The sequence below is a fragment of the Girardinichthys multiradiatus genome, chromosome 19, assembly GCF_021462225.1.
Source record: "Girardinichthys multiradiatus isolate DD_20200921_A chromosome 19, DD_fGirMul_XY1, whole genome shotgun sequence".
Lineage (NCBI taxonomy): Eukaryota > Metazoa > Chordata > Actinopteri > Cyprinodontiformes > Goodeidae > Girardinichthys > Girardinichthys multiradiatus.
This window is the reverse complement of record NC_061811.1, coordinates 174,534-246,622: the sequence shown is the minus strand read 5'-3', so window position 1 is coordinate 246,622 and position 72,089 is coordinate 174,534. Positions and strand designations below refer to the sequence as shown.

Genomic DNA, 72,089 nt, shown 5'->3' with positions numbered 1-72,089 from the left:
ATTAACAAGTCTCTCCAAAACCTTAGAAGCACAAGATAATATGGAAATCGGTCTGAGGTTGTTGATGTCAGAGCGATCACCACCTTTAAAAACGGGGTGCACCAATGCAGATTTCAAGTCAGTTAGACTGGAAATAATAAATAGAACAAAACAACTAAATATTGTAAAAGGAATCAATGAGTTATTATACTTAATTAGTAATTAATGCCATTCTACTGTCTAATGATTAACTTAGAGCAATAAAATAAACAAAAATTGGAATTATAACGATTAACAATGTTGATAAATCTACAAACACCTACTGAGGAAGTTTTAATGAACAAGAGGTTAGACTGAAAATATGATCTAAACTTCAAACAAAAACATATAACTGTAGCATACAGTAGTGTACAATGCAGAAAAAAATACCAACGCTTAACTCATAGAGATTCTTTCTGACCTGGTACTTCTTGATGGACCAATAATGTTTTGTCTGAGTCAGCAACTCATTTTGGCAGAAACAACCAGGGGAGGAGTTGTTACGACTGACTAATTAACCAATCAGAAGTGGACCTGGGATCATGAAAAACCTGTGCAGCATTATTTAGTGAACAATATCAGAACTCTGGTATTTTCCAAAACTTCTTTTATCTTGTAATTATAAACGTGTATTTCTGAGACCTCCACCCCTTCAATAAAATTGGTTCTATTCTTCTCTTCTCCCCTCTGGTGGAGGGTCTGAGTACTACCGAAGGTAAGTTTTCATGAAACAACCTGTTTATGAAGTTACAGGGAGTAAAATGTACAAAAATATTATTATAAATGTGTTTTTAATAGTCAAAAAGTAAATAACTTAATATATTAATACATGTTTTATAAAAGAAACTGATACGTTACTTTTTGGTTGATTTCTTAAATAATTTTTTTAAGTTAATTTAGACTTGAATATTCTGAAAAAAGATTTTAATTCAATTTCACATTTATGTCTCAATAAATAATTCATCAGTGTAATTATGTAACTATATACATAATTATAGATATTTAGACATTTGTCTCCTGATTTTTAAATGTCAAAATAAATTTTTTGGTCAATATTTCTTGCATCAGCATCTAAAAAGCTACATTTAATATAATATTTATATTATATTGTAGATATGTTGGTACTGTTTAATTTGTATTGTATTGCACCGACTACGCCAAAACAAATTCCTTGTATGTCCAAAAACGTACTTGGCAATAAAGCTTTTCTGATTCTGATTTAAATTAAATTTAAAATTATTTAAACTGTGAACAACTGATCGAATCTGATGTAAAATAATAAAAATCTAAGGACTGAGGCTGTTTCCTCATCCATTCAATGATGAACCATAATAATAAAACACAGTTTTACATTCAGAGAAACATTGTTCAATTTACAGCTAATGATGGATTTTATGGATTTCTAAATGTATAAAACTGAATAATCAGCACTTTAATCCCATCAATGAAGAACATGAACAGCTTCTGTCTGGCTGTCATAGCCCCAAGTCGGGGCTCCACGAAGGGCTTAACCTGAGAAACGTGGAACGTGGGGTGAATCCTGATGGAGTTGGGTAATCTCAGTCATACAGTGACAGGGTTGATGATCTTGGAGATTGGGAAAGGTCCAACAAATTGGGGTGCCAATTTCCAGGATTCTACCCTTAATGGGAGGTCCTTGGCAGAGAGCCAAACGTTCTGCCCCACCTGGTACTTAGGGGCAGGGATCCATCTCCGTCCAGTTGGCCGTTCTCGACTGAACCAGTGACATTCTGATCATCGACCTCCTGACCTTTCTCCATATTCTTTGGCACCTTAGGGCAGCCGCTTGGGCGGACGGAACATTAGCTTCTCTCTCCTGAACTGACAACATGGGTGGCTGGAAACCAAACACAACATGAAAAGGAGACAAACCAGTGGCACTTGATTGCATAGAGTTCATGGCGTATTCAACCCAGGGCAAATTTTGTGACCACTTGGTCGGGTCAGACACACATAATATATGAAGTTTGGTTTCAGCTTCTTGGTTGGCTCTCTCGGTTTGGCCATTAGACTGAGGAGGAAACCCTGAGGAAAGACTAACAGAAATTCCCAACAACGAACAAAACTCCTTCCAGAAATATGATACAAACTGGGGTCCTCTATCGGAAACAATGTCATTTGGAATTCCATGGAGCCTGAAAACTTCTCGGGTCAATATCTCACCCATCTCCTTAACAGATGGAAGCTTCTCCAACGGCACCAGATGAACCATCTTTGAAAATCTGTCCATTATGGTTAGTAGTACAGAGTGACTATTAGAAACCGGTAGACCTGTCACAAAATCCATCACAATATGTGACCATGGGCGAGGGGGAATTGGCAAAGGGTGCAACAACCCTGCAGGGGGGCAATGAGAAGGCTTAGCTCGACAACATTGAGTGCATTCAGCAACAAAGTCTTTGACATCCTTGACCAGTGATGGCCGCCAAAACTGAGTTCAAACTGTCTGAATGGTTCTGCTGATTCCTGGATGACAAACTAAACGAGAGCAATGACAAGACTCCAGTACCTTAGGCACAAGGCGTTCAGGGACAAAACAGCGGTCAGGTGGACATGATGGTGGGATAGGCAGATCCCTAATGGCTTCCTGGACCTCCCTTTCCACCTCCACTCGGGACACAGACAACCTGACGGTTTCAGGAAGGATAAACTCCTCTTCACCCGCAGACTGAGATTCTTCAGGCTCTTGAATTCGGGATAGGGCGTCAGGTTTGCCATTTTTACTCCCTGGCCTGTAAGACAGGGAGAAATTAAAACGACCAAAAAACAAAGCCCACCTAGCCTGTCTGGGGTTTAGCTGTTTTGCTGATTTCAGGTACTCCAAGTTCTTATGGTCAGTCCACACCACAAACGGCTCCTTAGTCCCCTCCAGCCAATGTCTCCACTCTGTCAACGCCAACTTGACGGCCAATAACTCTCTGTCTCCCACGTCGTAATTCCGCTCAGCTTGTGACAGAGTCCTTAAAAAGAAGGCACATGGGTGAACACGATCATCCTCACCTCTTTGGCTTAATACAGCTCCGACCCCAGTGCTTGAGGCATCCACCTCCACAATAAACTGTCTCTCTGAGTCAGGAGACCGTAACACTGGAGCTGACGTGAAGAGTTCCTTTTACCTATTGAAGGCCTTCTCTGCATCTTTATTCCACACAAATTTCACCTTGGAAGAGGTAAGAGCGTTTAGGGGAGTAGCAACCAGGCTGTAATTTCTAATAAACCTCCAATAGAAGTTTGCGAAGCCTAGAAATCTTTGAAGCTGCTTGCGATCAGTTGGAACAGGCCATTCCAATACAGCCTTAACCTTGGAGGGATCGACAAGCACTTGATCTGGGGAAATGATGAAGCCCAAAAAGGAAGTGGTAGTTATGTAGAACTCACATTTCTCTGCCTTGACGAACAACTGGTTTTGGAGAAGACGCAGGAGAACAGCTCTGACATGTTTTCTGTGGGTTTCCAGATCTTGAGAATAAATCAGTATGTCATCAAGATAAACAAATACAAATTGACCCACCATGTCTCTTAGAACGTCATTAACCAATGACTGAAAAACTGCAGGAGCATTAGTAAGTCCAAATGGCATGACCTTGTATTCATAATGGCCCGTAGGTGTGTTGAAAGCCGTTTTCCACTCATCTCCTTCTCTGATTCGGACCAGATGATATGCATTCCTTAGAAAATATCTATCCAGGGATTTGATCAGATATCTATTTTTAACTGTTATCTCATTAAGGCCTCTATAATCAATGCATGGTCTCAGTGAACCATCCTTCTTCCCAACAAAAAAGAAACCAGCACCTGCAGGAGAGGAAGAGGGTCGAATGTGCCCTGCCTTTAATGCCTCATCAACATAACTCTTCATGGCCCTGTGCTCTGGACCAGACAAATAATAGATTCTGCCTTTAGGGGGTGATGTGCCAGGAAGCAAATCAATAGCACAATCATTCATAAATCCGGATATGTCTTCTCAACCTCATTCTCCACACTGACCTCCGTAGCAGCAGACAAAAGACAGTCAGCGGAACATGGCTCAGACCAACCCAAAACTTCTTTTTTCTTCCAGTTGATGTGAGGGTTGTGTTTCTGCAACCAGGAGGCCCCTAGGACTACAGGAAGTTCAGGTGAATTAATGATCATGAAAGTTACTTTTTCTTGATGATTACCTCCAACTGTTAAGGTAATCTCCTCCATCCTGAGATGTGAATTGTTCATGCTGTGACCATCCAAAGCTAGCACGTTTCTTGTGTCAGCTGACGGAATAAGTTTTATGCCGTTCTTATTTGCAAATGTTTCGTCCATGAATTCAGTATCTGCTCCTGAATCAATAAACACGGCCCCCTGGAGAGACAAAGAAGAGGTTTGAAAATGGGCAGGAAACAAGAAGGAGGAGGCAGATAGTTGACTTCGACTCAGTAGAGACCTCCTTCCTCTGCTGAGCCTGTCCTTTTAGTGGACACCTGAGTGCTAAATGTCCCTTCTCTCCAGAATAAAAACAGAGCTTGAATCTTCTCTGACGATCTTTCTCCTCAGGGGTAATCTTGGTTCTGCCCAATTGCATGGGCTCACAATTATCATTTTCCTCAGTGAGAGGTGACCGACTCCTTCTCTCATACCGGTGTGCAGAAACCTGAGTTAATGATGAGCGACTCTTCTCATGGTGCTTATCCTTCCTTCTCTCTGCCAGCTGAACATCAATGCGAGCAGCCAAATCCTCGAGTTGTTTCAGGGAAGAAGGATAGTCACGGGTCGCTAGCTCATCCTTGATGTCTTCGTTTAATCCTTTCATGAATGCATCCATTTGTGCTGCCTCATTCCAACGGCTCTCTGCAGCCAACAAATGAAAGTCAATTATATAGGACGAGACAGGCTGATCACCCTGTTTGAGGGACAATAATTCTCTTGCGGCCTCACGACTTGGAATGACCAGGTCAAAAACTCGAATGAGTTCCTTGGAAAAGATTAGAAGATGCAGACCTGTTATGCCATCCACTGTTTTGCCTTTCCTGCCAGCAGAGATATAACAAACGCCACCTTGGAACGTTCAGTGGGAAAGGATGACGGCTGAAGCTCAAAATGAATTTCACACTGAGTAAGAAAAGCTCGACATTGGTCTGAATCTCCCCTGAACATCTCAGGCGGAGAGAGGCGTTGCTCCCTTGCCTCTGCTGTTGTCCGTGTTACTTGGACGTGGTTTCTTTGTGACGTGGCGGCTCAGCGACAACATTGCCAGAACGTAATGTGGAAATTAGCTCCTCCATGCCGGAACCCAACCAGGAAAGGGTCTCATCAACGTGGGTACGCCACTGTTGTGCTGGCGATGGGTCCATTTTTGGCCAGATTTTTCTGCTATGAATCAGAAAAAGGCAGACCCAAGATTCAGCCAGACACAGTACTGAAAGTTTAAAAGGTTTATTTAGCCACATGAAAACGTCACACAGGTAACACTCCTCACAGCTTCCAGGAATCACTGAGGCAGAAAGAGGGATTAGTGACTTGTAGTCTCTCCAGATTTTGGGTAGAGCAGACGTGCCAGAATCATAACACAGATATATGAAAGATGAAGTGTAATATACAAGTCATGAAATGTACAACTGAAAATATACTATATAAAATGTTGTAAAACAGTGAAAGTACTGCCAAGAGGTATATGTATATACTTTTACCTCCTTGGGGGGGCAGAGTGTATGGCCCAAGGGAAGAAGCTGTCTGTCAGTCTGCTGGCGCCTCCCAGAGGGTAACAAGTCCAACACGGGGTGTGAGGGGGTCTTGGCGTGTGTACACCCAGACGGTACATCACTACGCTCTCCACTGAGGAGTGATAGAAGGCCAGCAGCAGCTTTGTGTCCAGGTTGTTCTTCCAGAAGACACGCAGGAAGTGAAGCCGCTGCCAAGCCTTCTTGACCAGGGCCCTAAAGTTGTTGGTCCAGGAGTTGTCCATGGAAAAATTTAAAATCAAGCAATCACATCTTGCTGTGGGACAGCTGCTTTATGTTTAGTTCTGCACAGAAGAACTGGGATGAACTTTTTGATTATGTTGATTGTTTCCCATTGCCTGTGGTCTTCTAGCTTTCTTTACTTCAACAAAGGAACATCTTAGGGGGGTTCTGTCATGTTCTTTTGAGCAGCTCTGCGTAGCAACCAGGAGTTAGGAGGAATCTGTTGCTGACAGCTGATGGTCTGTCTAATTTAAGTCTAAGACGACAGAATGAAGGAGTAAGGTGTGGGCAGGACTGTCATGTTATGTGCTCTGCTGCGTTGGTGGGGGTGTCTCTGAGATCTTTTACCGTCCAACGTTCAGAGTCTTACAAAAGTAATCACACCCCTGGACCTTTCCACTTTAAATCCCATTCCTTCCATAAACATAAACGTCAGTCTTTATTGGGTTTTCTGAGACAGAACCCCAACGTCCCACTGTGAGGTGGAAGGAAAATTGTTTACAGCATTTTTTACAAATCTGAAAAGTGTAGTATTGTCATGATCCTATGGACTTCTGTCTGAAACTTTTATTGTTTCTAACCAAGTTCTCACTGCATATGACAATTGAATGAACACGAAAAAAGAAAATCTGTTAAAGGTATTTCTCAAAATTATGTTTTAGCATTAACAGGTTTAAACTTTGGTTTGAAACTTTTAGAATTTGGTAAAAATTTATATAACTGAGTACATTCAAATCAATTCAGATGTAACAAAACTGCTTAGAAAATTTCGCTTTGTTTGTTCATTTTGTTTGGTTTTATTAAGGTAATTGTTTTTACAGTGGCTGTTTAGAGTTGTTGTCTTGCTTGAAGGACAAGTCTTCTGCAGCCTCTGACATGTTTTCTCTGACCTGTGCCTCCTTTCAGCATGATGCTGCCACCACCATGCGTCACTATGGGGACGGTCGTCCTGGTAACTGGATGTTGTCTTCAGAAACCAGCCCTGTTTCATTGTACAGAAAGCACTCTGCCTTGCTCACATCAGCCATATATGGAGACTTATTGGTGCTGTGAATATCACTCACCACTGTGCTCTGGATGCATGAGTTCGAAACCCATCCTTGTCGAACCATTAACGTTTTGTTTGCGTGCATCACTGTCGTATGTCTTCATTGGAAAAAGATCCTCCATTTTTTCTTTGTGTTAGTTCTGCCGCCTTTCTTCTAGCTTTTGATTTGATGGTGGATGAAATGCCCCGCCCACTAAAAGCCGATTCAGGTCTCTGATTGGTCAACACCAACTTTACTCATTATTTCCTTTTCTCACTTCCTTCACAACAGCCTGAAGGTAACTGTTACCCACGCAGTGCTAATATTTTGGATAGCCGTGAAATTTGAAAAGGAATGCACTCAGAGTAGGTGTGGCGATGAAGTAGAAGAAGAAGAACTTGGAGGTGGTAAGGAGGTGATGAGGACATGGCTGACAACAGAAAGAGTGAGACGCTTCAAGGTAAGCAACTTTTTGATCTTTGAAGGTGGTTTTGGCAAAATCTGGAATATCAATGGATGAGAATGGATAGTATTAGTGGTGGGCTTTCATAGGATGGAGATAAGGATGTGGTGTGTGTCACGGGGTTTAGTGTTTAGTTGTACGCTTTTAGTTTAAAAGGTTATAACCCCAGAAGTAGGAGCTTGTGTTTGGACTGAATACAGCTGCAAATGTATACCGCATAATGTGTTTTTTTGTATTTATTGAACTGGAACAAGGTGTCAGACGTTGGAGACTTTACGCTCTTATTTGTGACGAGGCTTTGTTGCAGTGGGGACTATGTCACTTGATAGTGGAGACGTGCCCAGCAGTGCAAACACACAGGCTGCTTCACGGTGGGAGCTAGAAGCAGGAGCTAACATGGCTGCTAATGTGCTGCCACCATCTCCGATGAGCCTTGCCGGCAACTGGAGTGTGAACTGGGATGTTATCAAGGCTGAGTTTGAAAATTACTCATTGGTCACGGGTCTTGCGGACAAGCTGTGTTGTGTACAAGCTGGAATACTGCGAACTGTGATAGGAAGTGAGTGCCAACATGTATACCGTCATAATTTGAATCTGACAGCAGCACAGGAGAATGACCCAGTAGCGAAAGTGGATGCACTGGGGCATTATTTCAAGGCGGCAAGAAATGTGATCTACGAGAGATATGTGTTCAGACGCTGTAGACAGGAAGATGGTGAATCATTTGATAATTTTGTCACTAGGCTAAGAGAAAAAGCAGCTACATGTGATTAGGACGATTGATGATTGATGATGATAAGATTGTGCTGGGGATCACTGCTGAAAACACAAGGCACAGACTATGAAGAGAAAAAACATTGACACTTGGTGCAATCGATGTGTCGTGCAACAGAACGGACCGATATGGGACTGAAGACGAAGGAATGTGCTCCACAGGCCGAGGCTGTTCACGTGGTTGCTCGGCAAAGATTCATGCAGAGCATATTGAAACAGAGCATGCCACCCCAGATGACTGAGACCAGCATTGCATGTAAATACTGTGGCAGCATGCACTCCAGGGGTAAGAAATTTTGCCCTGCATTTGGGAAATCCTGCAAATTATGTGGAACATTGAATCACTTTGCAAGGGTGTGCTTGAAAAGTGAAGAGGCTCCACTGTGTTGAGGGCCGGAGGAGTCAAAAATGGATAAGAGAGATATATACACACAAGACTATAGGAGCAGTGCAAACAAAGGGAAAGAAATGGTTCATAACTTTAAAGATTAACAAGAGGTCACAATAATGCCAGCTTGATTCAGGTACTCCAAAAATGACAAAATGAAACTTGCACTGAATACACCACTGCAGTCCAGCAATACTAGGTTTAAGCTGTACTGTACTGATTTGTTGCCCTTCATAGGGACTTTTAAAACAATGTGTGTGGTCATTTTGAGTGGTAAAAACAACCCAAAACTTGCTGCTGTTGGGCTCCACTTGTAAATGCCTGGGGCTTATTAAGTCCATGATCCCTGCTGATGTCAACACAGTAGAGCACCGTGGTTTCAGAGGACTGGCCAGAGAGCAGCTGATCAACAAATTCGGAGATGTTTTCAGCTTACACGTGGAGTCAGTACCAGGTGAAGTCCATTTTGAGTTGGACTCATTTGTTCCACCTGTGCAATGTACCCCTCGCAATGTTCCTATTGCTATAAAACTGGATGTTAAGAGGCTATTGGATGAATACCAGGCTGACAGGCATATCACAGACCCAACTGAGTGGATCAGCAACATGGTCATAGTAAAAAGGCCTGACAAACTGAGAATTTGTTTGGATCCAAAGTTTTTGATTAAAACCCTGAAATGTTCTCATTATATTACGCCACACTTGAAGATGTTTTATACAAACTGCCGAAAGGTAAAGTTTTCACACTGGTCAATGGCAAGCCAGCCTTACTGCAGTGTCGGTTGGATAATGAGAGCAGTCTTCTATTCAATTCAATTCAGTTTTATTTATATAGCGCCAATTCACAACACATGTCGTCTCAAGGCACTTCACAACAGTCAGGTTCATACATTCCAAATAATCCTAACAATTGAACCGTGCAGTCAGATTCAATTATTTATTCAAATTGGATAAAACGTTTTTCTGTCTAAGGAAACCCAGCAGATTGCATCCAGTCAGTGACTTGCAGCATTCACTCCTCCTGGATGAGCATGTAGAGACAGTAGACAGTCACTGGCGTTGACTTTGAAGCAATCACTCATACTGAGCATGCATGTAGCGACAGTGGAGAGGAAAAACTCCCTTTTAACAGGAAGAAACCTCCAGCAGAACCAGAACCAGGCTCAGTGTGAGCGGCCATCTGCCACGACCCACTGGGGGTTTGAGAGAACAGAGCAGAGACACAAAGAGAACAAAGAAGCACTAATCCAGGAGTACTTTCTATGGGAAGGAAAAGTAAATGTTAATGGATGTAGCCCCTTTAGTCGTTTCATTTAGAAAGAAAGAACAGATAAACTCTGATCCAGTTTTCAAGGTTAGAGTCTGAAAGAGAGAACATAGAGTTAGTTACAGTAGAAGCTCAGTCAGTAGCCATGTCTAGGAGAGAGAAAGGGTTAAACACTAAAAGACAGGGCCATGTGGATCATCTGTAGAAGGTGAGCATTAAGTTGTTGGCAGCAGAAGCTCAGCCAATGTCTCCTCTCCAGAAAGGTGTCACAGGTAGACACAGAGTCAGGCCAGGTGTAGCTTCTAGGAAGAGAAAAGAGAGAACAAAGTTAAAAGCTGAAATAACAGCAAATAATGCAAAATTGGAGAGTAGATGTGCTGCCTTTTGGGGTTTCTGTGTCCCCAGAGGTTTACCAGCGCAAACAACATGAAAGTTCATGCCACACTTTTCATCCATCTGTGAGTCGCCGCAACGTCTGCAAAACAAACACACGCCCTGGCACTGGCTTCCCAAGCACGAGGTAGCAGTCTCAGAACTGAAGTCACTGGCCACATCTATGCAGGTGCTGCGTTACTACGACATGCCCCGACCTGTCACAGTTCAAAGCGATGCCTGTCAGAGTGCCCTTGGGTGCTGTCTCATGCAGGAAGGTCAGCCTGTCGCCTTTGCACCCAGGGCCTTACTCCTACTGAAAAAAAAACTATGCACAATTTGAGAAGGAGTGCCTTAGTATTGTTATCGCCTGCCAGAGGGTCCAGTTGAGACTGTTCACAAGCCCCTTGTTTTAATATTCGGCAAGGCACTTCTCAGTTCACCCAAGAGGCTTCAGTGCATACTATTGACATTGCAAAACTACAACTTGGCAGTGGTGTACAAGCCAGGCTCAGAGATGTTCATAAGTGACACTTTGAGCAAAGCCAGTGCAAATTGTTCGGGCCGTGAGTCCGTCTACAAGCGTCAGGCCAGGAATGTTGGCCTTTCTTTAAAATCAGTGTGCAGAATTGCGTCTTATTTAGTAGTTTAGTATGGGTGACATACCAGACTTCAAAAGAGGACAAATTGTTGGTGCACGTCTTGCTGGCGCATCTGTGACCAAGACAGCAAGTCTTTGTGATGTATCAAGAGCCACGGTATCCAGGGTAATGTCAGCATACCACCAAGAAGGATGAACCACATCCAACAGGATTAACTGTGGACGCAAGAGGAAGCTGTCTGAAAGGGATGTTCGGGTGCTAACCCGGATTGTATCCAAAAAACATAAAACCACAGCTGCCCAAATCACGGCAGAATTAAATGAGCACCTCAACTCTCCTGTTTCCACCAGAACTGTCCGTCGGGAGCTCCACAGGGTCAATATACGCGGCCGGGCTGCTATAGCCAAACCTTTGGTCACTCATGCCAATGCCAAACGTTGGTTTCAATGGTGCAAGGAGCGCAAATCTTGGGCTGTGGACAATGTGAAACATGTATTGTTCTCTTATGAGTCCACCTTTACTGTTTTCCCCACATCCAGGAGAGTTACGGTGTTGAGAAGCCCCAAAGAAGCGTACCACCCAGACTGTTGCATGCCCAGAGTGAAGCATGGGAGAGAATTTAAGTACACCCTTTCGTCAAACTTTTTGACAGGTGGGCGGGACTTCCGGTGAGGGTGGGACTTCCGGTTGGCGCCATGTGGGCGCCATGTGGGTGCCATGTGGGCAGGAGGTCACGTGGTCAAGCAGGTGGTGTGTCCAAGGGGGCGTGACCGTGGATGCTGATTGGTTGTCGTCATTAGGGGCGATACCTTAAATGAGTCAATTAAGGGTGTTATTAATAATCTGTATGTTTTTTCAGGTGTTAATACATCTAAAAACAAAAAAAAGACATGCATCCTTTTATATTTTAAAGGTATAATCAACTTAATGTTGACCTATCACATGAAATCCTAATAAATGAACTGTGTAACCTAACAGAATTGTAAGTTCATTTTGCTTTACAGCAGGACCTATTTGTTGAATATATGAGCCAGTCTAAATCAGTTCAAAATAGAAAAGACCTAAAAAGTAAATTAAAAGATTGTGCTTCACTACATCGATGGAATGAGAAAAACCTTCAGCTTCTGCGTCAACATACTGGAAAAGCAGCTGAAAGAGGTAAGACGAATATGAGATTAACAGAAAAAAAAAAAGAACTTCAGTATACTGTTTCCAAGTTACAAATTGACTAGCAATGATGTGTTTGTTTTTGAATCATGAGTGACTCCATTTTAGGAAAAAAGGAATGATAATTTTAGTTACCTGTAGCTTTTCTAAAACATTTACTTTTTCATCTTAGAGTAAAAGGTTATTCAGGGAGTTACAGTTATACTATATCCAACTGTTAGGGGCGAAGTCAGGAAGGGCAATTAGGTCTGTTTCTTGGATAACATATCACCTTTGAACTCAAGAAGGGTTTTGGTCTTAAAAACATAGTCTTTGCAGTTGAGATAACACTGTCATGTTCTGGTATAAATACTGTGAGTAAATGTTGTCCGGGGGCTCTGTTTCATTGGCTAACCTCAGTGTCAGGGTCTTCAAATGCTGAATGTCTTTGAACCATAACACTTGTTACATGGAAAATACCAGTACTGACAAGAAAAAATGTCGGTAAATATTTCAGGAAACCCGGAAATTGTGGAATCTACTTCTGATAATTCACAAAATCACAATGACATCTTTAAACGTAAGTAAGTAAGTAAGTAAGTAAGTATTCATTTTTAAGAAATCATTAAATGCATGTGAATGTTCTCTAATTTTGTTTATATATATTGTTTATATATATATATATATATATATATTTGTTTCTTTGTCATAGAACCCACCGCTGATGACCTTGATGATTTCATCTTGACACAATCAGATTATGGTAAGTAAATGTTAAATGCAATAAAATATATATATACATATATATATTATAGTTAACCCTTGACAATGTTTCAATTTATAGATTTGATGAGAGAGGTAAACCCGAATGATCAAGTTGGAGGGTTCAGCGGCTGGAATCCACAGTCCAAATTGAGAAGGCGAATTATCTCCAAACAAGAAAAAAACCCCAACAACATCTGAACTTTCTTCTAACACAGAAATTAAAACTGATTCTTTGAATACTCCTCCGTCAATTATCATCATTTCCCCTGAAGACACACCGGATAAGTTACCGGCACCACCAGAAAGTAAGTCCTAAGAACTAACTGTTTTTCTTTGAGAGTGAATGTATTTTAAACCTCAGATAAAACTGTTTACAGATTCGACTGAGAGCTCTGTGGAAGACACAGCTGTCGAGCAGAAGCAGCAGCAGCAGGGTAGAAAAAAAATAAAAATTAAATAAAAACAATATATATATATATATATGTATTTTAAGCATAGTTCAATAAAATGTCATATAAACCTGTTTACAGATACATCCAAAGATGCCACATTGAATCCGCCCACCAGAAGGTCGCTTTTCAAAGATCAAGACAGCTTTCAGCAGAGAGGCACAGTTTCAGTCCAACAAGAAGTGAAATCTGGAGGTTTTACCGCAAAGAATCGGAGTAAGATAAAAAAAAAAAAACTTGTGTATTTTAAAAACTATTTTTCGTTTTATTTATGAACGCTGTGCTGCGCAGCGTAAGATAACTTTTATTGTCTTCTGTTTTTACAGAATATTTAACCCCGGCCAAAAGACAGCGACTCTCTGCGCTACAAAGCAGAGCAACGCTAGTGAGTGGATTAATGAACGGTACGTTTTAATTCATACATACATACTGAATTAATTTGAATTCCTTTATTTTTTTTCAGCTTTAATGTGATTATTTCAATATATATATATATATTTATTATCTATTTATTTATTTTTTGTTCATTCTCCTTACAGAGGTTACGTTGATGGTAGGACAGATTGGTCACAGAAACGGACAGCGCAGGAAGACAGTCTCTACAGCCTCACGGGATCTTCGTAATAAGACCTCATCGTTAACGCTTCTGGCAGCATGTCAGATTCTGTTAAAGAAGCATTTTGGTGACATCAAGGTGATTTTAAACTGAACTGATCACTGTGTTTTTTTTGTTTTTTTTTTCTGTAGGTTAGTTTTTTTTTTTTTTTTTTCTTATGTTCATAGAAATGGATAACCGAATCAGACTTGCCCTGGATGAAATAAGAAATTTAGTTAATGAACTTAACGAAATTCCCGTTAATGCAGAAGTAGCAGATAACATCGTTTTAAATGCATCTCCTGCTAACAGTGAAAATGTAATAAATGAACATCAGCACGGTGACGTTTTAAACGTAATCAATCAGGCTCTTGAAGATTTAAATAGAGCATTTTGTCCACTCAGTATTGAGCAAAATGATCCACCTGACAGTCATCAGAATCCTTCTACATCACACGCCGCAGATCAGCACGGGGGTCATTTCAATACGGACGTAGCAGTTAGTTCTGATCAAATAGGACGAAACCCTCCAGCCGTGGTTGAACGTGAACATTTTAATAACCATGAAATAAGGAGGCCTTTTACCATACCGCCGCCCTGTCCAAGTAACGTTCCAGATTTAGCAGCATTCTATACAGACATCATGCGTATTATCATTGAATTAGCCGACGCTGCGAGATCGTTAACCAGACGTAACGACGTTGTGCAGCTGGAATTAGTGGGTGAAAATCTCAATCGTCACATCACATTTACTGTTACAGAAGATGGAAATATGATCCTGCCTGCTTTCGAAAACTTCCTTCCGTTCGTTATTGTAAAAATGACGTTGAAATTCTTTCTCAAGGATGCTTAAAATTCAGAGACGAGTTCTTTAAGGAGACAAGTGTGGATCCGTTTAAAAGTATCACAATAGCATCAGCCTGCATGAAGGTTTTTGTAACCAATTTCCTTCCTCCTCAAACCTTAGCCATTCCATCACCTCTGGACTACAGACGTAGCAGTAAAACGTTCTCCAGCGCGTCCATTCAATGGCTCAGCTGGATTGCAGACAGCAGAGCCATATTTATCGAGCATGCATTAAATAGGGGTGAAAAGAAAATTGGTCCATATTCTGTGGATGGGTATGCAGAGATTAACGGTGTCAAAGTTGCGTTTGAATTTTACGGCTGTTTTTTCCACGGCTGTAAAAAGTGTTACATGCCTCATGACAAGTGTCCGTTGAGAGGGGTCGCATTTGAACAGTTTTACGCAGCCACTGTTGAGAGAAGCAAGGTGTTACAAACTGTGTACGGCCTTCGTCTCGAGGTCATATGGGAGCATGAGTGGATTGAAATGAAAAAATCAGACCCAGGGGTGATCAGCTTTCTTGAGAAAGTTAATGCACTCGAACCGCTATCCCCCCGGGATGCGCTGTATGGTGGACGCACCTGTCCTATGAAGTTGAGGTACACAGCGGAACCGGATGAAACTGTACACTATGTGGATTACACATCTCTGTACCCTTATGTAAACGCCAACTGCGATTTTCCCCTCGGACACCCCACCATCATTTACAAAGATTTTGATGACCCCAGCAGCTACTTCGGTATAATCAAAGCTGTGGTCTACCCACCACGTAACCTGTTGTTCCCTGTTTTACCTTACAGAACATCCCAAGGTAAACTTGTGTTCACTCTCTGCCGCACATGCGCTGAAATAAATAACCAGTCAGGTCCCTGCATGCATAATGATGAGGACAGAGCTCTGACGGGTGTTTGGGTGAGTGTAGAGCTCTGTAAAGCGTTACAATGTGGGTATCGTCTTGCTAAAATCACAGAGGTGTGGCATTTTGAAAAGAGAAGTGATACAATCTTTAAAGGTTACATTCATTGCTTTTTAAAGGGTAAGCAGGAGGCTTCAGGCTATCCGTCTGAAGCAGTGGATCAGGAGAGTAAGTCAAAGTATATAAGCAACTACAAACTGCATCAGGGCATCCAATTAGACCCTGAAAAAATCGGGATGAATCTTGCCAAAAGGCAGGTTGCAAAATTGTGTTTAAACAGTTTTTGGGGGAAATTTGCGCAAAGAAGTGATCTGTCTCAGACCACAGTCATCACTAACCCTGAAGACTTTTTCAGCTTCATGTTCTCGAGTAAATACAGGGTTAACTATTTTCATTTTTTCAACCCTGAAATGTGTGTAGTGCAGTGGAACTACAGCAAACGTGTCATATATCCACCAAGTAAGACAAATAATGTGTTTATAGCAGCATTCACCACCGCTTATGCACGTTTAAAACTTCTCAGCAGCATGGAGAAGTTACAGGACAGATTGATTTATATTGACACGGACAGTTTGATTTATGTGACAAAAAGTGGTGAAACTCCTCTGGAATTGGGGAATTATCTGGGTGATCTTACTGACGAGTTAGATGGTGACAGCATTTCGGAGTTTGCATCGACAGGACCCAAGAGTTATGCATACCAGACCAAAAACCGTAAAAAAGTAGTGATACGTGCTAAAGGCATCATTCAGACGCATGAATGCAGCGAGAGGGTCAATTTTGACAGCATCAAAGGGCTGGTCGAGGGCTACTTACAGGGGTCAAGTGAGGGTGTCATTGAAATCCCTCAGCACACGATCAGGAGGGATAAAAAGAGATTCCGTTTGACAAACGCGACATTTCTTAAAAAGTTTCGACTGGTGTATGATAAGAGACGTCTTTTTTCTGACGGGACAACTCTGCCTTTCGGTTATTAGAGTTGAAGAAGAAATAAAATAAAAAGTCACATGGATTTACAGGAGATTGATTTTGATCCTAGATTTAGAGCACCTTTCTCATGTATGATAGTTGGACCCAGCGGCTGCGGGAAAACTTTCTTTGTAAAAAGTATTTTACAAAACTGTAATCATGTCATGGATGTTGTTCCAGAAAATATTGTATGGATTTACACATCTTTTCAACCCATGTATGCTGAATTGCAGAAGATGAATAAAAATATTACCTTTGTGGAAGGATTGCCTCATTCTTTTGAAGATGAAAACCTGTTTCCTCCTGATCAGAATCATCTGATTATTCTAGACGATGTTATCGCTCAAGCCTCAGATGATGAAAACGTGATGAAGGTCTTTACCCAGTTTCGTCACCATCGTAATATGAGTGTTATGATGTTGACTCAGGATGTTTTTCATCAGGGAAAGTTAAGTCGCACTATTAGTTTGAACTGTAATTATATGGTGTTGTTTAAGAACCCGAGAGATAAACTCCAGCTGAATATACTGGCCCGTCAAATGTTTCCATCTCAAAAGGGTCTCTTCTTGGAGAGTTTTGAAGACGCAACGAGAGAAGCTCATGGATATTTAATCATCGATTTTACGCCTACCTGCCCAGAACATTTCAGACTGAGAACAGGCATACTTCCTCAGCAGTGGCCTGCTGTGTACGTACCCAGAACAAAGTAAGTCATCATGTCAGCGCGTATAAAAAGGAATTTACCATTATTCAGAGCTTTGTACCAGGCCTGTCCACAGAAACGTAAAGATATTCTCGCACACTGCTCTCCCGACTTTATTCAGGCTCTGTGCGAGATTGCTCTGAATATTTTAAAAGGTAACATTAAACTATCACCCTCTCAACACCGACAATTGAAGAAACAAAGAAATATCATCAGATTGTTGGGTGATAAAAGAACCGGGATAAAAACTAAACAGTTGGCTCTCAAAAAGCAACGAGGTGGTTTTATTCTGCCCATCTTAACGGCTCTTGCACCCTTGATCGGTGATCTAGTGGGTGGAATCATCAGGAGATAATGTCTCTCAGAACATCGCAGAAGATGTTTCTCATTTCCCCTCATCAATTCAAGCGTCTGACCCAGTCAGACACGTCCATCAGACAGACGGCGGAGGAGAATTTGGATGCTGAAATGAGAGCGATATTAAACGAGCCGGGTTTGACTTCTTATGAAAAAATCAAGAGATACGATGCTCTTCTCCAGAGGTATCTGACTTTACTTAAGCAAGGTGTCAAAGAAGAAAAACAGCGGGTCAGTTTAACGCTGCAGCGTGACACAGAGGTTCCTGAACATGAGCGGTCCCAAGAAAAACAAGGCCCAGGGCAGGACGAGGCCCCTAAGGATCAGGTTCTTACGGAAGTACTGAAAAGCCTTCCTAAACACAATCGTAAAAATGCCGAGTACATTTTGAAGAAATTTTCCGAAAGAAGTGAGAGTTGGACTTTGCGAGGTGAATTTGTATTTAAAGGAAATGTTATAAAAGGGTCCCACATGATTGATTTGTTGAAAAATCTCTTGCTTCCGTTTAAAAAATCTGGAGCATCACAAACCCGAGGATGGTCTGATTTTCTACACTCCATGTCAGAAGTAAACATACCTATATCTTCAGTCATTAACCCTTATGCTCGTGAAGAATATAGACGTTTCAAAACAGAGGGTACATCGATTGAAAATGGGGGTACACCCCCCAGAGTTAAGCAGAGAAGAAAAAGAAGAAGAAGGCAGATAACTCATTCTCCCTACTGGTCGAGATCTGAGCTGGAAGATCCAAAAAATGCTGATGGGAGATCAAAAAGGTCTCTTCGTAAGACGACACTACCACCCCAATGGATTACATTTTCACCATAAACCGTTATAAGAAAATGAAACATGTAGTCTATTTCTTTTATTCAATAAAATATTTATTGATTATATTTTTCAAGTCTAACTTCGTTCTCTACTTCACACACTAACATATGATATCATTACACAAATATTAAATCATAAGAAGAAAAAAACAAAACAAACAATGAAAAAAAAAAAAAAAAGACATTTTAAATTCCATAACAATCCAGAAACATCTCCAAAGAGCATGTTCCGTGAGTATAAAATGTACAACTTTGATTAATGACACATTTCTGATATTTGTTCACAAAGTTAGATACCATTAAATCATTCTTAATCACATCTCCGGTGTATTTTGACAACACTTGCTGCATTGATAATCCGCACGCTCTATGACAGAGGTAATAAATACAATGGTGACCGCACACAGTGGACAGAGTGTTTTGAAGTTGGTTATTATGATACAATATTTTTGATGATCTGTCTTTTAAAAATGTTACGATGCTTGACGGGTAGAAATCGAAATTCGGAGGAACCCATAAGAGTCAAAAAAGCTGGATTGACCATTCTCATCCAATGTCAGAGCTAGCCAGTGTTCCCCCGGCATGTGTGAAGGATGTGTATTCACGATAAAGTAGGCCGGCCCTGGGAATTTGTCAGCTAGCAGCGGCAGCTGGTCGCACGGCCACACACCACAAAACAAATCTCCCAGCAGATGATGCATCAGGCTCTCAATTTCATGATTATTCATGCCTGATTAGATTAATAATAATCCACCAGCACACGCCTCTTTGAATCAATCTCTAAAATAGAGTCATAACAAGCGTAGATGATCAGCGTGGTGGTATGAGGCAACGGGTTTCTGAAGCGCATTTCCAATCTTAAATTCCCACTGGAAACTGGAGATAGAGCATCTGTGTCCTCGCCCGGGTTAAGATTAAATGTGAATAGAGAGTATCCTTGATTAAATTCCTGACGTGTTATACTCAGTGGAAGATCTTTTAGATATCGTCCTGTAGCCGTAAACAAGTTGTAATACTCTCTCACTGAATGACCTTGGTTAAAATTGGGCTGGAAGGCCTTAGCTGGAATTTGTCTGCCATCCTTACACAAAGCTAAATATTCCATATCAAAATGATTAAAGTCAAACGGATTGAGATTGCGTGTTCCTGTAAAAGCGTCATGATCCAGTAACGCAATCACCACATACTTGGGAAAGATACCTAAGAAAAGATTCTCTTGGTTGCATACCCTTGAATTTTCAGGGATGGAATATGTTTTTACATTCACACGTGAAAGTGGATACAGAGCATTTGCTTTCATTAAAGCTGAAGCGTGCCCCAGTCGTACAGCTGGAGAGACAGTAACTTTTTTGATAAAAAGAGATGCTCCTAATATCCTGTGTTTGTAAGTGGAGTCTCTTGCTGCCATGAGACAAAAGGCATCGTTGGCTCTTGTAAGTTTAATTTTAAGGTCAACAGAGTTTAAAAGAAGTCTCTCGCAGAAAAATATGTCTGCATGCAGGGGGCCTAGGAGATGTACCTCCCTGGAATTTGCCGTAAAGCCTGCTCTGCTGTTAAGACCTTGGTTAGGGCCGTTAGTTGTAACAATAGAGTTCAGAGCACCTGCAGTGTCTTTATAAAAAAGACCAGAGCTAAACTGGGTTTTTAAAGAATCCTCAGAAAAGTTTAACAATGTCTCAATCATGGCTCTATATGGATGTGTAGCGCTGGATTGTGAAATCATTCGATCTCCGAGAGTGACGTCACACTGACTGAAGATGGTGTTTAACGGGTAGTTGATGAGCCCTACAGGTGCATCATCCGGCAGGTTTGTTCCATCCTTGTTAGTAATTTTACTCTGAGATGCAACAGCGTATCGTTGAGATCCAGATACTTTTCTCCGTCTCCCGGAATGAAAAACTCGATCGGGCCTCCATCAGTGATTGCTGATAAAGGCTGGATCTCGGTGTAAATTTTATCTTCGATCGATAGCTGCGTCATCGGGGCAGAAAATAAGTCCAGCTCTGCCAGCGTGCACTCTGATGATTTGTTATGTAAAAGAGCCATTATTTAAATATATCAAAACTTGCGGATGACTTCCTTACTCTTCGTTTGTCAGCTCCAACTGATCTCCTTTTTCGTGTTTGTCGTTGTTTTTTAACCGTCCTTAAACGATCACCAGGGGGTCTTGTTCTGGGTCTTTTGGATAAAACCATAATTCCTGAACCTTCTTGACCGTTGGTGTGTGTAGAACCACTCATTTTACTCACGGCTCTACCGATGACATCCGAAGCGATATTTGATGCAGCCGTTTTAAGATGGGGTTTTGCAATTGCAAATCCTTTTTTAACCAGAGGGGATACGAAGCGGAATAATTTTGAAAATAATGATCCAATTCCGCGTCCGTACATGACCGGGGCCCCATAAAACCCTGGCAGATTACCGCCTGATTGACTTACATAGTAATTTACAAAGCGATTTGGATCACGTCTCAGACTTAGCTGTGCCATGTTCTCTCTTGCCTGCTTGATGCAGTGTTGAATGACCAGCGTAATATGAATGATAACCAATCAATCTTAGAGGTTATATACATATCTCTGGAATAGTTTATACAAATAAAATTTATCTCAGGCTACGTTGTGATATCACCGGTCTGAAGTGTAGTCTTATGACGGTCTTTCCATAGACGAAATTTACAGGAACGTTTTGGTCCGATTTAATTTCTATATTGATATTTTCAATATGTCTTCTGGAGACTGGAAGGTAGTGGGCGGGGTTAAACGTCTGAGTAATCCTATCACTGAATGTGCCTTGTACTTTGACGGTCCGCAGTAAAGGTGCAAAAGTGTCGCCTACTATTTGAGGGCTGACCACGTCGCTGTAACAGTATAGGTGATAGAAACCAGCCTTTATATCTGCCGGAAAAGGAGCCAGTTTTGGTTCAGAAACATGAATCCATTCCCCTGGTTTCACGCCCATCATATAAGCTAGAGTGCTGAAGAAGCGTATTTCATACGGACTGTTTGCTTGAAATGCAAATCTCTTTTGAACTTTGCTGAATTTAATGCGTAAACCCGATTTAAATTTTTTGAAAAACATTTCCATCTCTGTCTCGAGTTGAATAACGCTGTTATAGTAGCCACTTCTGATCCTTTGCGTATTGATCTCCACATCACCAACCTTCCTCCATTCAAAGTAGGCATCATAATCCGGTAAATTATGCCATGTATGAGGATATGAAATCTCGGCTAATGCAACCATCCATTGGCCTTCTAAATCAATATGTTGAGCTAAATTTACATGGAAACTTGAACTGGTATTATTTTTAAACACTTCCATGCTAGCATTAGATGGAAGAGTAACGTAAAAGCCATCATCCTCTACCTGACGGTTCATGATGCTGTGTCAACTGTGAGGTTTAGTGCAAACCTTTTTTATACGTTTTGAAGTTCATCAAACTTGATCCAACTGTTGAATTTCTCAGGCCAGTTTTTCCAACTTACAAAAACCTGTTTGACTCCCTTGACCGTACGTCGTTTTAATATTTTTTCCACTTGATACATCTTGTCGTTAAATATTTTTACTTTTTGAAGTTCCTCAGCGTAAAAGGAACCCTCGATAGGTTCTCCATCCAAATCTTTGAGTTTGTATACAGGAGGAGAATGGGGTATCCGGTCATACACTGTAAACACTTCATCTGTAAAACTCTGTTCGTATTTTTTGTCAAACACTCCACGGACCTTGGATATTCTGACAAGATCCCCTTGTTTAAACGTTGTCACTGAGTCCTTGCAATATCTGTTGGACTTGACATCATACAGATTCTGAAACACTTGAAAGGCATTTTCTGGGGTCACTTCCATAGGGCTCATTTTAATGCTGGAGTGGTAGGAATGGTTGTAGCTTCTAGCTAGGTTTTGCAGTACATCGACGTACCGCCGGGTATTGTTAGCTGTAAAATATCTCCACATCCTTGTTTTTAATGTGCGGTTAAATCTCTCGACCACTGAAGCTTTTGCTTCACTCGCTGTGGCAAAATGTTCAATACCGTGTTTCTCCATTAAAACCTTAAATTTCTTGTTAAAAAATTCTTTACCGGCATCAGTCTGAAGTTTTTTGGGGATCTGACTTTCTGTAAAAACTGATTCAAATGCCTTTACCACCTCAGCGGCTGTTTTCCTCTTCAAAACTCGTACATACGCCCTTTTTGAAAAGATGTCAATGACTGTTAATAAATAATTATAACCATAATTTTCCATGGCCAGAGCTTGCATGTCACAGAGATCAGCCTGGAACTGCCTCAATGGTCTGGTGACAAAAACTCTGTTTCTCTGGAACTTTATTCTTGCAGGTTTATGTAGAGTATAGGTATCTTCTCCTGAAAGAAAATCTTTAACTTTTTCAACCGCAACCTTCTTTCCCGTTTCATCTTGCATAACCCTCCTCAGTCTATCTACACCCCCAAAACTTCCCGGATTTGAAGGGCTATAATATACTTTCTTCATCAGCCGTCTTCCTGCCATCTCTGCCTTATGCTCACTCTGCCGATTACTTGTTAAATAATGAGAAAAAACACACAGGAGGGTAGATTTATCCTTTATAATATAAAAAAAAAAAACAACCAAAAAACAAAATCAGATAAAATGCAGATGAATTCAAACACTACTAGCTTTTTAAAACAACACTTTTGGGAAAGGTTAATATGTTCCTACTTTAATTGTATTTAATAGTAAAAAGAAAAAAGAAGAAAAATCATATAATGCAGATTAATTAAAGTACTGGAATACTAAAAAAAAAAATGATACAACAAGTCATCAAACATGTGAGATCAGTTTGTCAGTCCATAGCTCTCTGAAACAGAGTTAAGTTGTTTGAGATGTTTCTCATCGACCATGCGATCATAAACGTGCGCTATTGCACTGTGGATGCCTTGTACCGATTTCAGTTCATATAAAACCGTCTTGGCAATCGTCTTCACTCTGAAGTCATCCGCTTGTATGCTTCGAAGTACCAGAAGATTCTGAATAGCAGGAACGAGTTTGGGGGTTATGAGTCGTCGTACGATGCGTTGAAAGTTGACTTGGTAATAATCCTCCCCCAGTACCTCCAGGCAATGGTGTTGACGCTGGCTCGGGTGGTTCGTTATACATCCATAGCAGGTTTCTCTGAGATAGTTCAAAGAGGTTATGTTGAATAAATGAAGTATCGCTGTTTTCACCGTATTGATGAGGGTGGTTGAGAACCAACCGTCAATTTCATCCTCCTGGTTACTCTCATCCTCTGCTGAAGGCTGAGGGTCCTCCATCGGTTCCAGGGTTTGTGTAGGGGCTTCGGTAGAGGGTGAGTAGCCGGTGGCTACCTCCTCTTCCACGACCACCTTCATGTCTTCAGGCAGGACATTCGCGTCTACAGACTCAGCCATGAATAGCGGTGATGGTGAGCAGAGGTCTGGAGAAAGCTGTAGATATTTCATGTTGTATCCTGTAGGTGATGCAGGACTGAAGTGGTTCTCTGAGAATGAGGATGTTGAGGTGGATGGTGAGAAGAGGTCAGGGGAAGGCGGATGATATGGTCCAATGTTGAAGCTTTCATCGTGCTCAGGAGAGAAGTGGATCTCTGCTCGGTGGTTGTAGAGATCCCTGTATGGTGTCGGTCCACTCATTCTCATGAGACGATTCTCAGTGTCTGTGAGCTTGCAGTTATCCCCCCGTATATATATCATAGGAAGGGGCGTGTCCTCAGAAGAGGGTTCGTTCTAAACGTAAAACAGGAAACGTCAGCGTTTTTTTCACTGACATGACATCGATCCAACTTCGTGACTTGTGGAAAAGGTCGGAAAGACGATGTCCAATTTCACTCATCTTCTCTGCCCAAGCTTCAAACGGCAGAGCCAGCATTATCTTGAATACGCCGCAGTCCTAATTGAAAGCCTCCAACACAAACAGATCTGAGGGACTCGTCCGGTTGTTCCTGCGTCTGCTTGCCCGAAAAGACCAGCGGCCATTCGTTGTGGTTTTTGACCCCCACACTGCGCTAAAGAGAGGTTCTCTCTCAGCTATTTCAACATCGGATGGTATATGAAACATTCTCGCCCGTTTTACAGGTCGAGGAGACAGTTCATTTTCTTCTTCTTCTTCTTCCTCCCTCTCCTGCCTTGAGACTGTTTCAGGGCTATCATTAAGGTGCGGGATTGCAAGCTTTAACACAGCCCAGTTGCTGTGGGTGAGTGTACACAGAGCCAGTGATCCATTAAATACCTCATCTTGATCCAATTGATACAGGCAAAGCTCTCCTATTTCATACATGAAAATATAACCCCAGCTGCCAACCAGGCCATATGGCTCCAAAGACCATTCTTCCTGCAGAGTGTCGAACGGGGGTCTTTGTACCCTGCAGATGCAGTATGTTGATTTCTTAGGAGCATTCAATTCACGGGATGAATACTGGTAGACGGTCACTGGGGTTTCGCACAGAACTGACATATCTCTTGGCCGAACCGAGGTCTGATTTTCAACCATGGTTGTTGAAGTTGATGTTGGATCCTCATCATCGGTAGAGTATGTCACGACGGGAATTCCGATAGGTATCTCAGATGAGGAAGTAGATGATATAGATGATGCAGTTGCTTGTTCATCATCATCATCTTGGCACGCGTTGCGTTTCTCCTCCGCTTGACGATAAACTCTCTTAACTCTAGCCATTGTTGAACGGGTGTTCTTTTTTCCAACGAATGCTGCATGTAAAGTGCAGAGTTTTATCTCTGTATTTAAAGTAAACACTAAAGCACGCCCTATTGTTTTCATTGGGTTATTCAAGGTTTAACAATGCTTACAAACACACCCCCTCTATTTTTAATTGGTGCTGATGCCAAACAGTTTCCAATAATACCATATTTGTCTTGTTCTATTTATAACAAACACACCCCTGTGTTTTAATTGACTCACTTAAGGTATCGCCCCTAATGACGACAACCAATCAGTATCCACGGTTACGCCCCCTTGGACACACCACCTGCTTGACCACGTGACCTCCTGCCCACATGGCGCCGACCAGAAGTCCCGCCCTCACCGGACGTCCCGCCCACCTGTCAAAAAGTTTGACGAAAGGGTGTACTTAAATTCTCTCATGGGGGTGGATCAGTGATGGTTTGGGCTGATTGGTTTGATGAACATGAAAGTGAAGTTGAACATCTCCCATGGCCTGCACAGTCACCAGATCTAAATATTATTGAGCCACTTTGGGGTGTTTTGGAGGAGCGAGTCAGGAAACGTTTTCCTCCACCAGTATCACGTAGTGACCTGGCCACTATCCTGCAAGAAGAATGGCTTAAAATCCCTCTGACCACTGTGCAGGACTTGTATATGTCATTCCCAAGATGAATTGACGCTGTATTGGCTGCAAAAGGAGGCCCTACACCATACTAATAAATTATTGTGGTCTAAAACCAGGTGTTTCGGTTTCATTGTTCAACCTCTGTATATGGTTCAGCAGCAAAGACACAACTGGAAAAATTAGATATTATACAACATCAAGCATTTGGATGGATCATTAAAAAAATAACAGAAGAGTTTCATTAAAAAATACAGTAATGAGTCCGATAATGCCACTAGCTGTTGTACCAGCCTGGTCTTACCAAAAGCACAGGTAGATATGTCTTTAATGGAAAAAAAGAAAAGAACATGTATATTAGAGTTAAATATGATACAGGAATATGTTAATAATTATTAATACCTTCAGATTTATACAGATGCATCAAAAACAAATGATAAAATAGGAATAGCATTCATAGCACCGGAATTTCAAATAAAAATAGCAAAACGAATCACAAATGGTTTATCGGTATACACAGGAGAAATATTAGCAATACTTTTAGCAGTACAGTGGGTGGAAGACATATAGCCTTTAAAAACAATAATTTGTTCAGATTCAAGCTCATTATTATTGAGTTTAAAAAACATAACCATTCAGACAACAGGCCAGACATTTTACTAAAAATACAACATACTTTATTCAGAATACAAATGATGGGTTTATCAATAGTATTTTTATGGGTTCCAGCACATATTGGGGTTAAAGGAAATGAGATGGCTAAGAGGGCAACACAAAATCATATAAATGTTACAGTACATTTAAGTAAATCAGAAGCAAAGGGCATCATCAAACAAAAATTGAAGGAAGAATGGCAGAAAAGGTGGGATGGAGAAAGAAAAGGAAGATGGTTTTATAGGATCAAAAAGGCAGTTGGTGAAAAAAGAACTGGAAGAAGGAATAGAAAGGAGGAAAGGGTAATAACAAGACTAAGATTAGGACATACAGGACTTAATTATACACTGTTTAAAATACATAAACATAATACAGGACAATGTGACTACTGTGGGATGGATGAAACAATTGAACATATTTTTATAGTGTCAGAAATATGAGCTGGAAAGAAGAAGCATGAAGAGAGAATTTGAAAGGATTAAAGAAAAGTTTAGCATAATAGATTCATTACAAAAGACAATAGGGAACAAACATATACAAATTATTTTAAGATTCCTAAAAAGAACAAAATTATTTATAAAATATGAATCCATGATGAACCACACTCCATACCAGTGGTGACGGTAATGCACACCTACAGATTATTGTCAACCGCCATTAAACACCAGAAGAAGAAGAAGAAGAAGAAGGTTTCATGTCTGTCGGTCGGTGATCCGGTGTTTGTGTTCGGAGGCTGAAATGCAGCGCAGTAAAGCTGGGACTGTGGAAGTGAAACGGGTGATCGAAGCTCTCTGCAGGCTGTTAGCGACCCTTGGTCTGGACCCTGTCCCCGCGCCGGAGGTTTTCAGACGGGCCAAGTTTGGAGGACGATCCCAGGTGGGCTTAACACTGACCCTGTTCTGTTTGTAATCCAGTTCAATTCAGCTGGCACACATCTCTACTACAAATAAATGTTTGGTCCAATATGTTGAAAGGCAGTTAAAAACGAATATTACAAATTCCCTGAAGCCAAAAAAAGAAAGTTATCATGGAATGTATGGAAGCCCAAAAGTGCCAAAATTTACAGAACGCTTTGTATGTAAGCCACACGATTAATGCAACACAATAAACTTTTAAAACAAATTATAAAAAATAAAAAAATACCAAGGTCATTATTGTAAGTTGATAGTTTTTTCATTTGAAAACCAAAATTTTGGTCCCATTTGTGTTCCTCAGTTGTGTCTCAAAACAAAATATTTATCCTAAAGATTTGCATAACTTCTACATAATCTGTTAGATTAGACTAGTTTTAGGCTTGGCAACGGACTCCTGAGCAAAGATCTGAATACAGTGATTTACCCCAGCGCGGTTTAAATTTACCAGAGTTGTCACAAATTAAAAAACTTCATGGCAAGTGTATTTGTTTATGTGCATGTCAGTAACAAGACAACACAAAGTGCTTCACATGATGACAAAAAACATAAAGTACATAGCAGTGGCACAATAAACAAAAGAAAAGTAAATTAAGTTAATGACCTCAACTTTTTAGTTAAATCGGTATACTAAACAAACCCTCCGCAGGATATTTTCACAATGGTCACACAGATTCATTGATTTTTACGTTTGACATCAGGGCCCTGTCCCAATACCCACACTACACCCTACGCCCCTCTATGAAGTGTGTACTTTGTACAAGTGCACGTAGGGGTTGATGTGCGCAGTGCAAAATGGGAGAATTGGGGTTACATCATTGACTTGCACCTCTGGAACCTGTGCTGTTTTCACAGTCTTGCTGCTAAAAAAATATTTTAAAACTGCAACAAGCAATTGTTTTGAGAAGAAAGTGCAGGAAGCAATGGAGGCTTTTACACCAGAATCGTTGCGGCGGCAGTGTTTGCCTGTATGGTAACTTCAGTGTTATGGCCTACTGACTGTCCAGACTCACTCTGAACCCAGTGGTTTCTTACAATGTTGTGTCTGGAAAACCAGTAAAAAAAAAGATTTGTCAGCTTGCTGTCTAAAGTTTATGCAGCTCTTATTTTGATTTGATGGTTGATTACATTGATGGTTGTGATTGGTTTTTGCTCAGAACGTCATCGGCAGCAGTGAATTGTGGGTAATATACTTCGGCGAAGTCCGCTTCGATGCGGGCTTCGCCGAAGGGCGGATTGAGGGCACAAAGGGAGCGGCTCTAAGGACCACTCTGGAGAATTGGGACATACTACGCACTCGAACCCATCAACGGGAACACGCAATTCAGGGACACAAGGGTGGAAGTGGAAGTATTGGGACAGGGCCCTGGTTAAATGTCCTTTACGGCATGTTGAGCTGCAGCAGTGCAGCATACATGAGCTTGGCGGATGTCAATCACCAAGTCAAATGAGCATTTATAAGAAGCGCCATGTTTAGCTAATAGCTACCTGTAGCTATTAGCTAAACATGACAGATTAGCATAGCATGCTGCCGGTGTTATGTCGGTCTGCGATTCCCGCCCTTACCTCAGCGTAACTTCTGTTGCCTAGCAACCATGTTAGCGTGAAGCGCAGAGCTGTGATGCCGAACAAATGGAGGCTGAAGGTTAATAATGCTGTCTCTACTGTAAATAACTACATGGTTTTTATTTACCCTTTTACATATTGCTGATGGCTTATAATCCTATTTTGTTTAAAACGTTATTGTTTTATGATCTTGTTCATTATTCATCCATTTAAAATGTTCAAAATCATTTTTGTGCTTTGGACAAACGAAAGTAATTTGCGTGCTTTGCAAAGGTGAATTTAATTACCACCGAAGCAGCTCATCACTTTCATATCACCTGAAGGCGAAGCACCCTGGTGTGACCGCAACATTGGAGGGAGGAGGTTTGAGATGTTGGGGTCATCCATATTGGTCGCACATTTTGACACACGCAGCTCAACAGACGTTGCAGCTCTGACGTCACTGGGAGCATAACCCGGCTGAGATGCAGAGTTTCGTTGCCATTTCCCGCCTGTCTCACAGGACAGCGCATCGGAGGCGCATATCTGGAGAGACAAAAGCTCGCAGGCGAACCTTTGCTCCACAAGGCCATTCCTGGAAGAGCTTGAAAGCTGGAAATCTGTCTGATACGAGAAGATCAGGATTTATTTACCGATCGAAGACCACGCCGACACCCGGTTCTTCATCTTTTCCCCTCCTGGATGGATGAGAAATTACCGTTTTGTTTTCATAATTTGATCACGGACGCGTCATCCCCCCCTCCCCTCCTTTTCATCAGACCTGATCCATCCTCAACCGGTGGAGAGACGAAATCAAGCTCCAAGTAATTTGGTTCTTTTCATATTAAACCGGATAGGTGCATTTAGAGGTCTGGTCAGGATGAGGCAGTTAAGGTGATGTAGGATCACCTGTAGTTCATCTCAGGTATTAACTTGTTGCAATACTGATGGATGCTTTCCTCTACATAGAGGACTTAATGATATAATTACCTCTTTAGAAAGATTGGTTTAGAACCAGCTCTTACCAGTAAAACCCAGAGGATTATTAATGTTATCTGTATCATTGTAATACTGACCAGAGATTTTTAGATTTCTCAGGATTCATAGATTTCTTAGCATTTGATTTGTTTTTCTGTGTTCTTTTTGATTGTATTGTAATTGTATGTAGAGCGCTTTGAGTGTCTCGTTACTGAAAAGCGATATATAAATAAACTTACCTTACCTTACCTTACCTTCTGTCAGCATGATATGTGCCACGTTCTGTTATGTTGTTCTTAATAAAGTTTGAAAAGAAAAAAAAGATACGGCTTCTCTGTGGAGCATAGCTTGTTTTGCCTTTGGTTTCTATTTACTGCCACCCGCTGGACTGGAGGTGTAGTGCAGCTTTCTTCCCCAGAGGTCATGGGTCTGATTTATGTAAATGTCCCGTAGTCGTTCTAAGCAACGGAAACAGAAAGCAACCTAATCCCTAGGATTCCTTTTACCCAGATAAAACAAATCCCAGGACTTTCAGAGGAGAAGGGGCTGTTGTCTTCAACAACAACATGTCATCTAAGTCATCTGAAATGTCCTGAATGTGTCCATCTGAAAGAAAACATGTTGAAAACAATATGAGTTTCTACAGAGTAAATGAATACATTTCAGTTGTGTTAATAATTTATCACATCATTGATTATTGGTATTACTGATAAAAATAACAAAATACACCAATCAGTGTTTACTTTCCCTGATTCATGCCAGGGATGAATTTGACTGTTGCATTATAATAACACTTGGAATGTATATACTTGGATCTGAATCTGTGATTACATTGCATTGGTATGAACTGGTTTGATTTGACTGGATTTGAATTAGACCTGTTTGTTGTATAATAATCTGAACTGAAATTTTTTAAAGTGTGCTGACAGAATCTGGATCTGCTGCTTGTTTAAATCCAGGAGGATCCGTTATGGCAGCTTCTCTCCAACATCCTTCAGACGTCAGGGATCATTTCCTCTGAGACCTGCTCTCAGCTGAGTGGAGGTCAGTCTGATCTTCATCCTGTAACTTGAAGCAATGAAAAAGGACTCACCTGTTTGAACCCGCCTCTGGCGCCTGATGACCCCACGAACGCATGAACAAGTAGTGCAAAGTGCACTTCCTGTGTGCTGGTACTAGGACCCCTTCAGACTCAGAGGAAGACAGTTTTTTTTTTTTCCTAAAGATCTAAAATGTTTGGAATGCACCAATGGAGTCCAGCAATCTTCCCTCTGTTCAGCTTTGTTCATGATCCGCAGGTCAAATACAGAAAAATCAGATTGTTACGTTAAAACTAGGAGCTCCCATTGTTCGGTCTGTAACAACAGCTACTGAAGCTGTACAGTTGAATAAAAGCAGATCAAGTTTCAGGATAAACTTTTACGCATCAGTAAGCAGCATGTTGTAATTCCCTGCTATTCTGCTACGTTTTTAAATAACCCGCAGAACATTTTCTCTTGTGTGGTATATTCCTCAGAATAGAGTAATCCAAACAGGTCAGACTTTAAAGGTAACAGAAAGTCTGTTTGGAGCCAGGTTTTGTTTGTATTCCCCTTAGAGCGCAGGAAGCTGGTGGCTGTAGGCCTGTGGCAGAGCGGATACTACGGTGACTGGATGTACGGCACCGATGGAGGCAGCTTCACGAGCAGAGACCTCCTCCTGGCGTTAGGCTGGCTGCTGGCTAAAGGAGCCCTGGAGAAGATGCTGACAGGGCGAGTAGAGCAGCTGGACCGAACGCTGCTGCCTTCTGCTCCTGTAAGGATGGAAACAAGAGCATTTTCCCTCTCCTGATGCATTCCGATAACTAACTAAATGTTCATGTTCAGGAGAAATGGGAGTTTTCAGGGGAGCTGGAACTGGACGCTGCCTCACTAAGGAGACTGCAGTGGCTGATGGGTCACCTGAGACATCAGAGACGGACTCTGCTGTCCACAATAGGAGTGCGAACACGAGTGTTGCATGATGTAAGGAGATCTTTTATCCAGCCTCTGCAGGAATCAGCCAAACATCCCTCCCTGTGGCCTCTAGGGGGCAGCAAAATGTGTCATGCAACAAAGAACCAGGGCTCCTATTCACAAAGAATCCTAGGACTAAAAGTAGCTCCTAGAGTCGAATTTTCTCTCAGTAAGGGAAGTTATTCACAAAGCACCTTAGGCCTTAGAGCTCCTAACAAGAGGAGATGTTAAAAGTAGTGAGGAGTAGAGGTTGACCGATACATCGGCCAGCCGATATCGTAGGCTGATATTTGCGTTTTTTTATTGTAATCGGCATTGGCCGATACGCGCATGCGTTTGACGATCCATTAGCTGCATTCAGCAGCCATGCCTTGATGTCACACATGCATTGTCACCCCCTCCCTGGCAGAGAGGAGCAGCAACAAGAGTAAGTTTTCCACTTTTAATGTGTTTTTAGCTGTCTAGGTTAGCTGTATCTGTCCATGAAAGTAAGTCTGTGTCACTGTGAGCGGGAGGGAACCGCGGTGTCTTTTTCACTCTGAGAATGGGCCGAGAAGTTATCAGAGCGGTGTTTTTTACTTTCTCTTTCGCTCTGCCACTAAAATTAGCGCCTCAACGTTGATTATTTTTTTTAATGATCCTATGATTCCACTTACAGTCGGCATCTACGTGTTGTCATGGAGAATCATGTATGCACATGAAAACAATTACCAATCACTACGCGTACAGCATTCAACTTTACATAAAATAAGTCGTATACTGCAGCGGTGTATCAAGTGCGAGCAAAGCACTTAATAAACGTGTGTTTTGTTTTGTTTATAAATGTTTCTATTTGTTCAAATTGAGATTTATGTAACTTTTGTTATCATTGTGTCATTTCTATCTTGTAAATGGAGGTAGAAAAAGGAATATCGGCTTCAAGAATCGCACATATCGGGTGTCGGCTAGACCGAACTCAAAATAGCCTTAAAAAACCTGTATCGGTCGATCTCTAGTGAGGAGGACCTTTAGTGAACCTAAGAGTGTCTGAAGCAGAGAAGATGGAGGAAAGACAGAGAGAAAGGAGAGATCTTCTCCTCCAATGAACAACAGTGAATGAATAAAACGCTACCAGCTCCATGGTGCAGAGATCCACCTCCTAAACAGTCGAGTCAATGAGAACAGAAACTTCTAGAACAATCATACAATTATTAATATAGAGACAAGATTAACTTTATCATCCCTCTAGGAGAAAATTAAATAGTTTCAGCAGCAGGACAGGTTAAAGGTCAACCTCTAGTAAGATGATATTAGGAAGGATAAATAAATAATAAATAACCATGAATAAAAAGTGAACAAAATTAAAAACAAAATAGTACAGAATAATAAAAATATTTATAAACTGTTAAATGCTTTCATAAATAAATTTGGAAAAACTCGAACAAATATATCAATATTTATACATAAATAGAAAGTGTCTCCAACAGTCCAATAATCTGAGCTCTATATCCAGAGCAGGAAGAAGTAAATGAGGTGAATCAGTATCTGCTGTATTGTTCATGATGATGACAGCAGCCTAAATGATCATCTCCAACATCTGTGGAGAAGTTCTCTGGTGCTGCTATCTCCTCTCTAGCTTCTGAATGCAGCAGGAACCAGAGCTGCTCACATTCCAGGCTGGTGCTGAAAGCAGAGGGAACGACGCATTGATCTACTGGGAATGTCTGTTGGTTCCCACCGTGATCCCAGAACCAAATCTACCTTTAACACTCCTCTCTTCTCCTCCACCAGCAGGCTCTGCTCCTCAGTTTGGGTTTCTCCACCTTTTTTCCTTTTTGTTTTGGTCATTTTACCAAACTAAACCTAATTAAACAAGGAGGAGATCACAGTAAAATGCTGTCAGTGAGTGTCCGCATTAATATCAAATAGATGCAGTAGAAAAATGACCACCATGCTGAGTAAACATCATAATAAGCAAATCAGAATAATGATGAGCATGTAAATAAGCTACGTTCAAACATGTTGATGCTATGTGAGAATTAATTTAATCTTGCTAAGTTTTATCATCAAGATTTAAACCTTTCTGAATCCAGTCTAAATTCTATGATAATTAATTAATGTTAATTTGTCTCCCCGGATTACTAGGAGTGCGTTTGTTTTTTGTTCTTTTTTCATTTAACAACCAGTCACAACTCTTAGAAGACAGCGTCAAACCTAGCCACAGGGCCAACCACACCTCACTAAGATAGGAATTTCTGTCTCCTTGCTCAGAGTCGCTGTCAGCAAAGAGCTCAGTCACTCAGAAGCTTGGAGTCCCTGGCAGGAATGTTTAGTCTTTGGGAATACGGGCCATGGTCTTTAGAAGTAATTTATGGCCCATACCAAGAGGAAAAGCTTTTAGATGACAATCAGAACGAATCAGATTACATGAAGTAAGAACGCTGTTCCACATACAGAGGTTACACCTGGAGAACTTTGATCGCAGTAATACATTTAGTAAAGTCCTCACAAAACAGTTACAATACAGTAAGGAAAAGATAACATCGTATAGTTCACCCAATGCTAGTGTGAAAACAACTAGTAATGGTGTTAAACCACTCCTGAACCAGAGATGTCAGAAAGTGCTGTAATGCAATAAGTGGTGGCCTAGTGGTTAGAACAGGAGGTTTGTGTTCCAGAGGGGACTCAAGGGGCCGGATTCATATCCCACAGATTACCACTCTGGCTCCCTGAGCAAGACCCTTAGCCCCAGAATGCTCCCCGGGCACCGCACAATGGCAGCCCACTGCTCCCTGTAAGGGATGGTTTAAATGCAGAGGACACATTTCGTTGTAATGTACATGTGCAATGACCAATAAAGATGATTATTATTACTATTAATAAACCAAGGTCTGAGAGCACATACTGTTCAGAACTTGGACATGGTGTCTAGCAGGTCCACATTTCTGGATGAAACTCTTTTTTGTATTGAATTAGTAAAATGATGATAATGATGTATTTAAATTATGAAGATGCAGATGCTGAGTATCAAAGAGAAAACCAAGCAAATGTAACATAAAATATGTCTTGAAAAATGGACGATGTTTAACTAATTATTTTATCCTCAGGTCCTTTTTACCAACCAAATTTGCACTGCAGCCCCCTCTAGTGGCCAAAGCTCTGCAGCGCTGACAGAGGTATGTATGCTGGCAGGATCACTGGGATTATTTCAACCTGTTGTTAAAATAAAACAAGCATTTCCAAGGATATACTTTTTTAATGAAAACCAATGTTTGACACTGAAAAGCTGTGTGGTTGGAGCTGGATCTGTTGAAAAACTGTTGCTCATATGCAGTTTTGCTGATGATCCATTCAGTACTGGTTCAGAATCCAGAGGGACCTGCATAAAACTCAGTGGGGTGTTCATTCATCTGATTCAGCTGCTTTACTTGAGACTTATCTGTTTTACAAAAATATAAAAGATGTTTCCTAGATGATTATCGACACCGCTGTGGTGAACTAAAACAGGTTTTAAGATCATCTTATGAATATAGGAAAGTTCCAATATGTAGTCAGCAAAGGAAAAGAGTAGGGATGGGTACCAAATTCTGTATTTGTGAATTCCGTCGGTACTACCGAGTACTGATTCACGTAAAATCAAACGGTAGCATGTTTCCTTACCTAAACGCATCACTGTGACACTGAGTGACTGGAAGAGTGGGCGATTTTCCATGCCGGACATGAGCACAGCATTGCACACACGAGCGTAATGACATCAGTAGCAGCTGGTACCATCAACAAAGCATGGCTGATAGAAAGGGCTCGAAAGTATGGCTCCACCTCTCAAACTGTGATGTAGATTATACTCGCTGCAGTATTTGTGACATGAAGTGCAAGGCCAGCGGTGGAATACTTCTAATCTGAGGAAGCTCCTGGTGAAGCACCAAATTTTTATCGTCAGCCTCAGATCTACGTCTACAACTCCTGCATTTGGCACCGTTAGCACGCCTGTTTCTGTTAGCGACTCCTTGTCTGCCGTCAGCAACATGGCTGGGTTTTATTTGTGGATTACTAAGAAAAACACTGCATAGCTAGTTAAGGGTTTTCATGTTGAAGAAATGTTTTAAATCTGCTAGGCATTAGTTGTGACCACGGGAGACTGGCATCTGCGCTAGAGGGTGACACGGGAGTGTATTTTCTCTCCTGTCCCATCCCGCTCCCACAGAAAAATGTCTTGTCCCATCCCAATCCAAGGCCAGCATAACGAAAAAAATCCTGTCCCGTCCCACTCCTGGTAAATTGACTCCCACTCCCATCCCGCTCCCATTCAGAACAACTCCCACTCCTGTGCCACTCCCATTTTTGTTTTCTTCATTTAGTCTTTTGGTAATTTCTTTCTTTGAAGGACCAGTTAGGTCCCTGTTTTTAGTTGTAGTAAAGGCCAGTTAAAGTAAAAAGAATAATAATGAAGAAATAATAAAATATTAAACAAGGAAACAGACCATGCTTATCTTAGTTGTATTTTACTCATTTATTAAGTGTTTGTTTCCTTTGAATAATGACATCACTTTTATGTTTCAAGTTGCTGAAATGAAAGAAAAATCCACCTAGTTAGAGAACTGTACTTGTTGAACAAAAGGACAAAAAGGCAAAACCTTCATAATTTAGAAACTGTACCTCAATGGTTCACAGCCCTGGTCCTCAGGGACCCCTTCCCTGCAGGTTTTAGATGTTTGTCTGCTCCAGAACACCTGATTCAAATTCTGACATGACCTCTTATACAGGCATCAAGAATGGAGGGTCAAACTGGACAAAATTAATACAATAAAATCATCATTAAATAAATAAATGTTGTGAATGTTCCATAAGTGAAGTAAATGCAACATGAAAGAAATGTAACATTAAATGTACCATTAAATTAAAGGTACCATTTATTTATTTAATACATCATTAGAAACAATAAATGTACCATTATATCATGAAATGGACTATAATGCAATTAAATGTGCCACTGAATAATTAAGTATAATTTTAAAGATGACATGACATAATTAGTGGTACACTTAATATTTAATGATGTATTAAATAAATTGTACATTTAATGGTACATTCAATTTTTTTCTATTTCACAACATATTTATTTAATATCTTCCCTTGATGAAGCTTTTCTACGGAGTCCTCGAGGGGACATGGGGGGATTTTTTCTTTTTTGTGTCCCCACGCAATAGTCTTTGCGTTATCTCGCGATACTTTGCGGGATAGTTTCCAAACCAGATAACTGCAAAAATGAAACAAACACTACACCCGTTTTGAGATTTATTGAGTTTTATTTTGAAATCAGCCTTAAATAAAATGATCTTCAAATCAGACTAAAAGACAGTTTTTATCCACAAGCTGTCAAACAAACTACTGAACAATAAAACTGCACGAAACCACATCTGTGACACTTTATTTCCTTATTGCTGCTGCATGATGTGTACTTTTTTTTGTACGCCATCAGTGTTATTGTTTTTATCGTGATTTGAACGGTTCTTCTTATCCTATGCATTTCATCACATTGTTGACTGCGTGTTAACCTGCATATGACAAATAAACCATATCAATGACATATCAGTGTTTGTTTTATGAGCAGTTTATCATCTGTGCTGTTGCTCCAAAATGCCGAACACAAAAGTATTGCGTGGAGACGCAAAATAAATAAATTTCCCCATGTCCCCTCACGGGCTTCCGTACCTTACCTCTTAAATCTTTAATGCAGCAGTTTTGTTGGTCAGATGAGACTTGACACATGATGGTACTTTTGGTTTGATGAATGAAGAGATGCAGGACTGATTTAATCCAGAATCTGTCTTACAAGTGTCCGTTAATCACTGGTGAACTTGATTACAACTAAACACGTTTTATAAGCAGCAGACTGCGTGTTAAAACCGCTACATTCAACTCTCCTGAAGTTCAGTAATATTTGTGACTTTCCTGTCAGCTCTATAAGTTTAATAGATAAGTCTTTACTTCTGACTTTACGTTACAAATCCAATTTTACCACGTCCAGTTCTCCACCTGCGTTTGCTCCCTCCATCCTGAACCCAGGATCGAAAACATCGATCAGAAGCACTGTTGGCTTGTGGGTCGTGTAGTTCGTTTGACTCACATTATAGTTTAGGCTTCTTGGAAAAAAACTACACAATGGCGGCGTCGATCCAAGTTTTTTTTTCTTAAAGTTTATAACAAAGTCTCAGTTTTACATTTTCAAGGACAATTGATCCTAGTTTATTTCCCTCCTATTGATTAGCTCCCGCTCCCGTCTGCTCCAGTTCATTTTTTATCCTGTACCGTCCCAATCACGTGCTCTTTACTGATGCTGTCTCCCGTCCCACGGGATTCCCTTGGGAATCCCGAAGAAATGTTAGCCTCTAATCTGCGCCTCCTTGACACCGCCAAGTCTGCCGCTACATTCTGCACGTTGCCACCAGGCGGTACCGTGAAGAAGCTTTCTTACAATCTTTGGTCATGCTGAGTTTAAGAAAATTAACGAAAAGGATTAACAAAACTTCCTGTTGTGCTTTGAGAATGTCACCTAAAATTATTATTTCTTATAGGAGAAAGTTTGAAACTTCTGAATACATTCAAGGAAGGTCAATCAGCTAAGAAACCTGTCATTTTGTTGTCAGTGGGCAGGGCTAAAATGATGTCATCAATTGACTATGCCAAGGTGATCAGCATTAATTCATGATGATGTACACAAAATTTGCTGTGGATCCAATTGTGTGAGGAAGATAAAGCATTTGAAATTTCCTAGAGGGTGCTGTTGATCCAAATTCCAATGTAATCCAATAGAGCTGTTTGGGGGTTGACAAAGCTCAATCACATTGAAAAATTGGCTGCTCTGCCACTGCCACATGGTCCAGCCGACAGTCACTGTTGAGAGTAGAATTCAACATCGCCTTGTTCTGTGTCATTAGACAATGCTTCAAGGTTGTATGAGTGAGAGTTTAAAAGTTTAAAACAGTGAAATGCGTGACTCAGGGTCTTATAGCCTCCTGTTCTAAGTGGGCAGGGCTAAAATAATGTCATGAGTTGACCATGCCAATGTGTTCAGCATTTGTCCTTGATGATGTACGCCAAATTTGGTGTGGATCCAATGATGTATGAGGGAGATAATGTGGTTGAAGACTCCTAGGGGGCGCCATTGATCCAAATTCTAATGTAAAGATCAACCATATTTAATCTGGAGCAAATCAGACCATGCATTTGTAATTTAGAGCCAAGCGTAAGACCATGGCGTGACGTCGGACTTCGCCATGCCGCCACGGTAACACCCTCCACCCAAACCTCTCAGTACTGGAGACCAACTTAGACCATTATGTTATCATTCTTTGGGGACAGTTTCATGTTAAGTGAAGGGGATCAAGTATGGACTTTCCAAAGTAAAATATTGCACTTCCTGTTCTCAGGGTGTGAGGCTTCAATGATGTCAGGATATGATCATTAAATATTGTTCAGGGCCTGATGTAGATAAATCTCAGAATGTGTCGTGTCTGTGCGACTTTCTTTTTAGGAGCTATAACAATTAGTTTTGTTTGACGTTAAACGTTGAGCTCTGGCTTTTCCCCTTAAACATGCTCATAAACTCACGATTTTCATAACATTAGATTCCCGTCCCTTCTGAGCAAACTGACCAAATTTCAAAACAATCGATTAAAATCTATAGGAGTTCGATCAAATACAGAGACTATAAACAGCAAAATAAGGACAAAATTACAAATTAAATCCAAGATGGCCGACTTGCTGTTCATGGTTGCAAGAGAGTTTTAGTGAGGTCTCAGGGAGTCTTACAAGTGTATCGAATTTCAAACCTCTATAAAGAAAGGTAAATGAGGAGGGTGTTTCAAAAAATTTCAGGGTGGGGGTGCCGAATGGGAAACCCCCAAAATGGGTAAATTTCCCCCACGACTAACGCCTCTGCCAAATTTGGTGAGTTTTTGTAAACGTTAAAGCTGCCAAAATGGCAATTCATTTGGTGGATGAATAATACACATTCGAATTTGCAGTGCTTAGCTGCTCTGGCCTAATAAAATCTACATGAAATACAACCACTGGATTATCACAACAATCAAACAAACAAAAAAAGTTAAATATAATTAGAAAATAAATAATCCTATTTACTGTAAGTCAGGTGAATGCCAAATCGTTTAATATGCAATAAGTGAGCTGGTCTTCATCAGCAGTCATGGAGCAGAGGGTTCCAGCAAATGCTGACAGGATCATCGCCTTTTAGGAACATCTGTTCTACACCTTATAAATGGGTGTATTAAAAATCGGATGATGAAATCCATTCCTAGTAGTACTTTTAATGAGGGTTTTAATTTGATCCAAAGGATTCGTTTTCACTGATTCTTAAAACCTTAGTTTCAGCAGGATCGCTGCCACCCGTGGCCTAATTTCTAACATAAAATTTGATAAGAATCAATCAGCTGCGGGTCATCAGGAAATACAGCAATATAAAGCTGTGAATGATCATCATGAATATAAAAATGAATGCCTTGTCTCCTGATGACCATCTGAATGGCAGCATGTAAAAATTCTAGTTGACTTTAGGCTAGAACATGTCAGGAATGTGTTCTAAGGAACTGGATCTGGGTTTTCATTGGCTGGAGCTAGAATGATCAGCATCGCTCTATATGAGTTCCCAATTTTAACTGCATTAGTAAAATAAGGAATTTTTAGATGATTTATGGAGATGTAGATATTTAGGTAATTCAAGTTTTTTATATCTCCCTAATGTTGGACTTTATTTCCGTTCTGTTGGGTTAATTTAGTTTATCTTGGGAGTCAGAAATGATTTAATTTTGTTCCCTTTACTTGCTAATAAGGAGACAGGAAGTTGTGTTTCCTTCTGTAAAAGTCTTAGTCAAGTCTTCTTGAGCTCAACTTTGTTGTTGCAGGACTGCGTTCGTGTACAGCAGCTCTGCGACCTCCTTGAAGCGTACGTGAGCTGGAAACAGGTGGAGAACATTTTCTGGAACTGGATGGTGAGTTGGATCCACAAAGTCCCAGAAAGCAGCTACATTGTCCTGCTCAGTTCATTATAACCGTGTGTCTGCAGGACAGTGTGGCTGACTGCCGTCTCAGTGATCTTTACGTCAGGACGTCCTTTCAACAAGCCAGCCAGAGTTTGGGAACATGTTGCCCTGGAAACCGGGGTCTGGCAAAGCTGAAGGAAATACTGATGAGACTGCCCAACAAACAGGTCACAGCTTTGGTCAGTTAAAGTAATGATGTCCTCAGCTATGTTGTGAAAAATATTTCAAATCGAAGGAAAGTTAAAATCAGACCAGTTTTCAGGTCACGATCTTATTTATTACTTTTGTAATAATCCACTGGTCCCCAAACCAGGCCCCCTCCGGTCCTTGGCTGTGCCTAGAAATCCTGTTCATAAAAGTTATGAACAGGACCAGTGACAAAGGGCAGCCCTGCCGGAGTCCAGCATGCATTGGAAACTCCTGCTCCGCTTGTATAGAGACTGGATGGCCCCTAATAAAGGGCCCCCGACTCCTTACTCCTGTAGCACCCCCCCACAGGGCACCACGAGGGACACAGTCGAATGCCTTCTCCAGGTCCACAAAACAGATGTGGACAGGTTGGGTAAACTCCCATGAACCCTCGAGAACCCTGAAGAGGGTATAGAGCTGGTCCAATGTTCCACAGCTTGATATTGTCCCCAGTCGAGTTCAGCAGTTCCCCGCCCCCACTGTAAAAAGTGTGGGCGAAGCACTGCTTCCCCCTCCTGAGGCGCCATACGGTTTGCCAGAATCACTTTGAGGCCAACTGGTAGTCCTTCTCCATGGCCTCACCAAACTCCTCCCAGGCCTGAGTTTTTGCCTCTGCCACAGCCTGGGCCGCTGCACGCTTGGTACTTGTCAGCTGCCTCAGGAGTCCCACAAGCCCACCACAGTCGATAGGACTCCTTCTTCAGCTTGACAGCGTCCCTTACTGCCGGTGTCCACCGGGTTCGGGGTTTGCTGCCGCAACATGCACTGCAGACCTTACGGCCACAGCTACAGGCGGCAGCATCGACAATAGATGCGGAGAAGATAGTCCACTCGGACTCTTGAATCTTCAACCTCCCCCGGAATCTGGTCAAAGCTCTCCCGGAGGTGGGAGTTGAATACATCCCTGGCCGAGGGCTCCTTCAGACCTTCCCTAGCAGACCCTCACTATACGCTTGGGTCTGCCAAGTCTGTCCGGCTTTTTCCTTTTCCAGCGGACCCAACTCGCCATTGGACAGCTCAGCTCCTCTCTTCACCCAAGTGTCCATATGCAGCAAATGTCTGAAGACATGACAACAAAGTCGATCATCGACCTCCTGCCTAGGGTGTCGTGGCGTCAAGGGCACTGATGAACACCCTTATGAACATAGTGGTCATTATGGACAATTTGTGACTAGCACAGATTTTCAAAAATGAAAAACTGCTCGGATTCAGATCGGGGAGGCCATTCCTCCCAATCAGGCCTCTACAGGTGTCACTGTCATTTCCCACATGGGCGTCCCTCAGCAGAATAACTCCCCGGGAGGGACAGTATGCAGCAACCCCGACAGGGACGCCGAGTAGGCCGGGTACTCCGCACTACAGCTCGGCCCATAGGCCGAAACGACAGCTTGACACCTATCCCCGACCCAAAGGTGCAGGAATGCGACCCTCTCATCCACCGGGGTAAACCCCAACACGAGATGGCTGAGCTAGGGGACCCCCTCCCGCTGCCTCTATCCGCAGGCCACTCCAGAGTAGAAGAGAGTCCAACCTCTCTCAAGGAGCTGGGTTCCAGAGCCCATGCTGTGCGTGGAGGTGAGCCCGACTATTTCTTGACCTCCCGCACAAGCGTAGGACCCATTCTCCCCCAGCGAGGTGACATTTCGCGTCCCTAGAGCCAGCCTAAGCATCCGGAGATCGGGTCATCGAGGTCTCCACCTTTGTCCGCTGCCCGATCCTCTTTGCACCGGTGGCAGTTCAAGGAGGGGGCCAGCAAAATTATTGGTACTGAATTACTGGAGGTAGCAGAAACATTTTTAAACAGACACACAAAAGGTGAAAGACATTTTGCCCTGATCCTGCCTGCATTGTGGAGTTAGAGCTCTGACCACTTGGAACAGACCAACGAATGGAGAAACTCCTTGCTTACATAGATCCACTTGAAACCTGGTCGGCCATGGTTCCCCATGACGTTTCTTTGCTGTCTTGGTTCCTGTTTTACAGTGATTGTGTTTTTATGTTTTTCCTTACAGGGTCAGTAAAAATGTTACACTGATGCCCATGTGGAAAAGTAATTACCCCCCTCATTACCACACTTTTTGTTCAATTTCATTGTTCCCATCCTGATTCCTCTCAGACCTGTAGAGTAAAAAAAAAAGCCCTTCCACAGAACCTTACTGACAGCACGAGGTAGGCTAAAAGATCTCACAACAGCAACACATCAGGCTCCGATCTAAAGAAATTCAGTAACAGATGTGAAACGGAGTCTCTGACATTTGTCTAGAAAGAGCTACAAAGCCATTTCTAAGGCTCTAGGACTCCAGGGAACTACAGTGAGAACCATTATCCACACCTGGAGAAAACATGGAACAATGCAGAACCTTCCCAGGAGTGGCTAGTCTACCACATTTACTCCAGGAGGCCCCTGAAGAACCCGGATCTAAAGCTCTGCAGGCCTCACTGCCTCGGTTTAGGTCAAAGATAGGCGGAAATCGTGGAGGGGACAGAGGGGATGTGTACCACCCTTCCATAAAGATGCCCCCCCAATAATTATGTTAATACAAAAACATATTTTAAATGATAATATAGTAATATTTAATAAAAGCACAGCTAAAGTGATCCAGGTTGGGATAGTTTTATTAAGGGCATGAGCTCTTCCCACAACATTAGAAGGCTCTTAAATATTATTAATATCTGTCAAACTCAGAACATCGAAAGCTTAGTCATATCATTCGATGCAATGAAGGCCTTCGACGGTGTCGAATGGCCTTATTTACTTTATATTTTGTATTCAATTCAATTCAGTTTATTTATATAGTGCCAATTCACAACACATGTCGTCTCAAGGTTCTTCACAACAGTCAGGTTCATACATTCCAATTAATCGTAATCATTGAACAGTTCAGTCAGATTCAGTTCTTTATTCAAATTGGATAAAAAGTTTTTCTATCTAAGGAAACCCAGCAGATTGCATCCAGTCAGTGACTTGCAGCATTCCCTCCTCCTGGATGAGCATGTAGAGACAGTGGACAGTCACTGGCGTTGACTTTGCAGCAATCCCTCATACTGAGCATGCATGTAGCGACAGTGGAGAGGAAAAACTCCCTTTTAACAGGAGGAAACCTCCAGCAGAACCAGGCTCAGTGTGAGCGGCCATCTGCCACGACCAATTGGGGGTTTGAGAGAACAGAGCAGAGACACAAAGAGAACAAAGAACCACTGATCCAGGAGTACTTTCTATGGGAAGGAAAAGTAAATGTTAACGGATGTAGCTCCTTTAGTGGCTTCATCTAGAAAGAAAGAACAGATAAACTCTGAGCCAGTTTTCAAGGTTAGAGTCTGAAAGAGAGAACATAGAGTTAGTTACAGTAGAAGCTCAGTCAGTAGCCATGTCTAGGAGAGAGAAAGGGTTAAACACTGAAAGACAGGGCTATGTGGATCATCGGTAGAAGGTGAGCATTAAGTTGTTGCCAGCAGAAGCTTGGACGATGCCCCTCTCCAGAAAGGTGTCACAGGTAGACACAGAGTCAGGCCAGGTGTAGCTTCTAGGAAGAGAAAAGAGAGAACAAAAAGTTAAAAGCTGAAATAACAGCAAATAATGCAAAATTGGAGAGTAGTGTGAGAATGTAGTGAAGAAAGTGAAAGTGGTCATTATGTCCTCCAGCAGCCTAAGCCAATAGCAGCATAACTACAGAGATAGCTCAGGATAAACTAAGCCACTCTAACTATAAGCTTTATCAAAAAGGAAAGTTTTAAGCCTAGCCTTAAAAGTAGACAGGGTGTCTGCCTCACGGACTAAAACTGGGAGCTGGTTCCACAGGAGAGGAGCCTGATTAACTAAAGGATCTGCCTCCCATTCTACTTCTAGAGACTCTAGGAACCACCAGTAAACCTGCAGTCTGAGAACAAAGTGCTCTGTTAGGAACATATGGACCAATCAGATCTCTGATGTATGATGGAGCTAGATCATTAAGGGCTTTATATGTGAGGAGGAGAATTTTAAATTCTATTCTGGATTTAACAGAGAGCCAATGAAGGGAAGCTAAAGTAGGAGAAATATGATCTCTCCTTTTAATTTTCATCAGAACTCTTGATACAGCATTTTGAATCAGCTGAAGGCTTTTAACTGCATTTTGTGGACATCCTGATAGTAAAGAATTACAATAGTCCAGCCTTGAAGTAACAAATGCATGGACTAGTTTTTCAGCGTCACTCCTAGATAGGATATTTCTAATTTTGGCAATGTTCCGGAGATGAAAGAAGGACATCCTAGAAACCTGTTTAATATGGGATTTAAATGACATGTCCTAGTCAAAAATAACACCAAGGTTTTTTACTTTATTATCAGAGGTCAATTTAATGCCATCCAGGTTAAATGATTGACTAAGAAGTTTCTTTTTTAAAGACTCCGGTCCAAAGACAACAACTTCTGTCTTGTCTGAATTTAGAAGCAAAAAATTTAACGTCATCCAAGTTTTTATATCTTCAAGACATGCTTGTAGTCTATCTAACTGGTTGGGTTCATCAGGATTTATGGATAAGTAAAGCTGAGTATCATCAGCATAACAGTGAAAATTTATCCTATGCTGCCTGATAATTTGACCTATTGGAAGCATATATATAGTAAAGAGAATTGGCCCGAGTACTGAACCCTGTGGTACTCCACAATTAACCCTGGAGTTTACAGATGATTTATCATTTATATGAACAAACTGGAATCTGTCAGACAGATAAGATTTAAACCAGCCTAGCGCTGTTCCCCTGATCCCTAAAGCATATTCCAGCCTTTCTAAGAGACTATTATGATCGACTGGATCAAATGCAGCACTGAGATCTAACAGAACCAGAACAAACACAAGTCCATTATCTGAGGCCATAAGAATATCATTAGTGACTTTCAGCAGAGCTGTTTCAGTGCTATGATGAGCTCTGAAACCTGACTGAAACTCTTCAAACAGGTCATTGTTGTATAAATGTTCACACATTTGATTAGCAACTATTTTCTCAATAATTTTAGATAAGAATAGAAGATTGGATATAGGTCTGTAATTTTTCAAGTCATCTCGATCAAGCAAAGGTTTCCTAAGTAAAGGTTTAATTACAGCTACCTTAAAAGCCTGTGGTTCTGATCCATTTACTAAAGATAGATTAATCATATCTAAAATGGGGCTGGTAATCAGAGGGAACACTTCCTTAAATAATTTGGTTGGGATTGGGTCTAACAATCCCAACCAAATTATGGTTGCTACTCCTCCTCCTCGCCCAGTATTTCGAGGAATGTGAAAATTTAAATAATTAGTAGGAGTTAACTCATTTATAGTAACATAATCCTCTTGCTGCAGCCAGGTTCTGTGAGGCTAAATAAATCAATCTGATTGTCACAAATCAGGTCGCTAACTAGCGAAGTCTTTGAAGAGAGAGATCTTATGTTCAGTAAGCCACATTTAATTGTTTTATTTTTCTTTTTAGTCTGAGTTGTGTTTATTTTTATGAGATTTTCCCGATTTCCTCCTTTTAGATTATTTTTTAATCTATTCAATTTTGGCCCTGGGCGAGACACTGTCTTAATAAGGTAATGGGTGGGTAGCAGTACAGAAGCTGCAGAGAGGAGTGTTAAACTACGACCCTGCTTCCTGGTCTGAACCCTGGGTTGTCAGAGTTTTGGAGAACTAATAAATTCGGCCAGATTAGAAAGAAGAGCTGCTCCATCCAAAGTGGGATGGAAGCCGTCTCTCCGCATCAGACCAGGTTTTCCCCAAAATGTTCGCCAGTTATCAATGTAGCCCACATCGTTTTCTGGACACCACCTAGAAAGCCAGCGGTTGAATGACAGCATGCGGCTAAACATGTCGTCACTGGTCAGATCGGGGAGGGGACCAGAGAAAATGACGGAGTCCGACATTGTTTTGGCAAACTTACACACCGAAGCAACACTAACTTTGGTGACCTCCGATTGACGTAACCGGGTGTCATTACCGCCAGCGTGAATAACAATCTTACAGTATTTACGCTTATCCTTAGCCAGCAGTTTCAGGTATGATTTGATGTCGCCCGTTCTGGCCCCTGGCAGACATTTGACTATGGTCGCTGGTGTCTCTAGTGCCACGTTTCTGACTATGGAGCTGCCAATTACCAGAGTTGGCTTCTTAGCGGGTGTGTCACTGAGTGGGGAAAATCTGTTAGAAACGCAGACGGGTTGGTTTTGACCTGTTTGCTGGGATCTAGGACTACGATTTCTACGTACCGTCACCCAGCCGGCCTGAGGCCCCGGCTGAGCGGGCTCTGCTGGAGGACGCTTTTCTCCTAAGCTCCCTGCTTGCTTGCATTCTTTTACTTCTAACGTTTTATCTCTTAGCCAAAATTATGGAAATATTGGACTAAAACAACTTCTTACCAGCGACTCCCAAGGATTATTATTATTATAATAATAATTGTTTTTAAAGGATTTTGATGTTTTTATAATCGAACTCAAAAGAAGGACAAGTTGACGCCAGCTAATCAGCACAAAATGCCTCCCTTCACCACAGAGGACTTTGACAAACTTTTACAGAAATTGTCTGTTTTGGAGATGAAAATCCATGGACTAGAAGTGTATGTGGAGGTGAATATGGGGTACAGCGATGATTCAACTCTGCCTGTGATCCCAAACAGTGACAGCCAGCTCAACAACTCAGCGGGCAATCAGAACACTGAGAATAAACCTACCAGCAGAAGACCCCCTGGCATGTTTTAGGGGCATGCCCAAAAAAATCAAGGTGGACGACTCACTGGAAGATCTCAGCAATTTAAGAAATTAGAATGGCCAGAATTACAGAGAAATGTCCCCGTTTCTCCTGGGAAAAGGAGACTTCGACAGCGAGCTGCTGTCACAACAACTGATAGGAGTGAGACAGCTGGAAATAATGGAGTTCTCCTCCAGAACATATTTGTTCTACTACAGAATGAAAACCAGGAAAATGATCCATCTTCTGAGAACAATAAAAGGTTTGAGAACAACCTTCATTCTAAACAGTCTTCTCCTAAACTGCTGGACCAAGAACCCTAATAGTGGGCAACACAGCTGTGGGTGGGATTAAAAACTTCTGCAACAAGAAAAACACAGAAGTTATGATTGGTACCAGTAACGTGGTCTCTGATATCTCAGAGAATATTCTTACAATCACAGAAAAGCGCCCGTCTCTAGAAAACCTTATTATACACTGTGGAGCCATGGATGACGTAGCTAAGAAAAAATCAGAAGGATTGAAGGAGGATTTCACTCGTCTTCTGAATATTGTTGGAGGTCTCAATATCAAGGTGTTTCTCAGCGGACCCTTTGCACCGATTTTCTGTGGAGATGAGATTTATTCCAGACTTCTGATGATTAATAAGTGGTTGAAAAAAACATGTGCTACCACACCTGTGAACTTCATCGACAACTTTAATATTTTTTGGGAAACAAATAACTCTTCAAGCAAGATGGTTTCTGTTTGAACAAGATGGGAGCCAGACGTCTCACATTTAATCTCTTCTATTCAGTAAATAATCCGCCAGCAGCTTCAACCTTCAGCAGAGAACATGGAGTATCAACAACAATGATAACGCTGCCTCCAACAACTCCAGCAGAAACAATCAACCAGTGGGCTGAGAAAGAGAGGTCATCACAAAAGGTCTCCCCGTCAAAATCCACAGGAGAAGTGGACCCCCCATTATATCCCCAGACCCCAACCCAGACCGCACAGAACTCTCCCATCTCCCCACTGAGCCCGCTTTTTGCTTCACTAGATTCTGATAACATGAAAGGAGCTCTTAAAATCGGGACCCAAATGGTTCTGACATCTTCTCCATTCAACACCCCCCATGGCCGAGGTCCTGCTACTAAACCAACATCTTCCAAATGCCGCAGACCTCCACCACCTCCTAATCTATCTCCTCCTAATCAGGACCTTCAAATCACTTCTCTGTGATACAGTCTGGGCCCCAGTGGTAACTCTATCAGAAATGATCATGTCCAGGAAAAACTTGGGCCCCTAATAGGAGATAGTTGTAAAATCTCTGTGCTTATACGTGACAGAAAGAACAAAGCTAAAAGGATAAGAGACAGTAATAAACAATCAAAAAAGGCCATAAACTGTCAGGTACAACCAGACACAGAGTTAATATCAGCAACTAAGTCATAAACTGGCTTTATTGAACATTAGATCTCTGTCAGGAAAATCATTTTTAATCATTGACTTCATCACTGACCACGATCTTGATGTTCTGTTTTTAACAGAAACATGGTTACATGAATTTAATGAAGCTCCCATTCTGATAGAGTCGACGCCTCCAAACTACAATTTTCTTTGTGAGAGCAGACAGCAAAGAAAAGGTGGAGGGGCCACTTTGTTTAAAGATTTATTAGAGTGTAAAAAAGTATTTCTGGGCAAATTTGACTCTTTTGAATATTTGGCTCTCCAGGTAAAGAGCCCGGTCCAAACAATGTTCTTGAATATTTCCAGGCCTCCTAAGTCCAAAACAAACTTTATCAGTGATTTTAATGAGCTTTTATCTGTGATATGTGTTGATTATGACTGTTTAATTATTGTGGGAGACTTCAACATTCACATGGAAAATCCTGAAGACAGAAGTCCAATAGATCTATGTGACACTCTTAGAAATGTTGGTTTGACTCAACATGTTAAACAGCAAACGCACAAACAGGGACATATTTTGGACTTGATCATCACTAAGGGTCTAAACATTTCCAAGGTGTCTGTAACTGATGTTGCTCTATCTGACCACTTTTCTGTTATTTTTGAAAGCATCATCTGCAATGACTCAGTTTGTCAAAGAGACATGATAAGAAAACGCATCTTTAAGGACGGTGCTGCTGAAACCTTTAACCAGATTTACTCTTCTACCTCCACTTTGCCCTGTAACACTGTAGATGAGCTGGTAGATAACTTTCATTCTAAAATCTCAGACATCATTGATTCAATTGCCCCAATTAGAGTGAAAGTCATTTCTGGGAAGAAAATGTCTCCATGGAGAAGTGCTCCACCAGTCAGAAGTGAAAAAAAGGAGTGTCGAAAAGCTGAACGCAGGTGGAGAAAGACTGGACTCCAGGTTCACTATATTATCTATAAAGAGAGACTATACAGATATAACCTACAACTGAAAAATGCAAGGGAATCTTTGTTTTCTGAGATCATCAGCAAAAACATTAACAATGCTGGTGCATTATTTGCCACGGTCGACAGGTTAACAAACCATCCTGTAACTGTAGCATCTGAACTCCACTCTACCAGGACCTGCAATGAATTTGTTAACTTCTTCACTGAAAAAACTCAAAAGATCAGAGAGGCAGTCAGCACATCCACATCAACTCCAGGACCAATGTTGTCTCCAACTAGAACTGATTTTGACAAAATGTCCCAGTTTCACCAAATAAACTGCAAAATCTTAGAAGAAATCGTACAGCAACTAAGCTCTTCTTCCTGCTGTCTCGATGTTTTACCCACAGCTTTCCTTCAGAAAGCTTTGCCTGTAATAACATCTGATTTAACACAAATAATAAACACGTCCCTTTTGTCAGGTGTTTTCCTCCAGGCCCTAAAAACAGCAATTATCAAACCTCTATTGAAAAAGAGCAACTTGGACAAGCTGCTACTACAGAACTACAGGCCTATATCAAACCTCCCCTCCATCAATAAGATAATTGAAAAAGCTGTGTTTCAACAGTTAAACAACTTCCTAACAACGACCAACCGCTTCGATGTCTTCCAGTCAGGCTTCCTGCTCACCACAGTACAGAGTCTGCTCTTGTCAAGGTGTTCAATGACATCCGTATAAATGCAGACTGTGGAAGAACCACAGTGCTGGTATTATTGGACCTTAGTGCAGCATTCAACACTGTTGATCACTCCATTTTATTAGAGCGCCTGGAAAACTGGGTCGGCCTTTCTGGTACAGCACTCAACTGGTTTAAATCCTACTTGAAGGACAGGGACTTTTTTGTGTCATTAAGTAACTTTACATCAGAGACCATAAAAATCACGTGGCGTTCCCCAAGGGTCCATCTTAGGGCCCCTCCTATTCAATATCTACATGCTCCCCATAACTCAGATTTTAATAAACAACAACGTAAGTTATCATAACTATGCAGACGACACACAGCTATACGTTACGATGTCACCAGGTGACCATGAACCCATTCAACCGCTGGGTAAATGCTTAGAAGAAATCAATGCATGGATGGGCCAAATTTTCTTCACCTGAATCAAAACAAAACTGAAGTAATAATCTTTGGACCAAAGGAAGAGCGTTTAAAAGTTAGCACACAGCTTCAGTTAATACAGCTAGAAACCACCAGTCAGACTGGAAACCTGGGTGTAGTGATGGACTTAGACCTGAACCTTCAGAGGAACATAAAGACAGTAACAAGGTCGGCCTTCTATCACCTAAAGAACATTTCCAGGATTAAAGGACTAATGTCTCAGCAGGACCTTGAAAAACTAATTCATGCATTCATCTTTAGTAGAATTGATTACTGCAACGGTGTCTTCACAGGTCTGCCTAAAAAGTGGATCAGACAGCTGCAGTTGATCCAGAATCCCGCTGCCCGTGTCCTCACTAGAACTAAGAAAGTGGAGAACATTGGCCCGGTTCTAAAGTCTCTACACTGGCTCCTTGTAGCTCAGAGAATAGACTTTAAAATACTTCTGTTAGTCTATAAATCACTGAATGGCTTAGCACCAAAATATATTACAGACTTGTTGTCAGTGTATCAACCACCCAGACCTCTCAGGTCTTCTGGCTCAAATCTACTCTGCAGAACCAGAACCAGAACCAAACATGGAGAAGCAGCTTTTAGTTCTTATGCTCCACTAATCTGGAATAAACTCCCAGAAAACTGTAAAAGACACTGAAACCCTAAGTTGCTTTAAATCAAGATTAAAAACTTATTTGTTTAAAGTGGCCTTTGACTGGGCCATCTAGGCATGATTAGTTGCGTTTCCAGTCCAATTTTCTTTTCATTTTCTTATCCATAATCCTATTCTCTTTATTTTATTTTTTAAAATTACCTCTGTTGTTTGATTTTATCATTTGATTTGTTTTTCTGTGTCTGTATCTGTGTTTATTTTCTTTGTGATTGTATTGTAATTGTATGTACAGCAATTTGAGTGTCTCGTTGCTGAAAAGCGCTATATAAATAAACTTACCTTATGGGGAGCTACCCTCGGTGGCTCCGCGCTGGCTAAGGGGCCTCGGCTATCTGCTGGTTTTTCAACAGCGCGGAGCCGGGCCTCCAATTCCGACCCCCTCGTCTCCAAAGCTACAAAAATGCTACATTTATTACACGTACCATTATCACTAAAGGAGGCAGAGGAGTAACTGAACATCTGACACAGAGAGCAGGAGAGAGGAGGAGACTCAGAGAGAGAAACAGCAGAAAGGGTAGCCATGGTGGAGCTAAAGCTAACGCTAAGCTAGCGACCCCTTACCACTACTAGAAAAAACCGTGTAAGACACGGAGAGTCCCCAAACGTTAAATGCAGCAACAGAAAGTAAGTGTTTTAACGTGCTTATGTATTAGAACAAGTAAGAGATATCACAGTAGAGAGAAATCAGATCAAACGAGAGAGCCTTCACACATCAAACAATCCACCGAGTGCAACAGCGAAAACAGGAAGTGACGAATACGCCTTACCACGCCTTGAATATAAATTCAATTTGTGAGAAACATTTATAAGATGGATTAAACTTCTATGTAACAACCCTTTAGCATCATTTATCACCAATAATTTCTCATTATCCCGCGTGACACATAAGGGCTGTCCCTTCAGCCCTGCCCTCTTCGCCGTGGTGATTAAACCTTTAGCTGCAGCTATCAGGCAAGATTTGTTAATAACAGGAATTGATGCAGGTGGAAATCAGCATAATATTTCTCTGTATGCAGATGACATATTGTTGTATGTAACAGAACTTTCTTCTAGTATTCCTCGTATCATCAAAATTATCCACCAATTTGGAGCGTTTTCGGGCTACAAAATAAACTTTCTAAAATATCTTGCAATGCCTCTGGGCAGCCTTGGAGGAAGAACCAACTCTTGCACCCTTCCCATTTCGTTGGGCCCTGACTGATTTTAAGTATCTTGGTATTTATATCACTCCTAAGTTTCTGCCATAAAAAAGGATTTACAGAGGTGGTGCATTCTTCCCCTATCTCTGCTGGATAGGGTATCTGTTATTAAGATTAATGTGCTTCCCAAGGTATAATACCCCCTGTAGATGATCCCCTTGCTAGGTTCAAATAAAGTCCTGAAGTTACTTAATAGCTGGTTAATTGAATGTATATGGAATAAAAGAAAACCAAGGCTTGCATTTTCCAAATTACAGTTGCCTACCTCAGGGCGGAGTTGATGTACCTAAGTGGATGTACATAACTTTAGATTATACCAACTAGCATCACATATGAGGTTTGTGGCGAGTTGGGTGCAGGACGATCCCACTTCCGTCTGGTTGAGTCTAGAAAAATGGTATACTCGTTGCTCACTGCTTGGCCTTTTGTCCTGTAAGATTATAAAAGACCCTTTGCAACAACAATCCTATTATTGTCAATACTGTTAAAGCTTGGTTTGCGGTGCGAATGTAACAAGGTAAATCGTCACTGACTCATCTGCTCTCCCCAATACAAGGAAATCCTGGTTTTGAGCCAGGTATGACAGACTTAGGCTATACTGTCTGGACATGTCAGGGAATTAAAAAGATGAGTGATTTATTTGTGGATTCTTACTTATCCTCATTTGAGTTAATTCAGACTAAACATGGCCTCCACAGTAGCCATTTTTCCAAGTTCGAGATTTTATACTTGCTACACTTGCTTCAGATGCCACTTTATCTCCAATAAAGAAATTACTGCTCAAGTGTCCAGGTAAGAAGGTGACTAGCTGCTTTTATAACGTGCTGATTCAGACCTGTGTTACATTGACAGCTCCAGATGTTGTACAAACATGGCAAACCAAAATGGGTGTGGTTATTAAGGAGAAGTGGGATGTCATTTGGAATCAAGCAAAACAAATATATGTGTGTGATAGAGCTAAGTTTTTACAGTTTAAAATTGTTCATAGACTGCAAATTCCTCCTAGCAGAACACATAAAATGAACCCTCAAACCTATCCTAACTGTCTTAGATGCACTGGGTACATATACTCATTGTGTTTGGTCCTGTTCCAAAATTCAGACATACCGGCTAGACATCCTGAAAGATTTGAGCCATTATTTGGAGTTGCCTTGGCCTTCGATCCTGTCTCGTTAATCTTGGGATGCAGGGACACTAGACTCAATCCTGGTTCTGGCAGTCTATATGATATTCTCACCTAGGCTGCCCGTAAGAACATCTTCTTGTCATGGATCAGAGATAAACCACCTTCTAAAATATCTTGGCACAAACTTGTCATAAGGTTTTTTTTCTTTAGAAAACCTAACCCGTTCCCTTCAGTCTACAAAGGGACAATTGTTCCATATCTGGACCCCTTACTCTACAGTCGCATCTATACCAAACAGCATTGTGATAGATTATCCATGAATGTCTGTATACTTGCGTATCTGTTGCACCTTGTCTTAACTATACAGATCTATGTTGTACTGAGCCCTGATTTTTATTTTTGTTTTGAGCTGTTCAAAAAGGTAATTAAAAAAAAGAATAAATTTAACATTTTTATTAAAACCACCAACAACCAATAGAAAAAAGAATTATTTCACATAAAATACACTATAAATGTAAAATAAACTGCTGTACATTTTGAAACATGGCTTAGTTCTTAATCTTTTTTGGCCAAAATTATTAAGAACCGCAGTGGAGGGTCTAAAGAGCTGCAGGTTGCAGATCCAGCCTAAAGCTAGCAGCATTTCAGAAACAACATCCAGCAAGGTTTTGTCAATTTATGACCTGAAAAAATATGCTTTTGTCTCAACTGCAGTAATGCACTTTATGCTGGTATCCCTCAAGTATTGTGGGAGAAGGAAGTTTTCTAATTTAAAAATGATGAAGAGACAACTGGTTTCTTCTCAAAGCCGACGTGGGGGCATCTTCATACAAAATCCCAAAGAACCCCAAAATCCCTGACATGAGTCAAGATATATATTCAACAGTCATATCATTGTTGTGTATGTGAGACTTTGTGACCAATCAGATGTACCCTTTCACTTACGCACATTTTGGCACTCACAATGTTGATTCTCAAGCACAGTTCCAGGAATACAGAGCCAACAAACATCTGCAGTAAATCAAACTGGTCTACGTGACAATTATACCATAACAATCTCATCACTCTGGTCAACTCTTCATTCCTGAGCTAAACTGGACTGCTGAACTAATGTCAAAGCGACCTGGCAGGATTCAAGATATCATAATTCTCTGTGGCTGAACTGTTTCCATCCAGCCTACAAGTTCGCTTCTACAATAACAAGTCCGTCAGTCTTTCCTCATGCCAAGACTGTTTCCTTATCTACCTTGTTCCAAGACAGGCCTTGCATGCTGCTCAGAGTGACTTTACCTTTATGCCCAGAACAATCTACACAGAATTCATTTTATACAGGTCCTTCTCAAAATATTAGCATATTGTGATAAAGTTCATTATTTTCCATAATGTCATGATGAAAATTTAACATTCATATATTTTAGATTCATTGCACACTAACTGAAATATTTCAGGTCTTTTATTGTCTTAATACGGATGATTTTGGCATACAGCTCATGAAAACCCAAAATTCCTATCTCACAAAATTAGCATATTTCATCCGACCAATAAAAGAAAAGTGTTTTTAATACAAAAACGTCAACCTTCAAATAATCATGTACAGTTATGCACTCAATACTTGGTCGGGAATCCTTTGGCAGAAATGACTGCTTCCATGCGGCGTGGCATGGAGGCAATCAGCCTGTGGCACTGCTGAGGTCTTATGGAGGCCCAGGATGCTTCGATAGCGGCCTTTAGCTCATCCAGAGTGTTGGGTCTTGAGTCTCTCAACGTTCTCTTCACAATATCCCACAGATTCTCTATGGGGTTCAGGTCAGGAGAGTTGGCAGGCCAATTGAGCACAGTGAAACCATGGTCAGTAAACCATTTACCAGTGGTTTTGGCACTGTGAGCAGGTGCCAGGTCGTGCTGAAAAATGAAATCTTCATCTCCATAAATCTTTTCAGCAGATGGAAGCATGAAGTGCTCCAAAATCTCCTGATAGCTAGCTGCATTGACCCTGCCCTTGATAAAACACAGTGGACCAACACCAGCAGCTGACACGGTACCCCAGACCATCACTGACTGTGGGTACTTGACACTGGACTTCTGGCATTTTGGCATTTCCTTCTCCCCGGTCTTCCTCCAGACTCTGGCACCTTGATTTCCGAATGACATGCAGAATTTGCTTTCATCGGAAAAAAGTACTTTGGACCACTGAGCAACAGTCCAGTGCTGCTTCTCTGTAGTCCAGGTCAGGCGCTTCTGCCGCTGTTTCTGGTTCAAAAGTGGCTTGACCTGGGGAATGCGGCACCTGTAGCCCATTTCCTGCACACGCCTGTGCACGGTGGCTCTTGATGTTTCTACTCTAGACTCAGTCCACTGCTTCCGCAGGTCCCCCAAAGTCTGGAATCGGCCCTTCTCCACAATCTTCCTCAGGGTCCGGTCACCTCTTCTTGTTGTGCAGCGTTTTCTGCCACACTTTTTCCTTCCCACAGACTTCCCACTTAGGTGCCTTGATACAGCACTCTGGGAACAGCCTATTCGTTCAGAAATTTCTTTCTGTGTCTTACCCTCTTGCTTGAGGGTGTCAATAGTGGCCTTCTGGACAGCAGTCAGGTCGGCAGTCTTACCCATGATTGGGGTTTTGAGTGATGAACCAGGCTGGGAGTTTTAAAGGCCTCAGGAATCTTTTGCAGGTGTTTAGAGTTAACTCGTTGATTCAGATGATGAGGTTCATAGCTCGTTTAGAGACCCTTTTAATGATATGCTAATTTTGTGAGATAGGAATTTTGGATTTTCATGAGCTGTATGCCAAAATCATCCGTATTAAGACAATAAAAGACCTGAAATATTTCAGTTAGTGTGCAATGAATCTAAAATATATGAATGTTAAATTTTCATCATGACATTATGAAAAATAATGAACTTTATCACAATATGCTAATATTTTGAGAAGGACCTGTATATGGTTAAAACAATAGTAACACTTTTGATCTACCAAACGAAGCTTTAAGCTTCTACAATATCTTTATCAGGTCTTCAACTTGTTCAAAATGCTGCTGCCCATCTTCTTACGGGCATGCAGATATGTAGTCAAGTTTATTTATATAGCTCTTTTCAGCAACAAGGCACTCAAAGCGCTGTACATGAGGAAAAACATTACAATGATACAGAAAATCAAAGACAGAAAAACAAATCAAATGACACTAATAGTTCTTCGGGGTTATGTAAACACATCTCACCTGTCCTGGCCTCTCTTCATTGGCTCCCTGTGGATCAGAGTATTTATTTTAAAATGTTATTGTTAGCTTATAAATACTTAAATGGTTTTGCTCCTCTATACATCTCGGATCTACTTCAGCCTCATCTTCCTTCTTAGATCAGGTGACCAGTTACTTTTACTGGTTCCAAGAACTACACGGAAATTTAGAGGAGATCGAGCCTTTTCTGTTCTAGCTCCCAATCTTTGGAACGTGCTTTCTTTAAGCCTCTTTTAAAAACACATCTTTTCTCAGTAGCATTTGACCAGTTGTGAGTTGACATGTTTTGCTATTGTCTCTGTTCTATTTTATGTGTTTTAAATTTCTGTTGGATGTTTTCCTCTAATTTATCTTAGTATATTCAGCATTTTCGCAAACTTGCTGTTTTTAAAAGTGCTTTATAAATGAATTGGATTTCTTTATTCAGGTTATCTTTAATCTGGTTTTAACGATTGTTTGACGATTGTTAAAACATTTAAGAGTGACAGCAATCTGTAGGGGGGGTCAATACTTTTCCACAGCTCTGTGTCGATCTGATGTTGTTCCTGTTCTTTCCCAGGAAGCTCAGAGCGAACTCCAAGAGGATGATTCAGACGTGGCCTCCCAGTCGTTGTCTCTGTCCTCTCTCCTCTCTGTTCCCTCCATTCATAAGGTGTGTTGTGCCAGACTACAGGCTGAGAAGACGCTCAGACGTCCTTCAGAGGGGCCCCACAGCAGGGCCGAGGGCCCTGGCGAGCTCCCTTTGTCTCAGGCTACAGAGCTGCTGCTTCAGGCTGAAACTGTGCAGCTGCAGAGGAGGGACGGACAGCGTCTGGCCAACCGGAAGCAGCTGCAGGAGCTAATGGGCAGTCTGGACGAGCTGGTCTTTATACCGCTGTAGATGATCCAGTCAGGGAGGAATATGTTCCTGTTTTACTCTTTTAGTTTGAAACAGGACTCTGATGAAAATGTTCTGATGATTTACCTCCTCAAAATAACTCCAGAAATCTGTTTTGTTAGGTGTAAATAACATTTTATCCCCCTGAGATTTAGTGACAGTGATGGACAGTGACCTGACCTGAGTGTACCCTGCCATCAGTGTTTCATTTGAAGACCGGAGGATTAAGAATAGCTCCAACCGGCTTCACTTCTATTTAATAACCTTAGTGATTAGAATATTAGTAAGTCTACTGAATGCTGGTCAGAAAAAGACTGATTAAAGAAGCAATGAATACACAAACATTTAACTTCAAGATATACATAAATGTAATTTGAGTTTTAAAATGGATCCCGCTTTAAGGCCCTGCAGAAACCCTGGACATTAGTTACCATGGAGATTTATTCTGTGCAGTTAGCTCTCTCCAAACCAGGCTAAGTGAAGCTTCTTCACTCACCTGCATGAGAACAAAGTTAGGCCAAAGAAGCTGACTGTTCAGAGTTGTGTGTCCAAGCGTAGCAATGGAAAGTTGAATGGAAGAAAAAACTGATAGAAAAAGGTGCGCCAGCTACTGGGATCATTGCAGCCTTGAAGCCATAAGAGAATTGTGAAGCAAAGCCCATTATAGAGTTTGGGAGAGAACCGCAAGGTGTGGACGTCAGCTGGAGTCAGAACTATAAGAACCACAATACAGGCTGAACCAGGAGATGGGCTACAGCTGCCACAGTCCTGGTGTTAAACCACTCGTGAACCAGAGACATCAGAAGCTGCTTTAATGCAATGCTTTATGCAAAAGGAGCCCAGACCAAGAACTGAGAGCAGATACGGTACAGAACATTAAGAATACTGTTCAGTAGGTCAATATTAATGCAATAAAATCCTTCTTATTGGTCTGATGTCATATTCTAATTTTCGGAGAAACTGAATTTTTGTGTTGTAAGCCAAAATCATTCGAACAGAAATAAATATTGAAATATATTGTCCAGTGTGGAATTTAATTTGAGAATAAATACAGGTCCTTCTCAAAATATTAGCATATTGTGATAAAGTTCATTATTTTCCATAGTGTAATGATGAAAATTTAACATTCATATATTTTAGATTCATTGCACACTAACTGAAATATTTCAGGTCTTTTATTGTCTTAATACGGATGATTTTGGCATACAGCTCATGAAAACCCAAAATTCCTATCTCACAAAATTAGCATATCATTAAAAGGGTCTCTAAACGAGCTATGAACCTAATCATCTGAATCAACGAGTTAACTCTAAACACCTGCAAAAGATTCCTGAGGCCTTTAAAACTCCCAGCCTGGTTCATCACTCAAAACCCCAATCATGGGTAAGACTGCCGACCTGACTGCTGTCCAGAAGGCCACTATTGACACCCTCAAGCAAGAGGGTAAGACACAGAAAGACATTTCTGAACGAATAGGCTGTTCCCAGAGTGCTGTATCAAGGCACCTCAGTGGGAAGTCTGTGGGAAGGAAAAAGTGTGGCAGAAAACGCTGCACAACGAGAAGAGGTGACCGGACCCTGAGGAAGATTGTGGAGAAGTGCCGATTTCAGACCTTGGGGGACTTGCGGAAGCAGTGGACTGAGTCTGGAGTAGAAACATCCAGAGCCACCGTGCACAGGCGTGTGCAGGAAATGGGCTACAGGTGCCGCATTCCCCAGGTCAAGCCACTTTTGAACCAGAAACAGCAGCAGAAGCGCCTGACCTGGGCTACAGAGAAGCAGCACTGGACTGTTGCTCAGTCGGATGAAAGCAAATTCTGCATGTCATTCGGAAATCAAGGTGCCAGAGTCTGGAGGAAGACTGGGGAGAAGGAAATGCCAAAATGCCAGAAGTCCAGTGTCAAGTACCCACAGTCAGTGATGGTCTGGGGTGCCGTGTCAGCTGCTGGTGTTGGTCCACTGTGTTTTATCAAGGGCAGGGTCAATGCAGCTAGCTATCAGGAGATTTTGGAGCACTTCATGCTTCCATCTGCTGAAAAGATTTATGGAGATGAAGATTTCATTTTTCAGCACGACCTGGCACCTGCTCACAGTGCCAAAACCACTGGTAAATGGTTTACTGACCATGGTTTCACTGTGCTCAATTGGCCTGCCAACTCTCCTGACCTGAACCCCATAGAGAATCTGTGGGATATTGTGAAGAGAACGTTGAGAGACTCAAGACCCAACACTCTGGATGAGCTAAAGGCCGCTATCGAAGCATCCTGGGCCTCCATAAGACCTCAGCAGTGCCACAGGCTGATTGCCTCCATGCCACGCCGCATTGAAGCAGTCATTTCTGCCAAAGGATTCCCGACCAAGTATTGAGTTCATAACTGTACATGATTATTTGAAGGTTGACGTTGTTTGTATTATAAACACTTTTCTTTTATTGGTTGGATGAAATATGCTAATTTTGTGAGATAGGAATTTTGGGTTTTCATGAGCTGTATGCCAAAATCATCCGTATTAAGACAATAAAAGACCTGAAATATTTCAGTTAGTGTGCAATGAATCTAAAATATATGAATGTTAAATTTTCATCATGACATTATAGAAAATAATGAACTTTATCACAATATGCTAATATTTTGAGAAGGACCTTTAGTTATTTAAATGATTTTTTGAAAAAAAAAGTGTTTTGATGATTTTCTAATTGAGATGCAGCTGCATGAATTAGCAAAGATGTGTTTTGTGCTGCAGGGAACTGATTCTCTCCGTGAATACATCACAGAACCACCTGGGCTCGGTTTATAAACCATAGAAAAACATTTAAACTACATGCAGTAGATAACTCTGCAGCTCTAGTTGCATTACTCTTATGATACATGAAATAAAGCAGAGTCTGAATTTAAATAATTTTAAGCCAACGCGCCATCCCAACACTTCCTGTAACCTTAGAGTAAATGTCTAACATGGTTTGAACTTCACGAAATAAAAACCTTAAACTTTGATTCTGGAAAAGTTTGCAATATAAAATAGAAAATTTTCCAGGATGGTTGAGTCAAAACATTAAATGTCAGTCACAGCATAGTTCTACAAATTGACCACCAGGTGTCAGACTAGAGCAAGAGCAACCCATCAGGGCTAACGCTTGTGTTTTCTACCTGTTTAATACCTGGGGAAAATCTGCTCTTACTGTCCGCTCAGTTCTCACAACAGAAACATGTAGAATAAAGCCCACATAGATTGGAAGTTAAAGTAGGAATATAATGCCAAAAATGTTTCTTCACAAAGGATCGTTGCTGCTTTGGGCAGATTTATTTGATATCAGAACTTTAGATGGAGAAAACGTTCTGTTTCAGCTCATCTCCATAATGTACCAAGGTTCTGGTGTTGCATCTTTGGATCCATTTGTCTTGGTAAGAAGTGCTTCTAAGGCTGTAAAAGCAAAAACAAATAATTAGTTTTAGAGTAACGATAATCTGAATGTGAAGCTGAATGAGTTTTCGTCTGTGACACAGACTAAACCAACATGTCTGTCAAACTCAGCAGCACTTGTCATGAACATCAGAAACATCTTTTGTATTTTGATTCACTTCTGAGTTTAATGCCAGCAACATTTTCTCCACATAGATAAACACATTTAACACTGCAGAAACATCCAGCATTCGTCAGGAGTTAACCACCAGAAGTTTCTGCATGTAGGAGTTGAGCCACTTTTGTCTCTCCATGGAAGTGAGGAGTTTGCTCTTCTCTCTGAAGGCAGCGTCGTCAGCCACCACCATGTTCCTCTTCACCAGCCGGGCTCCTTCTGATGCCCACTCAGTGGGCCAGACCCCCTCCACACTGGAGACAACATGACAACATTTACCAGACAGAACCGCCAAGAGTTCACCTTTAAGAAGATCTTCCTCAGAAACGTCCTAGTTAAAGGAAAAGATTCACACATTAAGGCCTGAATACTGACATCAAGCAAAGAAGATGCACTCATCTTCATTTATTTATGGTTCAAATTATCAACATTAATTTAATTCATGGCCAGGAATAGAGTATTTTTAATAAGTGATGAGGACAACGCCAGCCAGCTGAAACATCTCCGTCCACCTCTGTGGATCTGCTCCACTAAAGACCATTGTTAAAGAAGAACTAAACCCCAAATCAACTTTTTTTTTGCAGATAAACCATAAGCTGGGCCTTCAGGGTGCTATCTTTATGTTAATGTGCATTTTTTTACATAACCATATAAACTTGTTTAATTCAGCAGTATTTGTCCTAAAGCCATCTTAATGCTGCCCTCTTTGGTTGAACGGTGGTTACTGCTGTTGAATTTTTCTACTGTAACAGTACAGCCTGGTCCATGTCCATGCCACAGCGCCGCGTTCAGCCAGAGGTTCATTGAGAAAAGGTCAAAGGTTAATAGTTCAGGTATCACAGCAAAGGGCGGCTACTTTAAGGAATCTAAAATATCAAGTTATTTTTACAATATTTTGTTTGCTACATAATTGCTTATGTATTCATTCACAGTTTTGATGCCTTCAGTAAGAATCTACGTACAATGGAAATAGTCATAAACATAAAGAAAACCATTAAATATGAAAGGGGTCCTAAAACGTTTGACTGGTAGTGTACATGTAAATGTAAACATTCTGAAAGTTTGTATCTGCTTTGAACGTTAGCCTATGTTAGCTATGATGCTGCTAACATCATGTTACCACTCATGAACTGGACCCATTCTGTCCTCCACTGCCTCAGCAGCGCCAGCTTCGGGCATCTCTGACTCAGCGCCTTGAGCCAGCGGCTCGGACTGGTAAGGCTCAGGCCCGCTGGGCTCCATAAAGCCTCCCTCAACCTCTGGTGACGAGGGGGTTGATAAATCCTCCACCTCCAAAGATCTGTCTGTGGTGAACCTACCAGCGTCGCTCTCCATGTTTCAACATGTCAAATGAAGCTAGCTGCCACTTTCCCTCGTCCTCCTGACCACACCCCCACTTAACCCCTTTGCTCATCCCCACACTTGGCCACGCCCCTCCACGTATTTTGGCACCGCCCACTTTGGTGGCGTTTTTCGCAATGGGTTTGGGGGCGGAGTTATGCCTTAACATCAAGTTTAGTTCTAATAGTATTACTCTCTGTTTTCTTACCTTTCCTCATCTTGTTATGATGTGGTCAGAATATTGTCGGCTCCCATCGCTCAACAACTTAATAATAACACAGAGACAGCAACATCCATTATAATCTCTGTAAACAGAGCGCTGCTCTGTGTTGTCTACATTCTCTATCCGGGCATGTGGGCTGCTTTGGGGTCTCGAACTGTTCAGACTGAAGTCTGGAGGTCTCTTTAATTAGTGGTTTGAACAACCACGCAAAAAAATATTGGATTTCAGAAAAAAAATCGGAATTGAGCATCAAGACTTGCAGTGTGAACGTAGCCTTCACACTCAGGTGCAAAGATAAACAATAAAAAATGTGTACAGGCAATTTTTAGTAAATTAAAAGGAAAATTAGTTTTCCTTCAAGGAGAAATAGCTTTTGTGTTTAACACTTGACAATGTGGGATGTAAATTAATAATGTTGGAGTCTTCCTTATCAGCTGTCAACTATTGGTCTGTGAGTGCTAGGGTTGGGCATCAAGTCTCGAGAATAGATTGGACCCAGGACTGACATTCCAATTCTTTGGGAATCATTTAGATTTTCAAATTTTGATTCTTAGTTTGGATACCTAGTCCACCGACCAGAAGAAGAAGGCGCAAAGACGAATCTACAGGAAGTATGTGCTCGACTATGGACAGTAACCAGAGGCGATCAAAGGTGTGGCTTAATTTTAATAAAATAAATTACAAGTCGGCTCAGTGCAACACTTACACTAAGATTTTATCATGCAAAGGAGGGAGCATGATATAATCATGCGTCTTCCTCCTCTGCCTCTTCCTCCGACACTCCGACATGCAGTCAGAATCAGGTTAGTAAAACAATAAAACACGTCTTACAGCAACATTGAGGCAACTCATGTTATTCTCGACCTAAATCGGCGGGTCATCTCAAATGCAAATGGCCACTTGCACTTGCAGATTTTTTTTTCCAACTTCAAACTTCAGTTCGCCATATTGGAAGTCTACCTTACAAATCAATGAAACCAGATGCAAAACGAGTGGATTTTCTGAATAAAAACGACAGACATTTAAATTCAACTTTCAGATGGTCCGAAGCCCATTGAAATATTTACAGATGTATTTGAATCAAGTAATTGCTGATTTCATGAATACCAAATGGGGTCATAGTTGGTAATTTTTGTGTAATAAAACTACTTATAGATTGATATAGGCTTTGATTTCTGAAGGTTAATGAATTTATATATCTATATATATATATATATATATATATATATATATATATGTGATCTGAGGCCCCGCCCACACGCCAAAACAGGGTCAGAAGTTTGAAGCTGGAAAAATAAAATCTTCAAGTTCAAAATAATTTTTCAGGTTAAAATTTTTTTCTTTTGAACAAACTTTATGACCCCAATTTAGCTCCACAGTTTTTGACCCTGCCTTTTATAAGAATTGGAACCAACACAGGAAATCGGTTTCAGATGCAAATTTAAAAAATGGTCAATCCTAGTTGCATACTGGAAACCAGTTTGACTCATTCATTTATATCCGTGTTCATTGGTTCCAACACTGTCGACATTAATGTCATCAGTCACGTGCTGAAAAGGATAATTAATGGAAAAGCTTTTTATTTTCTAAGTGACTAATCTTGATATTGTTGGCACCTACTGGTCCTGCAAAGGTAATTTGTTTATTGAATCTAATGGATTAAAATAACCAGAAAATGTTTCTTTGGATCACCTTTCCTTCAAATCTTCAGACTCATTTTATCTTCTGAAAACGTAGATGTAAAAACTTTTAAAACAGCTGAAAAGATTTACAATAATAAATAACTACAAACAGGACATATAGGAAATGTTTTCTTAAGTTTTTCATGCAGGTAGCTGTGAATATAACTGCTTAGTGAAATTTTAAAAAGTGGTTTAGGGCGTGTAAACATCATTGAGATTTCTTTTTCCCATAGAGCTCCAATACCTGGCCTCCATCCTTTCCGGAGCAAACAGCCATGCCTCCCTCATCAGATCAGCCTTGCTGTCTCCAGCTGCTTTTAGGCTGGGCGCCGACATCATCTGGATGTTCCAGTCATGGAGGGAAATGGAGGGGAAGAGGACCTCCCAATCATCTCGTTTCACTTCCTGTGGATCATCAGGATTTCTAGGATCACAGAAGACATCACAGAAATGAGACCATATCTGCAATGTATGTTATTAGAGTAATATGAAGGATATAATTGGCCAAATGTACGAGTTTAAAAAAGATTCCACATGAGATTCACTGAATACCTGAGAGGTAGTCGAGGTTGAGGGAAGCCAGATGTCATCGAAGAAATGACCAGAACCCAAATCAGCAGGAAGGATATACGAGAAAAAGCCAAAAGCTCTGACATTCTAAAAAGAAAAAAACCTCCTGAAGTTCAGTTTATTAATATATTTTACAAATAAATGTCATCTTAAGGCACTGAAAAAATAGATGCAATTTATATTCCATATAAAGGTTCTAATTCACTCTAAATTTCATTACAACCATACAGTAAAGTGACATTTTATCCACTTACATTAACATTCGATCCTAATTATAGTCTACTTCAATCAAAGTTCATCGACCATATAACACTAATTGGTAAAATATTATCTATTTACAGCATGTTTGCTTGATGTCATTGACTTTTCAGCAATGCCTCCTCCAAAAAAACATGTATCTGGTGACTGTAGAAAGAAACAACTAGTGTTAGCAGGCAGTTAGCGGTAGAACAACGTCACAGAATGGAACGTATCAGGCCGCTTCAAATGGCCCCATAGAAACATGAATTTAGTCAAAACTGTTGTAACCCAGAATTTTATTTTAAATATTAGGAGACTACAGCTGTGCTGGGGTGTTATTGTCCAGCCTGACAGTACATGAGACTGAGCAAAAAAGTTTTTTAAGGTTTATTAAATGTTTTAGAAATCTGAAATAATCACTGATTAACCCTCAAATTGAAAGACTTATAACCAGGGGTGAAAGTAGTTTTAAATTCTTGCCGGTACTTAGAGGCGGAGCTAGAGGGGGGCTGGGGAGGCACTGGGGGCATATATGCATGCATATATATATGTATGTATGTACAGGTGTTGAACAATGAAACGGAAACACCTGGTTTTAGACCACAATAATTTATTAGTATGGTGTAGGACCTCCTTTTGCGGCCAATACAGCGTCTATTCGTCTTGGGAATGACATATACAAGTCCTGCACAGTGGTCAGAGGGATTTTAAGCCATTCGTCTTGCAGGATAGTGGCCAGGTCACTACGTGATACTGGTGGAGGAAAACGTTTCCTGACCCGCTCCTCCAAAACACCCCAAAGTGGCTCAATAATATTTAGATCTGGTGACTGTGCAGGCCATGGGAGATGTTCAACTTCACTTTCATGTTCATCAAACCAATCTTTCACCAGTCTTGCTGTGTGTATTGGTGCATTGTCATCCTGATACACGGCACCGCCTTCAGGATACAATGTTTGAACCATTGGATGCACATGGTCCTCAAGAATGGTTCGGTAGTCCTTGGCAGTGACGCGCCCATCTAGCACAAGTATTGGGCCAAGGGAATGCCATGATATGGCAGCCCAAACCATCACTGATCCACCCCCATGCTTCACTCTGGGCATGCAACAGTCTGGGTGGTACGCTTCTTTGTGGCTTCTCCACACCGTAACTCTCCCGGATGTGGGGAAAACAGTAAAGGTGGACTCATCAGAGAACAATACATGTTTCACATTGTCCACAGCCCAAGATTTGCGCTCCTTGCACCATTGAAACCGACGTTTGGCATTGGCATGAGTGACCAAAGGTTTGGCTATAGCAGCCCGGCCGTGTAAATTGACCCTGTGGAGCTCCTGATGGACAGTTCTGGTGGAAACAGAAGAGTTGAGGTGCACATTTAATTCTGTCGTGATTTGGGTAGCCGTGGTTTTATGTTTTTTGGATACAATCCGGGTTAGCACCCGAACATCCCTTTCAGACAGCTTCCTCTTGCGTCCACAGTTAATCCTGTTGCATGTGGTTCGTCCTTCTTGGTGGTATGCTGACATTACCCTGGATACCGTGGCTCTTGATACATCACAAAGACTTGCTGTCTTGGTCACAGATGCGCCAGCAAGACGTGCACCAACAATTTGTCCTCTTTTGAACTCTGGTATGTCACCCATAATGTTGTGTGTATTTCAATATTTTGAGCAAAACTGTGCTCTTACCCTGCTAATTGAACCTTCACACTCTGCTCTTACTGGTGCAATGTGCAATCAATGAAGACTGGTAACCAGGCTGGTCCAATTCAGCCATGAAACCTCCCACACTAAAATGACAGGTGTTTCAGTTTCATTGTCCACCCCTGTATATACATACATACTCAAACTAATGCCCAATTGGACAGCTGTTTGTGCTGAGACTTGACCATCATCCAAACTGAGAGAGTGGTGCTAGGGCTCCACATCTACAAAGACCCAGTCCAGTTCCATAAGAGAGCTGACTATATAAATATACACTATAATGCCAAACGTATTGGGTCCCAGCACCAATTCAATTCAATTCAATTCAGTTTATTTATATAGCCCCAATTCACAACACATGTTGTCTCAAGGCACTTCACAACAGTCAGGTTCATACATTCCAATTAATCCTAACCATTGAACAGTTCCGTCAGATTCAGTTATTTATTCAAATTGGATAAAAAGTTTTTCTATCTAAGGAAACCCAGCAGATTGCATCCAGTCAGTGACTTGCAGCATTCACTCCTCCTGGATGAGCATGTAGAGACAGTGGACAGTCACTGGTGTTGACTTTGCAGCAATCCCTCATACTGAGCATGCATGTAGCGACAGTGGAGAGGAAAAACTCCCTTTTAACAGGAAGAAACCTCCAGCAGAACCAGAACCAGGCTCAGTGTGAGCGGCCATCTGCCACGACCGACTGAAGGTTTGAGAGAACAGAGCAGAGACACAAAGAGAACAAAGAAGCACTGATCCAGGAGTACTTTCTATGGGAAGGAAAAGTAAATGTTAATGGATGTAGCTCCTTTAGTCGTTTCATCTAGAAAGAAAGAACAGATAAACTCTGAGCCAGTTTTCAAGGTTAGAGTCTGAAAGAGAGCACATAGAGTTAGTTACAGTAGAAGCTCAGTCAGTAGCCATGTCTAGGAGAGATAAAGGGTTAAACACTAAAAGACAGGGCCATGTGGATCATTGGTAGAAGGTGAGCATTAAGTTGTTGCCAGCAGAAGCTTGGACGATGCCCCTCTCCAGAAAGGTGTCACAGGTAGACACAGAGTCAGGCCAGGTGTAGCTTCTAGGAAGAGAAAAGAGAGAACATAAAGTTAAAAGCTGAAATAACAGCAAATAATGCAAAATTGGAGAGTAGTGTGAGAATGTAGCGAAGAGTGTGAAAGAGGTCATTATGTCCTCCAGCAGCCTAAGCCTATAGCAGTATAACTATACAGATAGTTCAGGATAACCTAAGCCACTCTAACTATAAGTTTTATCAAAAAGGAAAGTTTTAAGCCTTAAAAGTAGACAGGGTGTTTGCCTAGAGCCCACTGATGGTCATTGTTATACTAAAAACCACAATGATTGGGATACCTCTCTCTGTCAGATTGACCATAACCATTGAAAAAGAATCAATGAATCCTGGCGTTCCAATCCCTTCCATGACTGCAGATGTGGAGAACTGGCCTGCAGACTCCTGACCTGAACCTTTATGAACACCTTTGGGATGAATTAGATTGGAGGCTGCAATTCTGGTTCTGATCTATGAACACATTTCTAAGCCTTGGAAGATGTTTACAGAATATTTAAAGTTGCTATTGATGGCAATGGGGGGTCCATCAACAAACTGGACCTTATAGGTTAAGAATAGAGTGCCATCAAAGTTTACGTACATGTAGAAGTAGACAGACAAATACTTTTGGCAATATATTTTATATGTATTATTCTCGTCAGGAGCGCACTCAGTATGTTGATGGAGGGAGTCCCACCTGCTAACTCTATAACTTTCATCTGCTGGGGCTTCACCTTATGGGTCAAAACCATAACCTGACAGAACAATCTGCGCTCAAAAACCAAAACAGAGAGAGAGAGACTCATGGGACTAGCGTATGGTGAAACGCCATCACAATCTGCTGTAGATGAAATAAAGACAAGTCACTGTGTCTCCAAGAAAAACAGATCAAGGGTTTAGAATTCACCATAAGCTGTATATGGATACATTAACACCATCACTACCTCAGCTCAGAACACCTGATATGCTTTTAACAACAATATGACAAACAGTTTCTTCATATCGTCTGTAGTGTTCAAATCCATGTTTATCTTTTGTTGGGTTTAAATACAGATCTCACCTCCAGACTGGAAGCAGTGGATTTCTAATATGGAGCCAAAGAGCCAGCATTCACATGGTAATTTGCCTGTTTCAATAGCTCAGTTTAATCAAGTTTAATTTCTGAATCTTGTCTGCAATCCTATAAAGGTCCATTTATGTTCTGGTAACTGGATGTTGTAGCCAGAAACCATAAAAAACAAGAAACAACTCCTATTTGTATTTTGGTCAAATCCAACGGATTAAATTAGAAAACAGTTGAGCAGAACCTTCAATTGTGTTAGTATTGAAAATAATAAAAAAATTAAAGGTAAAAGGAAACCAAAAAATATTCTGGTGCCCTCCGGCCCTGAAAATGTTGTGCTTCACCCTATGACATCACTGCTCATACTGACAATTTAAAAATAACATATTCATGTCTGAACTCGTTCAAATTTTAGATAAGTGTTTACTTTATGTCTTTCTGTTGATTTGTTGATTTGTTTTGTGGGCAGAAATTAAATGGGAAAATATCTTTAAAGTGTTAATTTTACATAAAGATAAAAATTTTGTATTTTTTTTATTTTTAAATGGAAACCAAATAATTGAATTTTGTTACTGGATTCTGATCACAAACATGCACAGATCCATGAACAACCCAGGTGCTGTTTGAAATCCGTCACTGAACTAAAGCCAGAACTCATTTCAGTCAAACAAACCAAATTTATATCACTGCCAGGAGATTTTTCTTTAGTTTCTTAAGGTTTTGCATCCATAGAAAGGCTTTGATTTCTGAAGGTTCATGAATTCTTACCTGTCTCTCAGGAACAAGACTCAGAATGTCAGAAGTTTGTAGAAATCAAGTTTTCTAATATTGGACCATCAGCTGGAGGCTCGCAATCAGAAACAATAAAAACAATGAGGATTTGATTCAAAGTTGAATGCCCTCTTCGAGTTAAAGTAGTTGAGAACCTCCAGTGTTCTCTCTTATATACCTTCTCACCCTAGACAGCAGTGTCCAAACCCCCATCTTGGCCACACACCCATGCCAGAGAGTAACACCCCTGTACGGGTCGATCGGAGGAGTGGAGGACCGTAAAGAGCTCATTAGTGTCCACTTCAAACACTCGGTGAGTGGAGATGCTGCTGTTGGGATGACAACATCTTGTTACTGAACATCATTACACCGCTGGTGTGCATAAATGTACATCATCATGGTTTGCAGCAAATGTTTCTACGCTGGCTTTATTCAATCTGAGATGTTTAATCTTACAGAGGAAGCATGGGAGCACATCTCACTGAATACAGCACAAACAAACTCTGTGTGGCAATGGCTGCAAAACTCTCCTCTCATATGGAGCAATAATAACACACATTCACAACACATTACAGAAACTTGCAAAAGTATTCACTCCTCCTAAAGTTTTCCAGTCCAACCACAAAGAAACGCAAGGTGGTTCATCTCTATAAAGAGGGAAAAGAATATGTGTTTTTACAGATAAAAAAGTGTGGTGTACATTTGATTTTGTCCCCATCTCCTCAGATACCCCTGATTAAATCCAGTACAAGCACTTATCTTTAGAAGGATCGACTGATGGACAAGATAACAACCGCAGGCAAATATAGAAACTGGCCAAACAGAACAGAAAATTATTTTAATGGTAGTTAATAAAAAACTATAAATAAATTTAAAATGATGCCATTGAACTGTATATTAAGAAGAGAATTAGTTCAATTCATTTTTATTAATATAGGGCCAATTTACAACACATGTCGTCTCAAGTCACTTTAAGTAAATTCAATCTAATCATACAGATTCCAAGTTAAGTGCATACATTCCAATTAATCCTAATCATTGAACAGTTCAGTCAGATTCAGTTATTTATTCAAATTGGATAAAATGTTTTTCTATCTAAGGAAACCCAGCAGATTGCATCCAGTCAGTGACTTGCAGCATTCACTCCTCCTGGATGAGCATGTAGAGACAGTGGACAGTCACTGGTGTTGACTTTGCAGCAATCCCTCATACTGAGCATGCATGTAGCGACAGTGGAGAGGAAAAACTCCCTTTTAACAGGAAGAAACCTCCAGCAGAACCAGAACCAGGCTCAGTGTGAGCGGTCATCTGCCACGACCGACTGGGGGTTTGAGAGAACAGAGCAGAGACACAAAAAGAACAAAGACGCACTGATCCAGTAGTACTTTCTATGGGAAGGAAAAGTAAATGTTAATGGATGTAGCTTCTTTAGTCGTTTCATCTAGAAAGAAAGAACAGATAAACTCTGAGCCAGTTTTCAA

The 72,089-nt window shown here is 41.2% G+C and overlaps 2 protein-coding genes across 5 annotated transcripts; one reads left to right on the top strand and one right to left on the bottom strand.

Annotated features, from left to right (window-relative positions):
• The first annotated feature begins 27,078 nt into the window (after positions 1-27,078).
• Positions 27,079-59,394, top strand: tedc1 (tubulin epsilon and delta complex 1). 3 transcript variants are annotated; one of them, XM_047345970.1, is made up of 8 exons: positions 27,079-27,277; positions 30,795-30,879; positions 31,433-31,629; positions 31,701-31,838; positions 34,916-34,984; positions 40,730-40,816; positions 40,891-41,046; positions 58,060-59,394. In XM_047345970.1, the coding sequence occupies exons 1-8, from the start codon at positions 27,140-27,142 to the stop codon at positions 58,378-58,380; spliced, it is 1,191 nt and encodes a 396-aa protein (XP_047201926.1). In that variant the 5' UTR covers positions 27,079-27,139; the 3' UTR covers positions 58,381-59,394. The 3 variants fall into 3 exon arrangements, with proteins under 3 accessions (XP_047201926.1, XP_047201925.1, XP_047201924.1); XM_047345969.1 differs by having other exon boundaries at positions 40,867-41,034; XM_047345968.1 differs by having other exon boundaries at positions 40,867-41,046.
• A 2,261-nt stretch (positions 59,395-61,655) lies between these two features.
• pth2 (parathyroid hormone 2) lies at positions 61,656-70,739 on the bottom strand. 2 transcript variants are annotated; one of them, XM_047346088.1, is made up of 5 exons: positions 70,606-70,739; positions 65,749-65,853; positions 65,441-65,620; positions 62,045-62,204; positions 61,656-61,796 (listed from the first exon to the last, which is right to left on the bottom strand). In XM_047346088.1, the coding sequence occupies exons 2-5, from the start codon at positions 65,850-65,852 to the stop codon at positions 61,791-61,793; spliced, it is 450 nt and encodes a 149-aa protein (XP_047202044.1). In that variant the 5' UTR covers position 65,853; positions 70,606-70,739; the 3' UTR covers positions 61,656-61,790. The 2 variants fall into 2 exon arrangements, with proteins under 2 accessions (XP_047202044.1, XP_047202043.1); XM_047346087.1 differs by lacking the exon at positions 61,656-61,796 and having other exon boundaries at positions 61,848-62,204.
• Positions 70,740-72,089: the final 1,350 nt, after the last annotated feature.

Excerpts from the sequence above, each read along its gene's own strand:
- tedc1 (XM_047345968.1), top strand. The coding sequence starts at position 27,140 with ATGCAGCGCAGTAAAGCTGGGACTGTGGAAGTGAAACGGGTGATCGAA. Across the intron at positions 30,880-31,432 it reads CTGCTCTCAGCTGAGTGGAG|AGCGCAGGAAGCTGGTGGCT; the intron begins GTCAGTCTGATC and ends TATTCCCCTTAG. Across the intron at positions 34,985-40,729 it reads GCTCTGCAGCGCTGACAGAG|GACTGCGTTCGTGTACAGCA; the intron begins GTATGTATGCTG and ends TTGTTGTTGCAG.
- pth2 (XM_047346087.1), bottom strand. The coding sequence starts at position 65,852 with ATGTCAGAGCTTTTGGCTTTTTCTCGTATATCCTTCCTGCTGATTTGG. Across the intron at positions 65,621-65,748 it reads CAACCTCGACTACCTCTCAG|AAATCCTGATGATCCACAGG; the intron begins GTATTCAGTGAA and ends CTGTGATCCTAG. Across the intron at positions 62,205-65,440 it reads CCGGAAAGGATGGAGGCCAG|TGTGGAGGGGGTCTGGCCCA; the intron begins GTATTGGAGCTC and ends TGTTGTCTCCAG.